The sequence below is a fragment of the Sinocyclocheilus rhinocerous genome, unplaced genomic scaffold (assembly GCF_001515625.1).
Source record: "Sinocyclocheilus rhinocerous isolate Xijiao unplaced genomic scaffold, SAMN03320098_v1.1 scaffold2529, whole genome shotgun sequence".
Lineage (NCBI taxonomy): Eukaryota > Metazoa > Chordata > Actinopteri > Cypriniformes > Cyprinidae > Sinocyclocheilus > Sinocyclocheilus rhinocerous.
Window position 1 is genome coordinate 1 of NW_015658742.1, and position 54,332 is coordinate 54,332.

Genomic DNA, 54,332 nt, shown 5'->3' on the forward strand with positions numbered 1-54,332 from the left:
GTAAAGATTTAGTCGCATATGTGAGTGATTTACTCGCATTGTAGAAGGTTGAAGTTTTGTGAAAAAATTATGCATTATTGTGTAAGTTGCATAAACCTCAAATAAAGCTGTTTAGTTAACAATATTTTTTATATTAGGCTATTTATATATTTATTTATATTATAATGTATTTTTTATTTTTATAACTAATATCTATTAGTTTTTTACTATATGAACAAAATGTTATTCATTCATGTTTATTGATGTACCAGTATAATACCATATACACTGAACAAAATTATAAACGCAACACTTTTGTTTTTGCCCCCATTTTTCATGAGCTGAACTCAAAGATCTAAGACCTTTTTCTATGTACACAAAAGGCCTATTTCTCTCAAATATTGTTCACAAATCTGTCTAAATCTGTGTTAGTGAGCACTTCTCCTTTGCCAAGATAATCCATCCACCTCACAGGTGAGGCATATCAAGATGCTGATTAGACAGAATGATTATTGCACAGGTGTGCCTTAGGCTGGCCACAATAAAAGGCCACTCTAAAATGTGCAGTTTTACTGTATTGGGGGGGTCCGAAAACCAGTCAGTATCAGGTGTGACCACCATTTGCCTCACGCAGTGCAAAACATTTCCTTCACATAGAGTTGATCAGGTTGTTGATTGTGGCCTGTGGAATGTTGGTCCACTCCTCTTCAATGGCTGTGCGAAGTTGCTGGATATTGGCAGGAACTGGAACACGCTGTCGTATACGCCGATCCAGAGCATCCCAAACATGCTCAATGGGTGACATGTCCGGTGAGTATGCTGGCCATGCAAGAACTGGGATGTTTTCAGCTTCCAGGAATTGTGTACAGATCCTTGCAACATGGGCTGTGCATTATCATGCTGCAACATGAGGTGATGGTCGTGGATGAATGGCACAACAATGGGCCTCAGGATCTCGTCACGGTATCTCTGTGCATTCAAAATGCCATCAATAAAATGCACCTGTGTTCGTTGTCCATAACATACGCCTGCCCATACCATAACCCCACCGCCACCATGGGCCACTCGATCCACAACGTTGACATCAGCAAACCGCTCACCCACACGACGCCATACACGCTGTCTGCCATCTGCCCTGTACAGTGAAAACCGGGATTCATGGCACGAGGGTGATGCGGAGGAGACGAATTGTTGAATAAAGTCGTTTTTTTTTTTCTTTTGCACACAAGGGTCTAAGGGTCACAGTGAGAGCTTCTCCGCCGGGCACATCCCCGTGGACCTCTCACTCCTCCCGCTTTCCTGGTGTTGGTTGAGTGTAGTACTCCCACACTTTTTTTTATGTTTTTGTCTCGTCGCTCCGGCCGGGACACAGCATCACAATATGGTAAGGGGCATAACATTTCCGTCACATGCTTGAGGTATTCGGCCAATCACAACGCACTGGATAGCTGGCCAATCAGAGCACACCTCGCTTTTCAGACCGATGAGCTTTGTAAAAATCGACGCGTTTCAGAAAGGCGGGGCATAGAGGAGAAACAATAATGTACAGTATGTGGAAAATAATGTGTTTTTTGAACCTTAAACCGCATAAACACATTTCATTACACCAAATACACAAAATAATGTTCTTTTTAGCAACATCATATGACCACTTTAACATAACTTTGTGTGTATGTGAAAGAGGAATCAATTCGGTGTTCACGCAGTGTCTCTCTCTCTGCGTGTGCGTGCTTTGGGTGTGTGTGGCAGAGGCTGAGCGCAAAGAAAACAGCACGCAAGTTAAAATTGCTTGAATGTGTAAATTGGCAAGAGAAAACAAGTGCGAATGATAAACTTTCACTCTATGATGGTTAAACTTAACAGTTAATCCGCGAATCATATGCATGCCGAACCATGCAGCCTGATCCGTACGGATCCCTATGCACCCCTAATGTCTGGTCAGTGTAGTTCTGCTCTTGTAGTCCGTTATGGCTTTAATACCTCTCCACATGCTGCAGGGGTTGTTGTTTTTAAAATGGCCCTCTATACACTGCTGGTATCTGTGCTTGGCCTCTTTAATGCCCTTCCTCAGTTCTCTTCGGGCATTACTGTAAGCCAGCTTGTCCCCTGTCCTGTGGGCGGCGTTCCTTGCCCTAAGCGAAGACCGCACATGCCTGTCAAACCATGGCTTTTGGTTTGGGAACACCTTGATGGTCTTAGTGGTTAGCACAGTATCGGTGCAGAAGGCTATGTAGGCCAAAACAGATGAGCTATATCCCTCCAGGTCTGTGCTCTGTGCAAACATTTCCCAGGCTGTATTCTCAAAGCAGTCCTGCAGCTGTGAAATCGCCTCTTCACTCCAGACTTGGACAGTTTTAACAGCTGGTTATGTTCTGCAAATAAGAGGTCTATAGGAAGGAATCATTACTATTGAAATCTGATCAGATAGGCCAAGGTGTGGAGATAGAGTAGCTTTATAAGCTCCTGGGATATTAGTATACACTTGGTCAAGTATATTCTTGTCTCTGGTTGGAAAATGTACATTAGTATGTAGTTTGGGCATTACCATTTTTAAATCTGTGTGATTAAACTCTCCTGCTACAATCACAGCTCCTTCTTGGTATGCATTCAGCTGGCTGTTAATGATGTCATGCAGCTCCTCCAGAGCTAGCTTAGCATTAGCCCGTGGTGGAATATAAACAGCTGTGATAAGAATAGCCGTAAACCCTTTTGTTACATAAAAAGGTCTGCATTTTAAAGTCAGATATTCGATATCAGGAGAGCAGTGTGTCTTAATTATGTCCGTAGCTGTACACCAGGCATCATTGACATATATGCACACTCCTCCACCTTTACTCTTACCGGAGTCGGCAGTTCTCCCTCCACCTTGAAAGCGTATGTGGCTGCTATCGCAGCACATCACGATTCAGTGGACGGCCGGTCCCTGGGAAAGCACGATCTCATCGTCAGGTTCCTGAGGGGTGCCAGAAGGTTAAATCCTCCTAGGCCACCCCTGGTGCCCTCCTGGGATCTCTCTAATGTCCTGGCTGGCCTTTAGAGGGATCCCTTTGAGCCGCTTAATTTCAGCTTCTAAGTTAAGCTTAAGTTCCTGTCTGCTAAGACAGCGCTCCTGACCGCGCTCACTTCCATCAAGAGGGTCGGGGACCTCCAAGCATTTTCGGTGAGCGAAGAGTGACTTGTGTTCTGGCCGGCCTACTCTCACGCTGTCCTGAGACCCTGGCCTGGATACGTGCCCAAGGTTCCCACCACGCCCTTTCGCGATTAGGTGGTGAATCTGCAAGCACTGCCCTCGAAGGAGGCAGATCCAGCCTTGGCGTTGCTGTGTCCTGTAAGAGCGTTGTGCATATACGTGGACCGCACCCGGAGCTTCAGAAGCTCTGAGCAGCTCTTTGTCTGCTACGGAGGTCAGCAGAAACTGGTGCACGGTGCCTCTCTGGCAGACATCTGTAGAGCTGCAGGCTGGGCGACACCGAACACCTTCGCGAGAATTTTACAGTCTCCGCATTGAGCCGGTTTCTTCACGTGTGTTGGGTAACAGGTAAGTGGCAGGAAGAGCCGGCTGGTGGCATGCTTGCTGCGCCATTCCCCCTCACCCGGGGATGCGATCGCCTCTTCCTCCTCCAGTAAGTTCCCCGGTCGGTGAACCCTGGTTGAGTATCCTCCAGCACCCCCGGCAGTCAGACTGGGTGGAGCAGTCTGACGCCAGGCCCAGTATCTGTGTTAGCTTGCCCGGGTTTCCGGTCAGCCTCTTTACTGGGCTAGGTGTGTCCATATGGCTTGATTCCCTGCGGGCGATCCCATATGTGTATTCTTCCACGGTAAGGTTTCCCTCTCGGTAAACCCGTGTCTTCCCTTTGACAGACCACTCTGTCAGTCTCTGCTGGCAGCTATTCCTCCCTACTCCTAGGTAGGACCTGCCTCAGAGACCATTCCATATGTAGTACTGCCCCAGGCCTAGGTCAGTCCATATCAGTGTCTCCACATGATACCTCCCTACGGGCGGGATGTGGTCTCCGTAGCGCCCTTCTCCGAAAGGCTCGCTTCCCCTTCGTTACTGCCAAGCTGTAAACAACAACAAACAGGAAAGGCGTGAAGCACCTTTCATGAAGGTCGAAATCCCTTCTCTTAAGAAAACATTTTCTGTCATAGGAACAGCGGCTTGGGTATCTCCAGCAGCGATGTACTCACCTTTTGGTCCCTGTGGGCGCCAAGGTCAACGAATGTGTGCTGGGGCGTTGGGAAGGTTACGACCTTTGCGTAGCATTTGTCTGACACGCGGCTACTTGTCAACATTTGCAGCGCTACAGGGTTATGACGGGGTTCAGGTTGTGGAGCTTTCCATGGACCCCCTATGTCGTCAAGACATAACTCATAGTGACCGACAGATAGGAAACGTCTCTGTTACGAACGTAATCCTCATTCCCTGATGGAGGGAACGGAGACGTTATGTCTCCATACCACAACCTCGAACCATCGCTGGTTGCCAGGGACAAGTTCTCGGCTCCTCAGCATAAAACCTGAAGAGTGGATGCACCTGTCACCTATTTATACCAATATGCACGGGGAGTGGCTCAGGGATGCAAAATCCACTAGCCAAATTTCATTGGTGTTTTCTCTTAAAATCAGAGAGGATTGGGGCTCCCAAGTGAACCCCCTATGTCGTCACGACATAACGTCTCCGTTCCCTCCTTCAGGGAACGAGGGTTACGTACATAACCGAGACGTTCTTGTTTTAGATTGTATTAAGTCATTGTAATTAGAATGTCAAAGCAACACAATAATTTTTTCTTTTAATGCACACTCTAAAAACTCAAAAGTTGGGAGAAGTCAAAACTATATAGAAAAATTGGTCGTATTAACTTTCAGGTTCCATAAACTCTGAAGTAATCATAATTTATATTTGTGCATCAAGTTCAATAAGCTATCATTTTGCTATCAATTTAAGATTAGTATTAATATTGCACTTTATTATTGTAAAACACTGTTTATCTCTTATTTTGGCATACCTTTTGACCAGACAGGTTGTTGGATTTCTTACAGTTCATCTTCCACTAGCTGGGAATGTGATGTACTTTTTTGTTTAACCAGTCCACAGAGTAACTGTTCTGTTAAAATTTAGTTCCTACAGAGTTTGCCAGGTTAGTGACATCAACTCATTGAAAGATACTCTTGACTGTGGCTGATCACTTTACTTAAGTAGAGGTCGACCGATTCATCGGTTTTGCTGATTAACCGCATTGATAGTTGATTGGCGGAATTATCGGTTATCTGCAAAAATCCATGCCGATAGTTTTCCGTGTTGCGTCCATTGCTGGAGTGGCTGAGAAGGGTCCGCTGCCATTATACAGTACGAGAGCGACCTCTAGAGGCAGAAATCACTGACCGCACGTGTTTGTTTTGACACGTGACACTGCGTGCTGCACAGAGCGGTAAACTTCAAACTCCATTTAAATGCAGCTGACAGAAAATCCTGCCGCGGAACAAAGCACCATTCACATAGTTTTCAATTAAATTACATTATATTTGTCCCAAATCATTGTTAATGTACATAATGACTTCACCCTAGGCTATAAATTATGTTTTGTGCTCTTTCTGTGGCTCTAATACAGTCTGTATGCTTCATATAGAGAGCTGTAATACAGATCGCACTTTCTCTTTCCCTTTGCTCTGTTTTTTTAAACACCGAAACTCATTTATGCCACATTGTTCATTCTTGAAGCAAACTTATTTCCGTTTGGTGATTAAATAATTTTAGACCGCCGCTTTAATTGAACGTGACGCGTCCGGTGATACCTGTGAGGCAGCGCTGCGCTTTTATTTTGATTAGATAATCATGCAGTGTTCTAAAATAGAAGCAAATAGAGTGTGAAAGTACACATACAATATCAATAACCTATGTATGTAATTTTAATGCTATGGCCTTGTGTAGATATTTAAAGATGGCCATCTTTAAGCATGACTGTTGAAATTAAATGGTAATACATAACAGTAAGAGTCCATTTGTAATATTAATGAAAGCTGTAGAAGTATTGTTCCTAGTGTGTTCATTTCAACTTTTACTATTACTAATAGGCTAAATTTTTAAATTTTAAAGTTTCTTCTTTTAACATTAGTAAACTATGAAATAACTTTAATGATAAATATAATAATTAATATTAATGTTTATTCATTTACAAAGCATGGTTCAGTACTGCTATACTGCTTTTAAAAAAATAGTAAAGCACTGTTTTAGTTTTCGTTTAGTATCCATTTTAAAAACTATCGGTTGATTAATCGTATCGGCCAGTGTGGTCCAACCTATCGGTATCGGTAAAATCCACTATCGGTCGACCTCTACTTAACAGTCAGGTGCTTTCTTCTCTGAGCAGGTGTGGACTTTAAACCAAAAGTCAAAACTGAGACTAAGTAAAACATAAGAAAGAAAACGGGTATCATATCATCACCCAAGTATTTTGAGCCTTTGCTTATCTTGTTCGCACTGCTCTGCAAGACCACCATTTCAGAATCCTGGCTATAAGACAGCAGCCAGCTGTTCCAATTCGTAGGGTTTGCATCTGGCATCTGTGGGTTTGCTGCACTGTCTGGCCTTGACAGTGAGGAGTGATTGGCTTCCCTGAGGACCCACGACTGACCCATCCTCTCCTCTCCGACTCATTATGAATATATCGAACAAATGCAGAATATAGCTACATCTGTCAAGGTGGCGGGTTGAATTAGCAATCATCGTGAATAACACATGAGATGAAGCACAAAGGGCTGATTTGAGAAGCGTGATGCATATATTAATCTCTTAAAAATAAAAGAGTGCATACAATTTTTTCCCGCCCCCTGCTCTGATAGCAGTTGGATCCCCCGCATTCCTCTGGCCGAGAAGAAGCACTATTATGTATCCCCTTGGTGACAGAGGTATTCCACCAACTTCCTAATAAGGACATTTTGGAACGTAAAAGGTGAGTGTAATATATTAATCTCTTAAAAATAAAAGAGTGCATAAAATTTTTTTCCGCCCCCTGCTCTGATAGCAGTTGGATCCCCCGCATTCCTCTGGCCGAGAAGAAGCACTATTATGTATCCCCTTGGTGACAGAGGTATTCCACCAACTTCCTAATAAGGACATTTTGGAACGTAAAAGGTGAGTGTATTAATAGAGAAGATTATTGCTTAGGAATATTTGCATTGCAGCGCGTGTGCGTTTCCATGGCACTGGTTGAGTTAATGCACAACTGGCCCAAAGCTCCTGTGCTCGATGCAGCAGACACCCAACACTGCAGCTGCTGCTCCCAGATAATGTTGTAGCCTGATATCACATATTCAATCAGCAGAACCTAAGTGAGCTGAAATGAAATGACTTTCAGGGCCAGTCTCAGCTCTTCATACTCCTTTAGCCTTGATGCTGCAATCGCTGAGGGATGATGAACATCCAGATGTGTTTATTTGGATGTGTGACACAACCAACCTGTCCTTTCTCACACTTTGCTTTTGGTCTCTGTTCACTCGAGTTTTTCATGAGTTCTCTTGTGATTCCTGCATTTCATTTCTGCATTATTTGCCATAAATAGACAGATGGTTCACCAAAAATGTTGAATCTATTTTTTTTTTTTAATTTACGATTTTAATTTACATTATTTAGTTATTGCTATAACACAAAAAATAATCAAACATCTCCTTTCTGCATATTGTAGTTTAAGACACATGTAGTGACATTTATTTAATAAAGTAAAAGATGGCGTGATGGGCCATATTCAAATCTGAGCCCCAGTGGAGGGGAAAATCATTCAGTAGTGACTTTGGTCTGATTTGTACAAAAAGTGATTGTATTGATTGTAGTGATTGTATTTTTCAGTGAAAGTTTCTTCTCTGTGATGCTTCCTTTAGTGTGGTGCCAAGTCCAGGTGGTTCGTTTTTGCGCATGCAGACTGTAATCATTATTGATTAATTGCCCTTCTCCACTCTTGAGTAACCAAAGTTTTTTTTCTTTTTTCCATTTTCTGTGACGTTAGGCACAAAAGCACATTTGATGAAAGTTGACTGTATTCGTTTCTCATTAGATGTCACTGGTGTTTTCATAAAGGCAGAAAAGTAGAAGCGTATTAAAGCTTGCTGTTGGACTTGATCCTTCATGTTTTTTTGGCTTATGGACAGCTGTACACAAGAGTTTTTTAACTTTAAAAAAAAAAATTCAGCTATGATTGGTGCTTTCTAATCACTAAATAAAGCAAAATTTTTACTAACCATTTAAGTAAAGATACAGCATAAAGAGTAAAAATAGAGTTTTGTTATTTAGAGCACCGATTACAGACAGAATTAAGCAAAATAAAGGCATAAGAAAAGCAAAGTTATGTTAACACAGTCCATATTAGGGTGAAGCATCTGGTGCGGCTGTGTTTTGGACCCTGAGGTCATGGCAGAGATATGTCCGCTGAAGTTCAGTCCAGCTCAAGCAAAGATATTATGGGAATGCATCTCGATGCCCCTGATACCAGTGTTTAGAAGGAGTCAAGATGCCCTGTTCCTGACCCCACTTGTGGAAGAGAGGGAGGAGGACTTTTTTAACCCAGATAAATTTAACTGCATTGACACTGAACAGCTTCAGGTTGTTTGGCTAGTCTTTATCATACGTACTATTTTAAGTTTGCAGACTTCCTGGATCTGCTTTCTCTTATTGGAACCACAAACTCATCTTGGACATAACAATGTGAAAATCAAATAAGGCGTGTTCGTGTCTGTGTCTATGTGTTCCCAATTAATTCCATGGAAGCAAAAATACAACCAGATATTCAGGACTGGGGCAACTAAATGTAATAATTTAAGAAAAACTGTGGGGGAAAAACATTGATGAAAATTGGGCCCCCTCAATGTCTACTGTGGTTCTGGGGCCTGCTTTCGTACACCCCAAAAATGAAAATTTGCTGAAAATGAACTCACCCTCAGACCATCCAAGATGTAGATGAGTTTTTTTTTTTCATCGGAACAGATTTGGAGAAATTTAGCATTACATCACTTGCTCACCAATGGATCCTCTGTAGTGAATGGGTGCCGTCAGAATGAGAGTCCAAACAGCTGATAAAAACATCACAATAATCCACATGACTCCAGTCCATCAATGTCTTGTCGAGTGAAAACTTGTTTGTTTCTAACAGTTTTTGACTCTTTTCGCTTGTAAATTGTGCTTGATCTGAGCATATTTCTCTCCTGATTCAGAGACGAGTTTTTCACTGGAGAAAACAATATTGTGGACAGAGGACATGGATTTGTTTCTTACAGACATGCAGCTTTTCACTTCACAAGACATTAATTGATTAATTTATTACTTGTGGATTATTGTAATGTTTTTTTCAGCTGTTTGGACTCTCATTCTGACGGCACCCATTCACTACAGAGGATCCATTGGTGAGCAAGTGATGTAATGCTAAATTTCTCCAAATCTTTTCCAATAAAGAAACAAACTCATCTACGTCTTGGATGGCCTGCGAGTGATACAATTTTAGCAAATTTTCATTTTTGGGCACACTCCTTTAACCCCAATGATTCACTCACTTGTTTAAAACAATTGCATAATAGCTGTTTCACTAAATATGAGTTAAAGCTATATAAAACATCGGCTTACATTCTGAAATGTATCATAAAAATAGTTTGGCAGAAATGTATTACAGTGTGAAACTCCCAGAATGCCAGGGTTGCACAACAGACTCCATTGAGTAAATCATAGATAAACTATTCCAAAAGATTGTCAGCGTAATCTAATGAAACTTTATTGGAGTGCCCTGAGATTGAACATACTGAAAATAAAACATAAATCATGAATTTTACAACAAGCGGAAATCACATGTAGAGGGATAGTTCACCCATGAATGAAAACTGATTCACTCACCCTTATGTCACTTTAAACTTGTATGACTTTTTTGTGAAACACAAAAGAAGATATTTTGGGAGATATCTCAGTATATTTTTTTTTGACCATACAGTGAAATTTAGTAGGGTCCAGTGTTATCTAGATTTAGTAGATTTTGGAATTTTATGTGAACTGTTGTTTTAAGGGAACAACACGTATATCATCAATGTCAATGTTTGGGTCTCAAAAGGTGAAGTTTCATATTCTTTAATGGTGTGTTGTTCTTTCTTTTACAGCTTGTGTCCAATGTCCTGATCTTCTCCTGCACTAATATAGTTGGCGTGTGCACACACTACCCAGCAGAAGGCTCACAGAGGCAAGCCTTCCAGGAGACCAGAGAATGTATTCAAGCCCGTCTGCACTCTCAGAGAGAAAACCAGCAACAGGTGAGAGTCCACCAGATATCATAAGAGCAGATTTTAAATTCTAGTGTCATTCTTTGAGATTTAATGTTCAGTATGAAGATACTCCAGGCACTGATATCGTTTAAAAGTCAAGAGTCAGTTAGATTATTATTGATCAAATAAATGCAGCCTTGGTGAGCATAATAGAAGTCTTTGAAAAACATTTTAAGAATCTTAAATTTGTAAGTAGTACCATAATCAGGTACCCAAAGTACCATGATTAATACTATGGTATTTATTTAAGCACCTGGTAAAGCCATATAAAAATTTTTAGCATGCAACATTCTGTTCAAATGTTTCTTTCTTTCTTTTAGACTCAAATATGTGTGAGGAAATAGCCTCAGATTGCTTGGAATAGAGATGAATGAAAAGTCCTTCAGCTGGAGTCCATTCACATGTCTATTGATTTTCAGTATAGATTTGAAGCTGTGAGAAAACTAGTGCACAGAGACGTAGACGTAGTGCTGATTAATTTGTGAGATTAGAACCACATCCTAGAACAGTACGGAGATTCATAGTGGCACCAAAGGAAAAAATAATGTCAGTTTCTGCAAACAGAAGCCCACTGAGGCCATTCATCATTTTTTTCTGCAGTAATATATATTTTTTTCATATCAAGTGTTTTGAAAATAACCGTATGTTCTCAGTAGTTAAAATAACTATTATCCTGTCACAGTCAGTGTAATATTTGTAATATATGGAATAATGTTTTAGAACAAATATAATTTCCTTCAGTTTTCTCTATTCCTGAGAGTAAGTAACATCTTTCGACACATGGCACTCTTCTCTTTGTTTCTGCTTGTCTTTTCCTTACTATCACTATCATCATTTGCAGGAACGCCTCCTCCTCTCTGTGCTTCCTCGACATGTCGCCATGGAGATGAAAGCCGACATAAATGCCAAACAAGAAGATATGATGTTCCACAAGATCTATATTCAAAAGCATGACAATGTGAGGTAAGAGTGACTCCTCAAATAGCCTGAAAGACAGTAGTAAGTGTTTGCATCTCAAAGCACTTTAAAAGCCTTTTCAGCCCACAGTAATCAAATGCAATTACTTTTGCATATAATTATGTTAGTACTTAGTTAGGTTACGAGATCAGTGCTTTTCGAGTAAGCTGCTCCTATACACACTTACCCTGTTGATAACTGAAAATGAAACCTTACAGGCAAATACAAAATCTGTACCCATTAGCATGTTGCTAAACTAACAACATGATACTGTTACATTATTAGATGTAACATTTTTTGCATTGCGTGAAATATTAGTAGGCTATATTTACATTTGTCAGCATTTCTCTCTGGCCATCTACCATCACAGATGTTTTTTATATATTTATAATTTTTTTATTCATATAATATTGCTTATTTTTGTAATATGTTTTATAATATATTATAATTTTACATTTGTTTTGTAATTTTTTTTTGTTTGTTTTATTTTTGGGTATGCTTTCACCGTAAATTATATATACAAGTATATATTGCCTCAGACTTCAGTGATTTCCTGATAAGAAGCTTACTAGGTTTTGGAACAGAGCTCATAAGTGTGTTATAAATCTGATAAGCGTTAGATATTGCACCCTCTTGTGGCTTAAGAGAAGAAAACACTCGCTCATCTCTTTCTCCAACTGACCATCCGTGTGTCAAGGCAGCTCTTCTGAGCGTCTACAGACACTTTCCCACTGATTGCGTACCGATTTTCACACCACCAGACTAGTTGGATACTCACAATCACAAGAGGCCCTATTAAGTATAGCCTGTTGTTTTACCTCATGTCGGTTTTTAAACACAGCTGTAATCTTATGAAGACTTGAGTTTAAAAGCATGTGGGTCTCAGGTCGATGACATAAGACAACTCGGGAATCCATGTGATGAATTATGATTCTCCACGGTTCTGAATTCTAAATCTGGAGGGTAGAAGATTAACCCAAGAAATAAAACGGTTTGACAGGGGAGTTGTTGGATTTAGCGGCAGAGTGCTAAGGCATGGCTACTGCCTGCCACACCATATTACAGCTAAAACTAGTAAAACTACTATTTTATTTTATTTTTTATTTTGAAAAGCTGCAGTGAAATGTTTTTACATGTAATGATGGCTTTTACGCAGACAATATACATTTTAGACCTGTAGCCACTCTAAACTATTTTAATTATCAAATTGTGAAAAAGGGACCAAAGTGCTATAAATGCATATTCTGGTTTAATGTCTACTTAGCATTTCCAATTTCACTGTTAAATTGGTGTTCGTACTGATAGTGTTTTGCTGTGATCAGAAGTCATTTATTTTCACTGAGAGTACCAAATTTCCGGCAGTGTGATAGTTGTTGATGGAACAAAGTTTAGCAGAGATTTATACAAACTTTATTTTTTAACTTTATGCAACTATCAATAGGAGTACAGTAGGGCTGTGCAATTAATCGCATGCGATTGTCATGCGCATCTCGTCAGTAAAGCCGGTCCCGTGATTAGTAGTAAATCGCCATCACCTGCTTTCAGATGGAACGGCATTCAATACACAGAGCCGTAGTTCACTGACAAGCTAGGCAATATCGCGAGCAGGTGATGGCGATTTACTACTAATCACGGGACCGGCTTTACTGACGAGATGCGCATGACAATCGCATGCGATTAATTGCACAGCCCTAGAGTACAGACAGTGATCCGCCACCTGGTACTGTTCAATACAGCAGCAGCACCTACTAGAAAACAACAGCACAGAGACTCTTTGACCTCCATTGTTTAAATGGCTTGATACTCTCTGCCAGCCCTTTTCTATGATCAAATAGTGGCTAGACTACAGCAACAAAGGGCAACATGAACTTGGGCTTTGTGAGCCAGTGGGCAGCACGACTCCTGGCCCTCTGGGTTGTTGTCTGCTATCGAGGTTCTGTCTCTTATCCTTTTCCAGTAAAGCCCCCACCAAACAAGCTCCATGGTCAGAGGAATTATGTAAGTGTGCAGCCAAGCGGTATCTCGCTAAGTGGAATATTGATAGGTCTGTTACTAGAGGACCCAGTGGTTTAATTGCTGAGGACAGTTATATAACAATGTCTGTGTTTGAATCTTTGCTCCTGAGTGAAACCCACACTATTCTGGAAAGAGAAGGCTGGGAGTTTTGCTCGAGGAATGAACTGATAGTTTGTCTGGTGCGGCACCGGCTAATTTAAACGGTAGTGGACATCAATTAAATTCTGATTTCATATTTTCCTCAGTGGGGACACATTCTAGGCCAGAAACAAGTTTGATGGGCATATCAGTTAGCCCTGAAAAAATAATATTATTTAATTTGATCGTTTACAAATCAGTGTCTAGACCACAATTCTACTGTGTTCTAACTGTGTGACTTAAACTAAGAAAAGCCTGTAAAAATATGGTGCAATGTACTATGCTAATATGAAGGAATTTTCCGTATTGATTTTTCATAGCTTTTTTACCCATATTTTGAATTATGCATTTCATTCTGTTGTGTTTTAGGGTTGAAGGAAATATCTGAAAATGAGCAGGAAAGGTACTGGTAATTTTCAGTGGATTTGCTCACATGCTGCACATTTGAAATGAATTTGATATACTATTAATAGTTTTATGCAACAAGGAAACACTATAGTTGTGACACTCCTTTCACCCCAATGATTCACTCACTTGTTTAAAACAATTGCATAATAGCTGTTTCACTAAATATGAGTTAAAGCTATATAAAACATCAGCTTACATGTTTACATGTTAGCAACATCATTCTGAAATGTATCATAAAAATAGTTTGGCAGAAATGTATTACAGTGTGAAACTCCCAGAACGTGTATTTTAACTTTTTTTCTAAACAATTTTTAAAACTATTTAAATGTGAATTTGAGGACGATTTTTCTTGTTGACTGGGATAAATTTAACCACAGCTATTTTCCTCTATGATTGGCATTACTGGTTTCCAGAAAGCTGACATTCTAGGCAGCTCTGGATTTAATTTAATACTTTGCCTGATGTTTACACACTAAAAACCCCAGATTACCAGCACCTAATAAAGAACCTAGAGTGTGTTCATAATACTCCAGAGGTTGTAATGTGTTTGGATTCTTTTTAAAGAGCTGTCCTGCCATTGTGCCACACTGCAGCGACATTTTTGGTCCAGACTGCAGGGAGCTGATGAATGTCACTTTAAACTTGTATGTATATAAATAGTTTTATGCAACAAGGAAACACTATAGTTGAGTAAAATATTTGACTTTTTTTTATTTATTTCAAATATTTGTTTAATTTGCAATTTTTTACAAATCACTGTCGTGGAGTGAGGCAGATTTGACAGGCTTTTATACAACAGCTTTATATCCAATATCATAATTCAGCAATTGTAGAATCTGTTTGAGCTCCAGGAGTGATGGATCAGGAGGTCAGACCTCTCAAGCAGTGACCCTTGATGGATTTAGGAGGCCATGTTATATAAGCAGGAAGTGTGACTTTGTGCAACATTCCAACCAGGGGCTTTCTTTTTTGGCTGAAGTGGTTTTCATGCTGATGACCAACTACACACTCCATTTATTAAACTTCCTGCCATTTCATTATGTAATTTTCCTGTCAGCACTTCTATTCTAACTCCCAGTATAATTTAGAATGTTCAGAAAGCAGCTACATTTGACCTTAGGGCTGCTGCCACCACAAATACATTAACATTGTTGTTTTGTCCCCATCGACACAATATATATCTCACCAGCTTCTATGAGAATAATCAGCATGCAGCATGCATAATCATTATGCTTAGTATATTTGTAAAAAGAATAGTTATTTATACACTACCGATTAAAATTTTGGGGTTAGAATTTTTTTTTTTTTTTTTAAAGAAATTAATAATTTATTTAACAAGGACAGCATGCATAATCATTATGCTTAGTATATTTGTAAAAGAATAGTTATTTATACACTACCGATTAAAATTTTGGGGTTAGAATGATTTCTTTTTTTTTTTTAAGAAATTAATAATTTATTTAACAAGGATGCATTTAATAGATCAGAAGTGACACTAAAAACATGTAGAATGTTACATGAATGTTCTAATTCAAATGAATGCTGCTCTTTTGAATTTTCTATTCATCAAAAAAATCCTGAAATCTAATAAAAATGTATCATGGTTTCTACAAAAATATTAAGCAGGACAACTGTTTTCAACAATGACAATAAGCAATGTTTAAATGAAGATTACACATTAAAATATATTGAAATAGAAAGCAGACATTTTAAATTGTAATAATATTTTACAGTAGAACTGTTTTTACTGTATTTTTGATCAAATAAATGCAGACTTGAGCATAAGAGACATTCAAAAAATTATTTTAGGGGAGGCCTTTTATTTGAGCTTTTATTTATAGCAACTCTAATAGATCCGTCAGCTATAGAGAAACCTTTGATCTATGACTAATGTAAGGGTTTCCGGATGCTATATTGTATAAGGGAGGGTTTAAATTTAGACTTTGTGGTGTTTGTGTGCTTTTAGTTATTTTTAAAGGTATAGTTCACCCAAAATGCTGTTATGCTGGTTTACATAATAAAATATAAAATAATAGTTTTCATTGAAATAATAAACAAACTGGTGTATATATGATATACTTCATTTTACCTTCCAGGAAACAAAAAGTTATAGGAGAAACCATAGCAAAATTGGCTTACAAACTCTTTTCTTATTATCCATGCAGTCAAAGTGCTTGTTTTAGTTTGATTGACTTAGTTTTGTTGTTAAGACGGCTTCTAAGAGACTCATATACAGTACAGTACAGTCATATGATGCTTTTGTTTTGGTTGTTTTTGATCAGGGCTTTTGTAATAAGATAAAAATGATTCCTGTTTTTCATCTTTGTCAGCTTCAGAAATGGTCTTGTGATGCTCTTTGTTCACTTGATTTACTATGAAAAGGTGGCATCATTAATTCATTATGGCGTATTGACATCGTAGAATAGGAAGTCGGCTAAATACAACAAGAGGATCTGTTGTCCTTTTGTGCATTGAATTGTATCATGTAACCGACAGGGGCCAGTTAAGAGACCCAAATCGATTCCAGTAATTCAAATAATCTAATTTGAATGATTAAATCTGGCAAAAAAATCTATTCTAAAATTTGTAACGCTAGAAAGTGAGAGGACTAAAATCCAATGAAATGCTCAAACAATTTGAGCAAACTTGTCTTAGGATCAATTGCATTTGTGAATAGCTTCAGATTTTATTTACTAGAATTAAAAAAATAAAGTAAATATTTAACTTGTCTGTAGTGCTGTCAAATGATTAATCACGATTAATCGCATCCAAAATAAAAGTTTTTGTTTACATAATATATGTGTGTATACTGTGTATATTTATTATGTATATATAAATACAAACACATGCATGTATATATTTAAGAAAAATGTTGTTTTTACAATAAATGTATTTTTATATAATCTAAAATATAAGATGTAAATATTTACATATACATGTAAATATTTTCATAATATATACTGTATGTGTGTTTATTTATATATACATAATAAATAAACACAGTACACATACATATATTATGTAAAAAACATTTATTTTGGATGCGATTAATCGTTTGACAGCACTACTTGTCTGTGTAACTTGTTTTGCACTACTTGTTCTAAGGACAATTGAAGACAACCTAAAATCTGCATAAAAATATTAATAATATTCATTTTTTTAATGTTTATTATTTAGTATATTTAATAAGTATGTATTTATAATATTATTTTATTTTTAGGGCAACAAATAATGTTTAAATCAGCTGGTTTAGGATGGTTTAGCTGCTATTTTTTAGCTGAAATGGCACTCTGAATTTGAAATACTGAAAAATTGAAGCATTTAATTGAGGTTTGAAGGGTATTTTTGCAAATATGCAGATGGTCTGCAATGTTACAGTTCACACAAAGATTAATTGATTGAAAGCCATTAAGCAGTCAGGCTTTTTTCCAGGGATCCAAGCAGCATGGCAAACATCACATGAGATGAGTGTGTTGATCGAGTACAGCCTGCCTTCTGGGCCCCTTTTAAACATTTCTGCAAATCGTCTTTGATATTGAGTCTGAACTGAGAGGTCACGCTCACCCGGATCCTGGGCTTCAGTCAAACCTGACTGTCTTTCTACTGTCACGTTAGCTTGAGTGTCAGACCAGCCCTGAGCTGTTAGAAATAAAGCTAGATCAATGTCAGCATTGGTAAAAGCTCTGCGGATGAATATTGAATAGGAAAAGTCATTACAGCCCACAAAGTTTTGTTTTGTATTTCATTCAAGGTGCACAAAGTAGAACCATATCTGTTACCGGCTCCCACAGGGGAATATCATGCTTTATTCACTTTCTCGTCTCTGTAGGCCCAAAATTCTCTTAATGTGAATGTCATCTATTGCTAAAGAGAGCACACACTCCCATTCGATCCTGTCTGCTGTGCCATTGGCATGGTAATGGAGCTGTGATGCTGGGATCACATTAGTTAGCTCATATTGTATCTATGTAAAGTCTGCTTCACAAATGGCCAATTGAAATGAATAGCTGTGGGCGAGGGTTTCAATTGTCAGCCAGGTAACCGTGACAACCGTGTAATATAGGTGAATGTGCACTACACTGATGTGTGGGGATGAGAGTCTGGGATGATTAACAAGAATGACCATATACACACTATATAGGTCTATCTGTCTATCTATCGGTCTATCTGTATCTGTATCTGTATCTATCTATCTATCTATCTGTCTATCTGTCTGTCTGTCTATATCAAATTATTTATTGGGTTTGATAATATTCTGTGATAAATGGCATTTGAAATATTTTTGGAATATAATGGGCAAGTTTGTTATTAAGACTACTTGTATTATTAGTATTGTATCCTAACTACAATTAATTTAGTATTTCATAATAATATTTTTTAATGTTTATTGCATTATTTGACTAAATTAGATTTTGAGATTTATACAAGAAATATTTAAATATTTTATTTTATTTTTACTTTTAAGATTTATCATCTTTTTAAGTAATAATTAGTCATATTAAGAAGGATTTAAAGGACATGGACAAGAGTAAAACAATAAGATCTGTACATAAAATACATTTGAAAAGTAACAAAAATAAATGATGGTGATAGCATGGTAAAAAAAAATTACAAATGTTTCAAGACAAATCTGTTGAGACCTTCGTATAACAATAAGAAAAACATTGAAATCTGTTATTAAAAATTGAAGTGCCCATAACTGATGAAACCTCCAACTGATATTTCTCTCTCTCTCTCTGCAGTATCCTCTTTGCCGACATCGAGGGCTTCACCAGTCTGGCTTCACAGTGCACGGCCCAGGAGTTAGTGATGACCCTCAACGAGCTCTTCGCACGATTCGACAAACTGGCCGCCGTAAGTGTCCGCACAACAGCCCACGCCCTCAGCCGAACAGCTTTTTTTGTCGAAACACGATGGCAAACTGGGATGTAATCATGTTAATTCCGCTTGCATCCCACTCACACAGCTGACTGGGATAGACAAGCCCTCCCTCCTGTCAGATGAGTGTTTGCGATCACGCTTCCCGCTGTTTTCCAGCTCAACTATCTCCTCATTATCTCCACCAGTGGTGGTGGTGACTCATCGCAGCCGAGTTGCCATGCATTCGTGCACGTACTCTGCTGCTGCAGAGAGATGCTGCTCGAAGGGGAAACCATCTGTTGTCTGTTCAGATGTTTGCACACTTCACAAAACCTTCGAGCAAAAAGACAAAAAAGTATGCACGCACACTTTGATCTGATGATCAACAATAGAGGTTGTTGTATGGGCTACGGGTTAAATGAAGGCATGTGTTGGGGTGACATTCAGGTGACTGTCATAAGACCCGGTCCTGCTGCCGTGGGTCCTGTGCCCAGCCTGAGGCTTCCTCTGCTCTCCACTGGTTTCTTCTCTCCTGTTTTGATGACTTACAAACTAAGATACCTATAGTACTCCAGCTTAAAAGAAAACATGCAAAAACACCATAAAAGTGTCATATATACTATATTAGGCTATAGTGGAAGTCTTCTGAAGTCATACGATAATTAAATAATGACACTCTTCATTTTTGGTTTGAACTATTCTTTTACAAACTAAGATGAACAACGCTTAAGGTAGTTCGATAAAAAAAAAAAAGGTCCACTTTATATTAGGTGGCCCTAACTACTACAGGTGCATCTCAATAAATTAGAATGTCGTGGAAAAGTTCATTTATTTCAGTAATTCAACTCAAATTGTGAAACTCGTGTATTAAATAAATTCAATGCACACAGACTGAAGTAGTTTAAGTCTTTGGTTATTTAAATTAATCATTTGATAAAATGCATTTTTGTGTACATGCATGGTTTTACATTGTACTTATATTTTTTTTAAATACCTGCATGTAATTACATCTGTAATAAATTTTTTATTACATATATAATAACACTGTTGACCTATCCCTTACACCTTAACCCACCTTTAGACCATAGCACCAAACCGGTCCCTAACCTTACCCATATCCCACCACAATAGCAGCAGAATTTTGCAATACAATATGAACCCAATAAGTACATTTTACTTATTTTTTGATGTAAGTGCATAGTAGTTATAGCCACCTAATATAAAGTGGGTCCAAAAATGACATTTATGTCATTATTTTTCACCCTTATGTCATTTAAAACCTGTAAGACTTTCTTTTTTCCTTTCAAATTTTGGAGAATTATTTGGTTGTCCTTTTCCATTCAGTTACAATAAATGCTGACTGGAGGTTTCAAGATTCAAAAAGGATGCAAAACACCATAAAAACGTCATATATGCTATTTTACACTATACTGTATATTGCAAGTCTTCTAAAGTCATATTTTATTATTAACAAATAATGACAGAACTGTGAACTATTCTACAGTATTATCTGTTATCTATTATATCTATTATATTGCCTTTTTCTAAATCCATTTCCAAGAGCTTTTTGTTTAGACTACTCATGTTTTCCAAGCAAAATATCAGGACAAATTGGGCTGGATTTTTGAATTCATGAAAGTGGGATGCCAAACCTACTACATAAAAAAATACACTTGTAGACAGATTAAAATCTGACATTTCTAAGCCATTTGGGAACAGTTAAGGGTATTTAGCGCTTGGCTAAGCTCTGCAGTGGAGCCCCCCCCCATGTGTGTGTGTGTGTGTGTGTGTGAACAAAATGTGTGTTCAGTTCAGTGTTGTAAGAATAATTTTAATTAAGCATATTTTTTTACTATTTAATTAAAATATTTTGAATTAAACTTAAGTTTTTTAAAACAATAAGACTAAATCTTGTTAACAATTTTAGCTTTTTTTACTATTTGTTCTTAATTGTATCATTTTATATTTGTATATCCCTATGCATTTTTTTTCTTTTATGTGGTGTTTATTTATAGAAAATTGTCTTACATTATATTTTGACCGCTGTTGCCTCAATAAAGAATGAACCTCTTAGAAAAATAATAAAACAGTTCATATTATATTTAGTTTGAACAATGTCCATTGATCAATATTTTTTGAAGGTTAAGCACATCTTTTGACTGACCAACTCTTGAAAAAAGAAAAAGAAAAAAAACAAAACAAAACAGGAGTTTCAGGCCCTGTTTTGTACCCTGTTCGTGGAACATGCTGTACAGCAGCACTGGACTGAATGAAAGTTCACAGAAGGGTTGAAACACTTAATCTTATTTACCTGCTTTTGTTAATCATGGCTAAATTGTTATAAGCATTACGTTCTTACTAGAAACTTTGAATTGCTCTCTATGAGTTTGTCCTGCTGTTCTAATTGGTCAGGTCAGTCATCCCTTAATTGAGTTTGTTTCCAGGTTATTTGTCTCGCATGCGTGTGGACGTGTCAGTATGTTCAGTGTCTCTGAGCAGTTGTTTGTTAAGGCAAGAATGGTGGTGACTGGGTTTCTGCTCCAATGAGCACGTGTCTGTGTTTCTCTGAGCTGCAGCCAACCGGCCCAGCGCCCCATCACAGGAAGAGACCATTTTTCCGCAGACTTGCCTGTCGTCCTCAATGTACAAAACAGTTTGATGGCTTGTTTGCCGTTCACCTGAACTCCCTGTGTCTCTTCACTTTTAAAATCTGAAAATGTGTTTTTTTTTCATTAACGCAAGACAAGTTCAGACAAGTCTCTTAAGTCTCTCTCCGGTTATTTTTCTTCACAATGTTCAGAATAGCATACTAGTATACTGCTTTCTGTAGTATGTACACTGTGCAAAGTGTTCCTGACTGATTTACTACAACTATTATCAAAATGTCTAAATATGGTTAATCATATAGTAAATTGTAATAATTTTGCAATTTTCTAAAAATAAACATCAACATGAAATAGAGAAAATAATACATATATATATTATTATATAGTTATATAATTTGTAATTTATTATATTATAATATGTATTATATTATTTTAAAATAATATCAGCATTAACTATATTATACTTATTTTACTTTAGCAAACTGCCAAGACAACATTTCTCATTTTTGATTAATTTTAGTTATAGACATAACAAATAAAATGACAAATACACAACAAAGTTACTAAGTGAAAATAAATTAAATATGAAATATTAATAATATGAAAATTACTAATGAAAATAGAAAAATCTAATCAAATTCAAATTATTAACAAAATCTATATTAGTATGTCAATAACAATAAATTAACGCTGACTTGATCTTTCATTTCATCACACTGGAAATAGAAGTAATCATCCCAACGTTTACTTTTTATTCGTTTTTTTAGTAAATGAAGGCCACTTGCTGACAATAACTCAAACATTTATTGCTTCATTATGTGTTCTGTTTCACTCACTATAAAAAAAATTGTAACCAGCACATACTCAATATTGAATACACTAGTGTTTCATTCCAAATATGGCGTTGCCATTCCAGGGCAACTTCCTGTCTACATTTATGCCTCATGAAAGTTGTTTTTATCATCTCAGGCGTATTCATATCACCAAGGCCACCCTGAACTATCTGAATGGTGATTATGATGTAGAACCTGGATTTGGTGGAGAAAGAAACGTCTATCTCAAGAAGCACAACATTGAAACCTACCTCATAGTGGGCTGCAGTCAGAAGCGGGTGAGACCTTTTTTCTCCTCATCAACGAATGGTATCAGTTCAATTTTATAAATTCAGGTGAGATAAAACATTTTAGAGTCTCCTTTCTCTTGTGTATTTCGAATTACTTATTAAACTTTGTAACCTGAGACAGCTGGGGTCGACAAGCTATGATTCTCCATTAATATTCACATCTTTTCAAGCAGAAACACCTAGCGCTCAGGAATATCATGACTCGCATGATGCTGGGCAGCAGAGGAATGCCAATAAGCTATGTGGATAAATTCAGGGAAATGTGATGTCAGAAGACAAGCTAGTTAATGACTATGACATTAAAAAGCATGGACCGTAATACTGCTCCTGTTTCGTATTTCCTTTCACAGAAAGAAGAAAAGGCAATGATTGCTAAGATGAACCGTACCAACTCAGTCACGCATAATAGCACTCACTGGACAGACCGGCCCTTCTACAATCACCTGGGTGGCAATCAGGTTTCCAAGGAGATGAAGAGGATGGTGAGGAAGCTGCACTTTTGATTAGCCACCCTTGTAGGATGAGAACATTATCTGAGTGCTGAAAACCAGTTGGTTTGCATTTAGTCTAATTGCCATGTCTAAAACCCATTACCACCTCTGTTGGAGGATAAGACCTTTGACGGGAGGGGCTTTTTGTACCATGTGTTAACTAAGCCAAAACAATCCCAAGGACATTGCTTTAGGGCCACATGTAAAGGGCCTCATGCCCTTTGTGTAGTCCCTGTTCTTTCATTCAGTTCACAGCTCTTCCCCGGCTCTGGAACCCAAAGGGAAAGGCCCTCTAATTAAATAAAGCTGGATTGCCTCACATACTGCCCTGAGGGATTTAATCAGGCAAAGTGGAACCAGCAATTAGTTCCTGTGAGCTCCAAAAAAAATGCAGGCTTAAAATGAGCATAAGAGACTTCTTTACAGACCTCAAACTTTTTGAATGACAAGACTGAGAGAGAGAGCAGTATGTTTTGTACCTTTTGAAAGCTGTTTTTTGAAAATAAATGGTGTAGTTGCACAATTCACCAGCAGGGGGTTGGTAAATATTGTATTTTGTGGTTGGAATATGTGTTTGTCCAACCAACAGCAGATAGTGGGAACCTGTTTGTAATTATTTGTGCAGTTCCGTTTGATAGTGGCACAGATAAATCCCGCTCGATATATCCTGCTGGAGCTCAGACTGGCTTGTAATTGCCAGATATCTGTCCACGCCTACACAAACACCGAGCATTGAGGAAGGCAGATAAACATGCAGTGTTTCATAATAACAACAGCACCTGTTTTTGTCTGTTGTATTGTCTAGAGGCTTGCGTTGGCCCAGAAGGTGTTGCTCAGTCGAAGGAGAGTAACGCATCATCATACTGACTGGGTCATAGTCTCTGTCGAGTGAATACATGCAGGCCTGTGTGTGGGAGCGCATCTGAGTCTCCCGAGACTATACATTTAGTGACTATTATTATGCATCTAGCAACTTGTCTCATGGATGCTTTCTACTCCCATAATTTAATGTTTAGTGGTTAGAAATTACCATTAAAATGGTCATTTGATATTTAATGGGAACATTCAGTCTGTTCCTCGACCCGTATATCTGCTATTTTTGATACATATTAAGTATGTAGTCATTTAGCTGTTGCTCTTATCCAAAGCACTTATTGTAGAGAATGGGGTTCTCATATTACCGGTTTTGAGTCAGTACCCATGCAAGTAATTCTAAAAAGTAATAAAAAACTACATTTCTATACCAATACTACAAAAACTAAAATGTTTGTGGTATGTTCTGGACACACTGGAATTTGCGATTTTGTGGTCTTTACACCTAAAAAGGGCTTTTACTTAAATGTTTGAAGTCAGTTTTGGAGATCGATATAAACTGTGCTCAGTATTAATATTAATTTTAATATTTATAATATATATTTACAATAATACAAGTTATTTTACCCAACATTTGTATGTGCTATGTATGAAACTTGTGCTGCCTGTGTAAACCGATCAGATGTCTTTTTTTGTAGGCAGTATATATTTTTTGTGTAAAATCAAAACCCTTTGAGGAAAAGACAAAACACTAACCGCTAAAGCACATATGAAACATGAGCCTATTTGGTTTCCTCTCCATGTTTCCCATGTCCTCCAACCATGATAAATCAATGCCTCATCAACATTTACTTCTGTTCTCAGTGGGGTCTGAATTTAAATTCCTCCAAAAAAGCTTGTGGTCATAAATCAAGCCACCTGAATCAGCTCTCAGCTTGTTTATACTCAATGTCAGTCATCATGTATTCAGTTATATATCAGTACAGTAATAATAAATTCTCAGTCTCACAGCAGTTCTCTGTTTTCAACGTTGCAAAGTCTTTCCATGAATGATTGTCTTTATTCTTGTATATTTCTTGTATTCCCCAACCCCTCCTTTCTCTCTGTGCTTATCTTTTGTTACTGCATTTGTCACTGTTCTGTTATTTGCAGTTTGACAGTATATGAAATTAATAGAGATTTATGCTTGTTTTGGAATAGGGTGTTGGGTAAATCATTGTGGGGTTTTTTATTACTCCAACAAGAAAAGAAGTTTGTGGTGTGAACGTTTTCCAGTTTTTCCAGGGAATATAGCTTTTGAATTTTCTATCTCTGTAATCGAGAAGTTTTATTACTTTAGTTGAGGTCCTCCAGAAGGGGTCACTGCTGTGCTGATTGTACAAATGCAGACGTTCTCATCCGTTCTGCATTGATGTATAATGCATTTTCTCTTCCAATTTTGTTGCAGGGATTTGAGGATCCCAAAGACAAGTGAGTATATGGAACACATCTTCATGCCTCCACCCTGCATGCCAATTCTTTTATTAATAGTCAATTACAGAATTTATCTCATATACACGACCATTCAAATGTATGGGGTCAGCAAGATTTTGAAAAGAAGTTTCTAATGCTTACCATTTATTTGCTAAAAAAATACAGTAAAACAGTAATATTGTGATATTGTGATTGTCATTACTGTAGTCTTCAGTGTCATATATTAGAAATCATATTAATATGCTTATTTGCTGCTCAAAAAAACATTTCTTATTATTATTATTATTATCGGTGCTAAAAACAATTGTGGTGTTTAATATTTTTGTGGAAACCCTGACCATTTTCTGGATTCTTTGACGAATAGTTCAAATGCACTTGAACATGCACTTGAACGTTTTTTAATAAATGCCTTTACCCTCATTTTTGATTAATTGAATGCATACTAATTTCTTTCAAAATTAAAGTATTACTGACCTCAAACTTTTGAAAGGTGCATATATAGCTTTGCATTATGTAACATTAAAATACTTGAAACTAATATTCTGAAACATATAATGCAGACTTTTAAATGTCGTTGAATGCGGTTCATTCAAAGCAGTTTTTTGGTTATAAAATAACAAATACAGACTCTGATTGCATCAGCTGAATTATGTATCAATCAAGCAAGTACTTCAGCAACAAAATTCTGCTGGTTTTGTTCAGTGTCATATAAGTAGGGCTGCTGAATATGGGGGGGGGGACTGCAAAATGGATAAAATAGCTATAAAAAGGAGTTAAGTCTACTACAGTTGTTTGTAATTAAAACATATTTAAAGGGGTCATATGATGCAATTTCAATTTTTCCTTTCTCTTTGGAGTGTTACAAGCTCTTGGTGCATAAAGAAGATCTGTAAAGTTGCAAAGACTAAAGTCTCAAATCCAAAGAGATATTCTTTATAAAGTTAAGAGTCAACCACCCCTACCTAAAACATAGAGGAGAAACAATAATGTACAGTATGTGGAAAATAATGTGTTTTTTGAACCTTAAACCGCATAAACACATTTCATTACACCAAATACACAAAATAATGTTCTTTTTAGCAGCATCATATGACCCCTTTAATCATTCTAACTCTTAAGTCACTAAAATATATTCGAATGTGATTGAACTGCCAACTACCAATGAACTAATCAACACATGCATGTAGTGTGAGCATATCCATCACTTTTCCAGAGGTGTTGAAAAGTATCAGAACCTAGAATCCTGGGTCTCTTGATATTTATGCATGTATCACTGTGCTTGTATTAACTAGTCAGCATTTATCTAAATGTGTGAATACAGATATGCAAGCCAGTTTGCTTCTTTAGGCAATTCATCATCAAACCTTATACTGAGAGACTGCGAACCTATTATATGTCCATTTTGACACTTCTCTGTCAAATGAACACTTTCAGTATTTGAATTCAAATGCAGAACCTAGTTTTGCTGATGTGATTTAGTTACTGAATTGCATGAACATGATTGCAAGGCCTTGAGCTCTTTAGCAGATGATTTGTGCTTTTTAATGTAAATAACAGTTTTAATGACAATCATCCAAGGCTAACCATGATGATTCGGAGCTGCCCTTAACTCTGTCATGTTTTTTGGGGTGTGGTGCTGCTGCTTTTTGGTGGTCTAGCTTTATAGTATTAAATTATAGTAGTAAGTTAAAGGATAACTAAGAAGGGAGAAAAAAAGTAGAAAAACCGTGTCTCTTGCTATCTAGACATTTCATTTTCAGAAACACACAAGAAAACCTGAACCCTGAGGATGAGGTGGACGAGTTTCTGGGCCGTGCCATTGACGCTCGAAGCATCGACCGATTACGGTCCGAACATGTCAAGAAATTTCTGCTGACGTTCCGAGAACCTGACCTGGAGAAGAAGGTATGACTTTCATGACTAGCTTCAATTAAAAGATAAACTTGATCTAGCTAATGCTAATCCACACAATGTTTTTTTTTTTCTTCCGTGAACCACAACAAAGGAGAAATTTAGCAAAATGTTCACACTGTTCTTTTCCATACATTGAAAAAATTGTTTTTGTTTATTGAAATAAATAAAATAGCAACTTACTGAAATAAAATAAGTTGACGTACTAAAATTGCTAGAACTACAACTGAAATAAAAATAAAGCTAGATAGTAATAAAAAAGTCAACAAAAACAAAAATGACAAGCATGTAACAACATTTATAAAATATTAAAATGAAAATGGACAAAATCAAAGCTAAATATTAATAAATACTAAAAGAGTATAATATAAATGCTAAAATAACAGCTGTCAGGCTCCAAAAATGGCACAAAAAAACACTATAAGATTAGTCTATGCACTATATGAAAGCTTTTTGTGAAGAATAGGCCAAAATGAACATTTTCCACATTGTTGTCCACTAAAAATCAGGTGATCATGTGAGTGTTTTTATGCCAGTCAAGCTTTATTATTACTAAAAAAAAAAAAGTATAGTTGCCAGTTCTTCTGATTTAAATGCGTCATCAAGCTGACATTTTCTAGCCTTGTAGGGATTTTGTTGTAAATTGCATGACTTGTGAGCAGGAACTAACAATTTAACAGATCATTAGTTAATGTAACTGGTAAATTGTTCCTTCAGTTGCATAGCAAAAAATAGGGCAGAGAGCCAATCAGAAGTCCATTATAGTACTGTTATACAGAAAAAATACTCTGCATAGCTCAAAGATGTGGCACGCTGCTAAGATGAATAGAGGCAATGCAATTCAAGGTCCAGGTTCGGAATGAGTCAGAGACTGACATCTTTATGCTGCACTGTGATTAAAGTCATTTTATGGTGTTACCTTCAAAGCATTTGTCACCACTGACCTCCCCCACCTCAGAGAGATGCCAAACTTTCCCAGAAAAGATGGAGTTTTTGTCACACGTAGGAGACTAGGTTTTTTTTTGTAAAGATAGTGATGAAAGGGTAATGGAAAGAAAGTTTCTCAACCTCATCCTCCATCTGCAGTCACATCCACTTTTAGCATGTTGTGTACCGGTCCTCATACGTCTGGCACTGATCACACGGCTCTTTCAGAGACTTGCTTCCAGTTTGTAGTGGAGATAATTATTGCTTTTGTTTACTTCCATTGTCTGTGTCCAGAACGTCTATTTTAGGCTCATGAATGAATCAGTTATCTTCCATAGTCTTTGTTGAAGTGTTATCTTCCATAGTCTTTGATGAAATATACTTGATATTATTTTTTAGATATTTACTCTGCTGTTCAAAAGTTTGGGGTCAGAAAGATTTTTGTTTTTGAAAGAAATTGTTTTATTTAGAAACGACGCATTACAGTACATTGATCAAAGCTGACAAAGACATTTATGATGTTACCAAAGATATCTTATTTCAAATGGTTTTCTTTTTAACTTTCTATTCATCAAAGAATTCAGAAAAAAAAAATTTCCACAAAAATATTAAGCAGCACAACTGTTTTCAACATTATTAAGAAATGCTGAGAACCAAATTAGCATATAAGAATGATTTCTGAAGGGTCATGTGACACTAAAGACTGCAGTTTAGTTTAGTTTAGTTTAGTTTATTATTTTTTTAACAAACCAAGCACAATTGCAACTGAGTTACACAAACAGTTCAGGGTTTCCGTCACTGTGGAAAACCTGGAAATACTAGGAAATTTTACAGTTGTGATTTCCAGGCAAAAACTTTTAATACATTTTTTTTTTTTTTCTAATTATACTCGGATAAAATATTTAAAGAGATAGTTCACCCAAAAATGAAAATTATTTTATTAATTACCCTTGCTGACTATGGAGGGTCAAAAAGCTCTCGGATTTCATCAAAAATATCTTAATTTGTGTTCCAAAGACGAACGAAGGTCTTACAGGTTTGTAACGACACGATTAGTGTGACAGAATTGTCATTTTTGGCTGAACTATCCCTTTAATGGGCTTAAAATGGCTTTTTGTGTGTGCAATATCTGTAAAATATTTTTAAAAATCATCCAATTATCCCAAAGAACTGGCAAAGTTAAAGAAAAACATTTGACTGGGAACCCTTGTTTTTCAGTACAAGCTGAAGTAAACAATGAACATTGGCACATCTACTTCCCTCAGTCGGTAAAACACTACTTGCTTTCACATGCTATTTGAACTGTATTTGTAACCCCACTCTTTTCTCTCCTCTTTCCTCACCTTCTCTCAGTACTCCAAACAGGTAGACGACAGGTTCGGAGCATACGTAGCCTGCGCCTCCCTCGTCTTTTTATTCATCTGCTTCATTCAGATCGTCATTGTGCCACAGTAAGTACACTTCAGTTAAATGCCTGATCCTAGCAAATGTTTTCTGGTCCATTCAAACAGGCCAAAGGCTTAGAGAAGGTTTTGTTTGGTTTTAAATGGGAATGTCACATAGCCTTCATACACAGAAGCTTTCATTCATTTCGACTTTGTAAAGGTGAAGACAGTTAGTACCAGAGCAGCCAAAACAGCCAAAGCAGGTCTTTCCTCTCCCTTAGACCCTATGTTAATTATGACATATAATAATTGTTTAAAATGACACACAGTTATTTTCTATTCACCTGGTTTCCTCTCTACACCTGTTTGTTTCTCTGCAGCTCTGGGTTGATGGTTGGCTTCTATATGTTGTGCCTCGTCCTCCTGATGGCTGTCATGTTCATCTCAGCCATTTACTCCTGTTTTGGGGTGAGTGAAATGCTGGTATTGTACGAAATTTAGCCTATATAATATTTATGCAATATTATGAAATTCTGAATAATAGTAATTATTTTTATAGAATAAAGAGGACAAACCTTGAGCAACATGGCATCTACAACAATGCAAGAAAACACACCCCCCCCCCAAAGCCCTAGAAAACAATACATCTTAACACGTCCTTCACAGACCATTTCCTAACACTCTTACAGACACATCATCGCTAAATCCAAGTGTTTATCAACCTTCAAATTCTCCACTAAAATAACCTGAGCGGGTTTGATTGATATTGGGCTTTTAGCTGCGTAAATTTGAGCAGGTCTCCAGAGACAATGAGTCACACAGAGCAAAGCCAGAGACACAATAAAGCGCTGGCAGCTCATTTGTGCACACTGAGGTGGAACTGTCACTGCATTGCTCCATGGGCAGCAAGGGGCGTCGCAGGTCTTTCCTTAGAGATGCTGTGGAATTAGATTCTAAACTTCCTGACCCGTAAAAAAGTCTTTCATAAAAACCTGTTCTACATAACATAGCATAAGAGAGTTCATCTTATATATATATATATATATATATACAGTGGGTATGGAAAGTATTCCAGTAAAATATTATTACAATGTAAAATAACTGTTTTCTATTTGAATATATTTTCAAAGTGTAATTTATTCCTGTGGTGGCAAACCTGAATATACTTTTTTCAGGATTTTTGAGTAGAGAGTTCAAAAGAAAAACATTTTTAATTTTACTTTTATACTTTTTTTTTTTTTAAATCAAGAAAAAATATATTTTTATCATGTGACAGCATTAAATCGTTTTCAGATACTGTTGAGTTATGTTTAGTAATATTGTGAAACTCAATTCATGTTTCTCTCTATTGACAGTTTTTCCCTGTGCCTCTGCAAACTCTGTCAAAAAGGATTGTTCAGTCCAGACTCAACAGCACCCTGGTGGGGGTTTTTACAATCGTCCTGGTCTTTCTCTCCGCTTTCATTAACATCGTGAGTCTCACAAGTCTTAACCTCAGGATTCTGTGCCTTAATGTCTCTGATATTTAGTTATTTCATGCACTAGTGATACATTTAGTGATACATAAACTATGTAGCGATGTAGCCATGCAACTAACACTTAATCTGTCTCACAATATTTAACGACTTACAGGAGTAAAGACAGAATTGCAAAAATAGAAATCTTTAGTTTTGCAATCATGTTGCTGGTGACACAGAAATCATATGTTTTTGAGTAATTGACTTTTGACATTGAAGTGCTTCACAGATGTGTAGTGATTAATTAAATGAAATACTGTCACTTATCTTCATCTGAGAAACATTTTCATCTGTCCTTTAGTTCACCTGCAGTACGGATGACCTGAAGACATGTTTAGGGCAGGAGTTTAACATCAGCCCCAGTGATGTGAATGCTTGCCATGTCGGCAGCTCTTCCTTCAACTACACTCTCTGGTCTCAGGACAGCCTCTGCAACAGCTTGTCACCCGCCTGCAATTTCCCAGAGGTGTGGCACTGTTCTCAGACCAGTTCAGTTTTGTAGTTTTGTGAGAATTTGCTGAAAATTTACTTGCCCTCAGGCCATCCAAGGTGTAGATGAGTTTGTTACTTCATCGGCAGATTTGGAGAAATTTAGCTTTACATCACTTGCTTACCAAAGGATCCTTTGCAGTGAATGGGTGCCGTCAGAATGAGAGTCCAAACAGCTGATCAAAACGTCACAATAATACACAAGTAATCCACATGACTCCAGTAACATGTTCGTAATAAATCAGTGTTTAAGATTGTTTTTACCTTTGATCCATTGCGTCCAGCTGAAATACAAGTCCCATATCCATAACAGTGCTTTCTCCAGTGAGAAAGTCATCTGAATCAGGAGAGAAATATCCACAGATCAAGCACTGTTTACAAGTGAAAACAGTCCAAAACAGTTCTAAACAAATATGTTTTGGATTTTGATGTGAGAGGACAATAGGGGATGGAGTTTTTCACTGGAGGAAGAGTTATTATGAATTAAGTTGAAATGTCTTAATGATGGATTTGTTTATTACAAATACGCAGCTTTTCACTTCGCAAGTTTTGATGAATAAACCAACTCATTATATTGGATGGCCTGAGGGTGAATACATTTTCAGCAAATATTAATTTTTGGGTGAACTATTCCTTAAAGTAGTCAGTGAGCAGCTACTAACTCGTTTGGGCCAGCTTGAACCAGCTAATAGCACCATGTTCCAAGTCGATATTTTTCAGCAGTGATAGGCCTTTCCATATATTTTTTCATAGCTGTAATTTTAGGCACTGCTCTGAAATGCTTGTCTTTTGATAAATCATATATGGAATAAGATAAGGGGAGAGCGAAAGACTAATGTCTGAATGTTTTTCCTCTTTCTGCAGTATTTCTCGTCATGTGTGCTGCTCAGTTTACTGGCCTGCTCAGTGTTCCTACAGATCAGCAGTATTGGTAAACTCTTCCTCATGCTCTTCATTGAGATCCTGTACGTGCTTATCATGGAGGTGCCTGAGGTCAGCCTTTTTGACAACGTGGACCTACTAGTCATGGCCAATGCCATGTGAGTATCTAGATTTTAGCCAAGTAGCACAGTGTCTTGGAATCAGCATCGTCCTCCTCCTCATCCTTCCTATCATATATTATATGGCCAATATACACTTTTTTTTGAACATTAAGGTTGTGTCTTGTAATATGTTTTTTTCTACCTTTTTTATTATGGATGGTTGGAACATGTCCCTACCAAATTTAAGGGACTGCTAAATATTCCCAGCATTTTTTCTAGATCACAGTTGTGACAATGTAATAAACACTACCATTCAAAAGTTTGGGGTCGGTAAGATTTTTTTGATGTTTTTGAAAGAAGTCACCAAGGCTGCATTTGTTTGATCTAAAGTTTAAAATAAGTATTTTCGATTTTAATATATTTTAAAATGTAATTTATTCCTTTGATGGCAAAGCTCAATTTTTAAACTTAATTACACTTAGTCGTCAGTGTCACATGATCCTTTAGAAATCATTCTAATATGCTGATTTTGTGCTCAAGAAACATTTCTTATTTTTAATGTTGAAAGCATTTGTTCTGCTTAATATTTTTGTGAAAACCCTGACCAAAAGCATTTATTTGAATGTAATGTATCCTCGCTGAATAAAAGTTTGAATTTCTTTAACAAAAAATCTTAATGACCCCAGACTTTTGAACAGTAGTATAAGTAGGCACATTATCAGTTTTCTACATACTGTTATTCAGTCAACTTTAGCTTACCACTATATATAACCATGCTAATGAATCCTGTTGAGTGTTTACTTGCTGATTTATCCTATCAGTTCTACTGAGTCAATCTTAAAGATAAAGTCAGCTGTGCTCTATCCCTCTGATACATTTGCTTTTTCTTTGTCTTCACAGAGAGTATATTAATGGAACAAGGTAAGATAAAATCAATGAAATCGAGACACTGATCTCAAAGAAATGCCAGTGAGCATGTTGTATTCATTGCATGACCATGAAGATTGCTGTCACCACAGGAATAAATAAAATGTGTGACCATGTAGCCTGATGTAGTGTTGTGATGTGATATTAATCATGTTAACAGATTAACATGTACTTGATTTGATTTGAACACTTTAGATCATCATGCTGTTTGCCTTATGGTGTGAAAATTGTTGATACTCTGTATGTTGCAGCTGTGCGATAGACACCCGGGTTCCTCTAAAGATCATGACTCCAGTTGTCATCACAGTTTTTGTGCTGGCTCTCTACCTTCATGCACAGCAGGTGGAGTCTACAGCCAGACTAGACTTCCTCTGGAAGTTACAGGTGTGTTTATCTGTGTATGTCTTTGTAATAATGTAGATATTTTGTGAAAAGCTGTTAAATATGTATTGCTGTCCATCAAATCAGTTTGTCAGATACATTTCCCCACTCTTGCTTTTAAAAACTTTTTGTTGTAGCTTACACAACTGTTCAAAAGTTTGTGGTCAGTAAGATTAAATTTTTTTGGGGAAAAAAAAAAAAAACTTTTATTCAGCACTTTATTTAGTTATTAAATGTGACAATAAAGACGTATAAATGGTTACAAAGCAGCATAGCTATACCAAGCAACACTAAATCAGCATATTAGAATGATTTACAAAGGATCATGTGATAATGATTAATGGAGTAATGACTGCTATTCAGCTGTGAACTCGGATATCTATATTCAAATAGATATATTAGTAATTTTAAATTGTAATAGCATTACACAGTATTACTATTTTAACTGCTTTTTGATCAAATAAATGTAGCCCTAGTGAGCAAAAGAGACTTCATTAAAAGCATTTAAAAACAATCTCACCAACCCCAAACCTTTCAACGGTAGTATATGTGACCCTGGACCACAAAACCAGTCGCACGGATATGTTTGTAGCAATAGCAAAAAATACATTGTATGGGTCAAAATTATCGAGTTTTCTTTTATGCCAAAAATCATTCGGATATTAAGTAAAGATCATGTTCCATGAAGATATTTTGTAAATTTCCTACCGTAAATATATCAAAACTTAATTTTTGATTAGTAATATGCATTGCTAAGAACTTCATTTGGACAACTTTAAAGGTGATTTTCTCAATATTTAGATTTTTTTGCACCCTCAGATTCCAGATATTCAAATAGTTGTATCTAGGCCAAATATTGTCCTATCCTAACAAACCACACATCAATGGAAAGCTTTAAATTTTTGGTCATACCGCCCAGCACTAGTCCAGGGTCACATATAATGGTGAACTTATGTAATATTGCATATTGATCCAGTTTGGCTTTCAGTGTTGCAGCAGAGTCATCCTCTATTTTGTTGTATTCACAGGCCACAGAGGAGAAGGAGGAGATGGAAGAACTTCAGGCCTACAACCGTCGGCTTCTCCACAACATCTTGCCCAAAGATGTGGCCGCACACTTTCTGGCGCGCGAGCGGCGGAATGACGAGCTGTATTATCAGTCGTGTGAATGTGTGGCTGTCATGTTTGCCTCTATCAGCAATTTCTCTGAGTTCTACGTGGAACTGGAGGCCAATAATGAAGGTGTGGAGTGCTTGAGACTACTCAACGAGATCATCGCTGACTTTGATGAGGTACAGCGATTTCTGACAAACCTTAGAACTGTTGCGATGCTTTTAAGCTACTTTTAAGTGCGGTACAGTACAATTGGCTAACTTTCTAGCATTTCATTTTTTAAACCTCGGTTATAAAAGCTGCAGTTGGTGTTGAAAATACTATCAATCAAGTAAATAATATTAAAACAAAAAATTATAAAAACAATCCATTTAATGTAGTCTATATATAAATGTCTTATTCATAAAATATGCATGTATGTGTGTTTATTAATGTGTTTTTATTTATTAGTATCTATTAATATATAAATGGAAAACAGCCCCTTTTTTAAAACTAGATTTATACTATATTTTAGTTCTTGCATTAAAGATTTTTAACAGTTGGTCTCTATTTAAACCTGTGTGTGAAACCTACATCTTCACATCTTTCTAAACTGATTATATTCTTACAAATGTAGAAGTTTATTACATTTTCATTTCTAGATGAAAGTCATAACCTTATTTCACTTTTCTTGCAGATCATTAGTGAGGATCAGTTTCGTCAACTAGAAAAGATCAAAACCATTGGCAGCACCTACATGGCCGCATCTGGGCTTAATGACTCCACTTATGATAAAACAGGAAGGTCACACATTCGCGCTCTAGCCGACTACGCTATGCGCCTCATGGACCAGATGAAGTACATCAATGAACACTCGTTCAATAACTTCAAAATGAAGATCGGTAAGGATTTGGCTTAGCCACCAATCAGCTGCCTTATCTATATCATTTTCATTTGGTTCATTTTATGAAATAGTTCCTTTACCCTTGCAAAAAGGCTTTCTGTAGAAAGTTAACAGAATGACCCAATAGAATGACCCATATATTTTACTGTTGTAAAATGAAAAGCCTGTTGTCATGAGAGCTCATAAATTACCTTGTACTGTAGGTCTCAATATAGGTCCCGTCGTGGCTGGTGTCATAGGGGCTCGTAAACCGCAATATGACATATGGGGGAATACTGTGAATGTAGCCAGCCGTATGGACAGCACTGGGGTACCTGAGAGAATACAGGTGAGATGCATTCTACGTCTCTATGATTGTCCAGATATCCTGTATGTACTGTAGAGTCTAAAAGATTGAGTCCACATTGAAAATTAACCCTGGAAATAAATACAGTTTTAAGATGTTTAAAAAGTTTAAACAAAGAAACAGAATGTGAGATAATTAACAAATGTTTAATATTGAGTGCTGCTATTTTGTGGTTTATTTAACTTTTCACTTAAATAGTTGTTAATGATAATAAGCCCTACATCTTGGGAAAAAAAGTGTGCTTATTTGCAAAAAATGCTTAATATTACCCAGTTTGATGATATTGAGTTCAAAAATATGATAATTAAATAATAAAATAAATAAAATATTTAAAAAAAACTTTCCATCAGTTTTTTCTCAAATTAAAAATGAGGATTTTTCAAATCATATGTTTTCTCTTTAATGCACTTGTCAGAATAACAAAAGTCAAAGATTTTGTTTTTTAATTTTGTTAAATGTGCTATTAAATTTATAATCTGCAAAGGAGTGGAAAAATGGAAATCAGCCACTTTTCACATTTATGAATGATGTTTATAACATTATTTTTTAATAATGTCTTGGGAATAATTTATAAATGTGGAAATAGACTAAGAGCTGAACGAACAGTTGTAATCTGGCTCAGAGGAAGATTGAAATCATGTCTTTTGGCAGTTTTTCTGGTGATTAAAGGATAATACAAGACTTCTTCAGCTTGCAAATGGTTGTCAGAAGCAAATGAAATCAGCACTATTTTTTAAATCAGCACCTCAAAATTGTATTTTGAATAAAGTATTGGAAAATGATGCAGAGCGGTATAATGTCATTTGAAATAAATACAGAATTTTAATTTAAAAATGTAGCTAATTTGTAAAGAATTTTTCGTTTTCATTTAAAAAAAAATTTTTTTTTAAATGTAAAACAAAAGCATTTTCGCTAGTGGTCTCAGGTTTAGATCAGTAAAAATGTCAATTCTTCCTTACAAACTCTTTGGTCCTTTATAAGTACTCGTGTGCTCTTAATTTCTCTCTTTTTTTAGGTCACAACTGACCTCTACCAGGTTCTCAGCTCCTATAACTACACACTGGAGTGCAGAGGCGTTGTGAAAGTCAAGGGCAAAGGAGAAATGACAACCTACTTCCTAAATGGAGGACCCAACAGCAGTTAACACTCAACGTCTAATATTCAGAACATTTTTGAGATGATATGAGGACATGACGCTGTGGGCCGGGCCTGCCAGGCTGTTGAAGGGCATCCTCTTGGACCAATCACAATAGGATTTGTTCGGAAACAGCCCTCAGCCAGTCTAAGAGTGGCCTCTTTGCACACTGAGACTTCCTATAGGATTAACAGAGGGCTTTGGCCCCTTTATTTAAGGCATGGAACAGCTCAGAAAGACGGTTCATCCTCAGAGACCAAAGAAACAAAGGAATCTCAAGGCATACAAAGCAGTTCTCCCAGTCTTATATTTCTTATATTGCCAAGAGAGGACAGATGAACTGCATTCTCTGCACCTGGCTTTGGCGCTCTCAGGTGTGGCTGGACTGCGATCATACACCACCGAGTGGTCCTGGTGGCTCCATAACAACTGCATGAACACTGAAGCCAGTATACCTGTAAAACACATGTTTTATGTGTATATGATTCATCAGTGTATGTAAAGAGTTCTGTTCATATGGTCTTGTCACGTTCAACACTGTCTAGGTGATATCACAGTATAGAGATATCACAATGAGCTAATATATGGTAGAAGGCCATAGTGAGCACAGTAGCTCTGCAAACCCTTTATGGTTTCCTGAACTTTGCTGCAGCGACTGTGGTTGTACTGGTAAGGGAGCGAGCATTGACAGTGTTATCTCTGAATGATCTAGAGTTGAGAATTAAGCCCCGTTCATGCCGCCGCCGACTTGAAACGACCCAACGTCATTCATTTTCAGTGTTGGGATTTGCTCAGGTCCAATCTGATGGAGCATGTCAATCTGTCTTCAGTCAGAAACTTTAGTCAAGAATCATTTCGACTAAATTCTGTCCTTACAGTCAGCAATTTATGTCTTTAATCATGTGCAGGGTCAGTATTTAAAAAACGATGCATATGACAATTAAATGTACGTGGACCCAAATAGGCCAGCGTTTATGCTTTCGGCACAGATAAATTGACCGCCCACATTGACAAAGAGCACGCACTGATTCTTGTTCATCTTTAATATGATGCTTAATGCACTGTTACAACTTAAATACAAAAATACATTTTTCTTCCAGAATGTTCATTTTAGCAGTGTAAACTAGTTTGTTGTCAATAAGAAATGAGACTAAACAAGTAACCAACCAGTATGGTGGATGGTGTGACATGCAAGTCGCTAGTGGCATGAACAGGACATGTGACACAAATTTACATTCTCAAAACTACAGACACTTGTATACACTGAAGACACTTTTAAGGACAGAGGAAAACAGTCAAATATGGCTGTTTTTGTATTTTTAACATTTTATATTTTGACTCCAAAAGCCAAACTGTCAATGCTATTTTAGATTATATATTTTATACATTAATGTATTAGAATGCTGTCTATAAATACACACACACACATAATATATACACATACACACACACACATAATAGAACACTACAATCCTGCACATTTGAACAGGAGGGAGAGGTTTTTAAGTGTAAATTATCAGTCACCCTTTTCTGTCGCTGCATCCGTTTGGCTAAAATCAGTAGCTAGCCTTGTAACCAAGTAAGCAGAATATGTTTGGCCTTTCTCCAAAAAGGATTTCTGTATCCTGTCAAGTACACTACAATGTAATTATGAGTAGAAAATGGATTTGCAGGAGGCGAAATGAGTGTTTCAGAACAGCCACAGTCGTTTAAAGCTTGGCAAACACATCTGCAAATATTGATTTTAGCCTTGCGTTTACAGTGCGTGGGACAACGAGTTGGGATCCTGTTGGAATGATTCCGTTATGCCACAAATCTTCACCATTTTTGCACTGCAGCTCGACCAGCAGTTTCTTCTCTCTCTCAGTTCAGTCTGATGGTACAACCCAATGAATGTCCATTTTATCCAATGAGGCCTTTGTATGTAAGAATTGGAGTGTGTACACAAACTGTGTACAAGCAACTTTTTTCCCCGCTTTACCTATTTCAGATACAGTCAAGTAGGATTATGATATACATTAATGTGTTGGAAAATAAATCTGCATTTTCTGAAACGTGTTATGAAACAGTAAATTATATTTGGTCCTGTTCTAGCTTCTCAAAACTTGGACCCAGCTGGGCTTCCCGAGTCATTAGGTCTTTATTTTCCTCAAGAAAATTACTGCCGTTTTCTTGCCAGCGATTTTTAAAATAAAACCTCTGGTTGAATGTTTTTGTATTTAGCGTCATCATGGCACGTGTATGGTCTTTTAATGCTAGACAATGCAGTTGCCATATGAATTCCTAAGTTAAACTACGTTTACATGGACATCAGTAATCTAATTATTTACCTTATTCTGAATAAGACAATATTACGATTAAGGTGTTTACATGAGTTGCTTTTAGAATATTCCTTTCATGTTCCCGTTTTACATGTTATAGTACATAGTTCGATTAATGGCGCACGTCATTACGTCACCACGCGACGCCATCCGACGTCCCCTACAGAATTTCACAAATAAACATATAGTTCGTCTTCATTATGATGCCATATACAGTTTTGGGTGTTTCATTTTTAATTTACTGAAAGCTTCAAGTGCAGTTTAATTATTTGTCATGCTATACGTGCTAACAGACGATGGCGTTGTTGAAGCCATTCTTTTGTTTGCCGTCAAACAGTTGACCACTGCCGTGTGTGTATCCTGTCGCAAAATGCGGTGAAAAGTCCTACACGACGGTAATGTGTACATGTCTTTACTGCACTTAAATAATGCGACTAATCGATTTAAGACGTGGAGTATTCCTATTTTAGTGTTTACTTTAGCCGGATTAAGGTAATCAAAAATCTCTGTTTACATGGTAGATTCTTAATCAGAGTATTGTCTTAATCGTATTAAAATCGGAGTATTGTTGTCCATGTAAACGTACTGACTCAGTGAGTTGTGTATTTTCTGCGGCACCAAATGGGATTGGACACTCCCTTTACGCCATTGGTCAGACGATAATCTAGCCCCGCCCCAAATTCACGCCATTGGTTGAGCCGGTGTTGCGGCTGGTCAGGATTCTCAAACATTAAAGTTTTGACGGCGCCACTGAGACAGTTTTACTTTCATCGCGGGATTTAGTTTATGAATGGCTTACAAGTAGGTATCTCTGCATATTTAACTGGGAGGAGAAAGTATCTAAACATTAAAATTACACACTTCAGTTTTAATTCACTTCCTTGTGTTTGTTATCCAAACGAAAGCACTGAGGTAAGAGATGTCAAGTAAATACCACATTATGTCCTGCTGAATTCTGGCATTTACTATTCCAGTGGAGCTTCATCTTGGGTTGTCTTTGCTTATCTTGCCATGTCAACACTCAATGCTGTTTTATACATCCAAATAAACTATTATAATAGTAAACTCACTCTGAAATCATGTAGTTATGATTATTACAGCACTGTTTAGAGAATGCACTTTTTGTTCTCTTATCCACAGTATTTGGCATTTCATTTGGTTATGTAGATGCTTTTGGTAATATACCATAAGAAGTTCTCTCAAAAATTGCAATGCTGTCATTTAGTCGCCCTCATGTCATTCTCAGTCTGTATTAAATGCTTATTTTCTCTGTGGAAATTCAATTGTTAGGTCCATACAATTAAAATGGACGAGGACTGAGGCTGTCTAGCTCAAAAAGGACAAACAGCACCATAAATTAGTCAGGCTTGTGTGTAAATTTAAGGTGACATTAAAAGACAGAATTGTCATTCTAACCATTTTAAGAACCTTAACTATTCAAAATGTAAACTACAGTGACGTCGTTATTATAATATTTGCATATCGAATTGTAATTGGTCGTCTTTCGTACAAGTATTTGCATACTGAATTGTGATTGGCCTTTTCCGTATTTATATTTCAGATGATTGTGGACATCTGGACATCAAGACGATTACGCCAAAGGTAAAGTGCTGCCTTTCAATTACAGGTATTCCTTCAGGAAATGCAAATCTATTTTATGGCATTTTGACTTTGCTGTGTTTTGGTTTTGACATAAAAAATGGAATATTGCATTAAATATCCAGAAGGTGGCAGCAGTGCGCTTTCATTTTGCGCCTTCGTTAATCCTTGCCTCCAATGTTTCCATGTTTCTGTACAAAAAACTTTTACTGCTCTCGTTGTACGGACAGGTTAATTATTGTATACCAGTTTAAACATTTGTGTCTTCAAATTTTTGTTTGATTATTTAAACTGAGCTGTTTTCAGGCCTGTCATAAACAAACTGTGTCCAGAAATAGAGCTAAGAACAGAAACCCCACAGAGCAGCTGTTTGGTCACTCAGGCATGTTAAAATTCACATAATTTCAGTACACTTCCCCCACTGGTAAACCTGACCTTTTTTTATCTTAAAAATGTGCCCATGAAATACCCTCGTTTGATTGCACTTGAATTTAGTCTCTGCATGCGTCCGATCCGGTCAGTTTGACTGAACAAAGCGGTTTTATAAAGCATTAAAAAAGGCCATTGTGCTGGGCGTGAGAATGGCATTTCATTGACATTAAAGATAGTCTAATAGCCAAGTGGTTTGGGTTTGATCCAGCAGTCAAAAGGTTAGAAAAACCTGAGGCGAAGCACAATGTCATAAAAATCAAAGAAAGAAACACTCAAATCATTTCTCACCCTGATAATGCAGTTCTGGAAGCCTTGAACCATAAAGGAGGAAAATTACATGGTGATTTTTTTTTACTTTTGTCCATTTTTCCCCAAAACTTTTTGTTGCCGTATTTTTTCCTCCAAGATCTTCAATTTATTTGATTTTTCTCTATTTTTTTCTTTTCAAATGTATCAACCCTAACTATACCTCAAAGAACACTTTAAAAAATCGAGAAAAATCTGAAAAATACAGCAAAAAAAAACTAAAAACCCAAAAACAAACAACTAATTGACACAAATGTACTTTTAACCTGTGTTTTCCCCCCTCATTTACCCCCCTACTTTGTGGTTCAAGGCTTCCATTCACTGTAGTGTGCTATGCAACTATAAAATGAGATCAGCAGTGAACATAAGCTGGAAAAAATAACATAAATTTCACAGACGTCAGAAATGTACAGACTTTTCCCCCTCACTAAGTACAAATAAGCCTAAATGGGCTGTAATTTTCGCATACACAAAAGCATTCACTGGATCACCTGGAACATTACTTTCGTTAGTCATGCTTCTATAAGCCAAATTACTTCTTCTAATAACCACAATCATCATCATCATCACTGCAGCTCTAAGGATTTGAGAATAGCAACAAGTTTATAAATTGGGTGAGCCTCTTAACACATTTGACTTCAGTGACTAAGAAGCACATATTCAAACAGTAATACTGTGCATGACAAAGAAACTGTAGTGACAGCTACACTTTAAAACATTGGTGTAGAAAGAAATTTCACTTTGAAAATGCAATGAAGTTTCACAATTAATTACAAAGAAACAAGTAACACATTGAATTAAACATGAACTTTTGAAGTAGTAAGACTAAAGAAGTATTTTCTCGTAAAACATACTCCAATAATATTTTATTTGTGTGTATCCCTACTTCGGTTGCTAATATTTTATAAATGTGTGAAGTGCAAAAAAAAAAGCACACAATCATACAAATCAAGGTTTTTAACTGATGATTTCAAGACAGGGCCTTTCGTCTGAGTACAAACAAACTGGCAAGGCAATGCACTACTGCTGGAGATAGAGCATTGAGGTACATTGCAATACAAAGACGCAGATGCAATCTTTGATCACTGACACTTGGGGAAAAAAGAAATGCACGTACATCATCTGAGGAATTTTAAAACCCCTTGACCCTTAATCTGTCAATCATCCATTCAACCTGTCATTTGCACAATGAAAACAAAACAGGTGAACAGAAACAAAATAAACCATAACTCATTTATACCACTCAACATGGTCACTGAACAGACCCGTTGACAAAAGGCAGCAAACACCGAGGGGGGAAAAACAGAGTCTGTCCATTAGTGTGATTCCATTTCTCTCTTAGCCAACCACATTAATTTGCAGGAAGCACACCTGCAGGCAGCATAGACACGATTGATAAATAACACATCTGATTATGCTTTCAGGGCAGAGACATCTGACTAATGACCACAAACACAGTGACACTCAAATTAGGCATCTATGAAAGCATATAACAAAATAAAATCACCAAAGTCTGCTTTTGCAGAAATTAGAGAAAATCCAGCAATGTCACATTTTTTATAGGCAGCTATAAAAAGTCTCGCATATGAGTTGGCTTTAACAATCAAAATAGAGAAATCATCATACAATGCGTCAAAAAAAATCTAAAATTACATCTTAAAGGAAAAGTTCACCCAAGAATGAAAAGTTTTAATCATTCTTTATTCAGTGGAACATGAAACGAAATGTTTAGATGAATAAGCTGTGATTTACCACAATAAAATGTGAATTATTACAACTGTCAAGCAAGAGTTTGTTAATGAACTACTAAACTAGTGAATAATAACTTTCTTACACACAGTTAAAATGCAACAGTGCCTGCTCAATTTTTCCAAAAGTATTTTTCAATTAATTTAATTCATTTTTGCCATATGGATAAAAAAAAAATATCGTCATTTAAGAGTTATACGCTATGAACCAAACTAATCAGTTATACAGTGAATTTAATCATTAAAAACTTCAGACAAAAAGACAAATGTACATGAAGCATTGCAAATTACAAAGAAAAGGGTTGATTTGGTATTGAAACAATGTTTTGCTAAAAAAAAATATGCATCTGTATGTAAATATTGCATTTTTTAAAAAATATTTTAAGTAGATGTTTTTATCTGAATTTATTTTATTTTTTTTAAATCCTCAACACAGACCCTGTACACCATCCATGTTCACTGGAAAGCCATGTTCAAGCCATTGTTCAAGCAATGATGTAAGAATTTTCATTTCTGGGTGAGCTGTCCCTTTAAGCCCCGATGTCAATTAAACAAAAAATAACTACAACTTAACTGTGCACATCTGCTAATGCTTCCTTCAATATTTCATGCATGAATCTAATACTGTGCACTTATGAAGTCTCTGTTATGAACCTTTTGCATCAACAAGAACACCAGTTTCTCATCTGTGACCTCAACTGGATGTGAAACAGCAGGAAGTGTTTCTTGAACAATATCAAAATATTTTGTAAAACCTGCTTCACAATCCATAGTTCTTTTGTCCTTAGATGGGGTGGGAACAGGTTGGGGTTGCCATGTTGGGCTACGTTACGTAGTCTTAAAAGTGTTCCGGGGGTCAAACGTTGTAGTCAGGTGATTTGCCCTGCGGTTGTCTCAGGTGGATCTGCAGAGTGATGAACGCTCCCACCGTCACGTGAAAAAGGATCTGCCACATGTTACGGAGTTCATACAGATACATGTTACATAGGCAGATCATAGCAAAGGCCAGGAATGACTTGATGTTCCTCCAAACTGAGAAGTAGGCGAACAAGTAACACTATATATAGAAACAGAAACAAAAGGAAAACATTTTGAAGCTGGAAGAAGAAAGTTCAGTACAAGCTTTGTTTTAAGATTAGATCTAAAAGAATGTAGTAAGGTTTATGCCCTACTATTCAAAGGTTTGGGGTTGGTATCATTTTTTTTAAAGACATCTCTTATGCTCACAAAAGGCTGCATTTATTGTTTATTTATTGAAAAATACATTATAAACAGTAATATTGTGAAATATTATTACAATTTAAAGTAAGTGTTTTTTATTTTAAAATGTAATTTATTCCTGTGATGCAAAGAGTTTTTTTTCAGCAGCTATTACTCTAGTCTTCAGCATCACATGATCCTTAAGAAATCATTCTAATATGATATCTGGTTAAAGAACATTTCTTATTATCATTAATGTTGAAAACAGTGATACATTTTTACACATGCATCCTTACTGAATAAAAAGTATTTGTTTCTTTCAAAAAAAGGGAAAAAAAAGAAATCTTACTAGCCCCACACTTTTAAACAGTAGTGTCTATTCTGAAAACAAGTCTTAATATATTAACATCAATTTTGCTTCTCAAGTAAATGTTATAAGGATGTTGAAATATTTACACTGGGAAAGAAGACAAAAATACTGATCATGAAAATTATTTTTTGTGTGCAGAATGAGGGTTTTGAAGACCCACCACTAATAAAAATTATCTACATTACTAGCTGCTTTTGTATGATGCTAGTAAAAACTAATTGTTTCTCTAGATTCTGCTTTTACGCGACTGTGAGAAAAAGTGTGATATACAGTGGTGTGAAAAAGTGTTGGTCCCCTTCCTGATTTCTTATTTTTTTGCATGTTTGTCACACTTTAATGTTTCAGATCATCAAACAAATTTAAATATTAGTCAAAGATAACACAAGTAAACACAACATGCAGTTTTTAAATGAAGGTTTTTATTATTAAGGGAAAACAAAATCCAAAACTACATGGCCCTGTGTGAAAAAGTGTATGCCCCCTAAACCTAATAACTGGTTCGGCCACCCTTAGCAGCAACAACTGCAATCAAGCATTTGCGATAACTTGCAATGAGTCTGTTACAGCGCTGTGGAGGAATTTTGGTCCACTCATCTATGCAGAATTGTTGTAAATCAGCCACATTGGAGGGTTTTCGAGCATGAACCGCCTTTTTAAGGTCATGCCACAGCATCTCAATAGGATTCAGGTCAGGACTTTGACTAGGCCACTCCAAAGTCTTCATTTTGTTTTTCTTCAGCCATTCAGAGGTGGACTTGCTGGTGTGTTTTGAATCATTGTCCTGCTGCAGAACCCAAGTTCGCTTCAGCTTGAGGTCACGAACAGATGGCCGGACATTCTCCTTCAGGATTTTTTGGTAAACAGCAGAATTCATGGTTCCATTTATCACAGCAAGTCTTCCAGGTCCTGAAGCAGCAAAACAGCCCCAGACCATCACACTACCACCACCATATTTTACTGTTGGTATGATGTTCTTTTTCTGAAATGCAGTGTTACTTTTACGCCAGACGTAATGGGACACACACCTTCCAAAAAGTTCAACTTTTGTCTCGTCAGTCCACAGAGTATTTTCCCAAAAGTCTTGGGGATCATCAAGATGTTTTCTGGCAAAACTGAGACGAGCCTTTATGTTCTTTTTGCTCAGCAGCGGTTTTCGTCTTGGAACTCTGCCATGCAGACCATTTTTGCCCAGTCTCTTTCTTATGGTGGAGTCATGAACACTGACCTTAACTGAGGCAAGTGAGGCCTGCAGTTCTTTGGATGTTGTTGTGGGGTCTTTTGTGACCTCTTGGATGAGTCGTCGCTGTGCTCTTGGGGTAATTTTGGTCGGCCGGCCACTCCTGGGAAGGTTCTCCACTGTTCCATGTTTTTGCCATTTGTGAATAATGGCTCTCACTGTGGTTCGCTGGAGTCCCAAAGCTTTAGAAATGGCTTTATAACCTTTTCCAGACTGATAGATCTCAATTACTTTCTTTCTCATTTGTTTCTGAATTTCTTTGGATCTCGGCATGATGTCTAGCTTTTGAGGATCTTTTGGTCTACTTCACTTTGTCAGGCAGGTCCTATTTAAGAGATTTCTTGATTGCGAACAGGTGTGGCAGTAATCAGGCCTGGGTGTGGCTAGAGAAATTGAACTCAGGTGTGATAAACCACAGTTTTAACAGGGGGGCAAACACTTCTTCACACAGGGCCATGTAGTTTTGGATTTTGTTTTCCCTTAATAATAAAAACCTTCATTTAAAAACTGCATGTTGTGTTCACTTGTGTTATCTTTTACTAATATTTAAATTTGTTTGATGATCTGAAACATTAAAGTGTGACAAACATGCAAAAAAATAAGAAATCAGGAAGGGGGCCAACACTTTTTCACACCACTTTATTAGCATTGGTTGGTCAGACAGAGACAGAGAGCAGAGGAAGTGAAGCTTGGCAGGTCGACAGTAACTCACGGTCTGACTGTCGTCACTTACCTGATACAAACAGGCCGCGGTTCCGAGGAAAAAAGCAATTACGTAATTGAAGTCTTCATCCTCGTTCTGCAGATGAAGCAGAAAAAGAGGAAAGACAGGGTGCTGTGTTAAAGAGTGAACAAATTACAACAGGAAGCCATGTGCTAAAACAGAGGATGAATTACTAGAGCCAGGACTCGAGTGCTCACTTATCAGTGCAATATACAAAGCCAAGCAAAACTGTTCTGTTTATGGAAGAGGAAAATCACATTACACCTAAGTGCAAAGTCTGACAAATTATTCAAGAGTACGGTTACTATCCATTAGTTATGATTTATTATATTACAATGGTACTTATACATTTAAAAGTAATGTTTAGTACAACGTTTTAATCAATAAAAGAAACAAAGCCCAAAATAAAGTGCCAGCATTACTATTAGTGCATGATTTAAGTTACCTGCAATACACTTTCTATTGCGTGGACTCCCCGCAGCAAATTAAGAGCGCCACATAGGACACTTAGGACGCAGGCGACGATACCCGACAGGGTGACGGCCTCCAACATTTGATTAGGAGCTGCAGGAATAAATCAAGCACAAAATCTGTGTCAAAATAACTAGATTTTAAAATTTGCAGAAAAAAACCTGCGGTGCAAAACTTTCTGGCTGTTCTGAGCACGTATGTGCTCATGGTCTTTCAAAATGTTCTGCTTCTTGAGAACAAAAGGCAAGTATACATGCTGTGTTCACAGTGTGTTCCCTACCTATGCCTTTATATTTAGACTGCTTGTGTTGTGAGAAGCCGTTGATTGATCCAATGTCCTTCGCGGACAGCTGATAAGGAGGCCGGAGCTTGATCTCAGTCTGCATGTCGGCCAGATTAATCTTGGTGGAGAGGGAACGTGGGCTGTTGTAACGTTGCTTGGTTTTCCGAATGAAGTTATCTGTCAAAACCATAGAAACGGCACAGAAGATGAATGCTTCAAGCACATCATGGTCTATATGTTACAAATGGCTTCAGTGCATTTCAAATCACATTAAATGGAAGGTCTTTAGGCTGCGTTTATTTTTTTATTTAGATAAATCCCAAAGATTCCTAGCCAAAATGGAGCCTCATAAGTGACTAAATTTAAATGTTCCACATAAGATGCAACTCCATGGATGTTTACTCAAACTCGCCATGCAAATAATGCTCTTCAGAGATTCAACTAATGCTTAAGGTTGGTCGAAACTGCCCATGTAAAACTAATTTAAGCAGAACTAATTATTACAAATATTTTTCAGTGCTGATTCAAATGACCTGAATTGAAAAGATAATAAAAACAACAAAATAATGGCAAGAAAATGTATTTCTATTGAGTTGTCCTTATTCTTATTGGCAGATTCTTAATCATTCACTGAACTGCAAGTTATTACTACTTTCAGTGATGTCCATCTCTAAATGAATTATGTTCATAAGGCATCATGTAGCTAAAGAGTAATAACGATATTTCGATAAAAATGTAACTTGTATAGAAATATAGTATACACTATTGTTCGAAAGGTTGGGGTCAGCAAGTTTTTTTTTTTTTATTAATACATAAATATAAATATAAAAACAAAAATCGTGATAGTAAAGACATTTATAATGTTACAAAAGATTTGTTTTTAATTAAATGCTGTTCTTATGAACTTTCTATTCATCAAAGTATCCTAAAAAAAAATGTATCACCATTTCTACAAAAATATTAAGCAGCACAACTGTTAGCAAAATTGACAATAATAAGAAATGTATTTTGAGCACCAAATCATCACATTAGAATGACTTCTGAAGGATCATGTGACTTTGAAGTAATGGCTGCTGAAAATTCAGCTTTGCCATTGCAGGAATAAACTGCATTTTAAAACATTTAAAAATATAAAACTGTTATTTTAAACTATAATAATATTTCACAATATAGACTGTTTTTCAAAAACATTAATACATCCTACCGACCCCAAACTTTTGAATGGTGGTGTAAATTTAAAAATAAAAAAAATATGTTGAATTAAATTGTATTAAAAATATATATTTTAAAAAATAGATCAAAATATAGTCTCCTTCTGCACAAAGAGAACCCCGTCCTAACGCCCTCTAGAAACTCACCAAACTCAATGAAAGAGAAAGGCCTCAAAGCGCTGTTGATCCGCTTGGTGTCATATGTGACAATGAACTCTCTCTGAAGCTCGTCCAGGAAGCTGAAGGCCAGGACATTGGGATAGCTTTCTGTACAAACCATCAAGTACCCGACTCCAAGAGAGCTTGTGAAACTATGGAAAACAAGACATGTAATAGTTTACATCATACTTGCAGAGTCAATTTCATTTAAATAAAATTTACAGGACATCTGCCTCAAATAGGGTGGGAAAGGTCTTTCACTGAACATGCAAGTCCATTTCAAAGACTTGAGAATCCACAACACAACAACCATTGTGTTTAAAATCAGCCTTTACACCTGTTCACCTGGATCTGTATGTTCACAGAGTTCTCTTTGAACACTCTTTGTTTTCCCTTTGAGGACAGTTTAGTGACTCTCCTCAGGAAAGAAACTTTGTCAGTGTGTCTCTTCATGTTAACGTCTGTTTGGAGAGATGAAACAATCCATCGAGTCACTCCAGAGCCTGCTTGTGAAGTTAGCAGTGATGAATAGCAACCAGGCTATGAAATGGTCACCCCTGGGTCCCTCAGTGTAATGCATCTGAATTAGACCTTGCTGAAGTGGAACTTTAAATTTTACATCAGAACAGTTGGCAGTCAGAGCAGTCCACCCTACTGTGTCATTTGTTTTTGCTGGGATGTTTTAATTAAAGGAATGGTCACCAAAAAATGAAAAATCTGTCATCATTTAGTCATTCTGAAGTTGTTCCAATTCTGTTTCACAGAACACAAAATGAGATATTCTGAAGAAGGTTACAGCTACCATTAGTGCATATACAGTGACCACAACCTGTCAAGCTCGAAAACAGATGCATTAGTGGATTATTTTTTTTAAATAATTTTTGGAGCTTGACAGCCCACATTCATTACTGTATGCTTTCATTGTATGGAAAAATAAGCATAAAGGCTTGTTCACACCGGGACGAATATCGCGCGCGATTATTGCCGACGTTTAACGCCTCGTGACTAAACAAAGGGCGCCAATGTGAGTGTGCACACCGACGCGCAAAACGCGAGGCGTAAAAGCGTCATTTAAAAAAAAACGGTATGCGCCGCGTTAAAAACTGGCCGACCAATGAGATTGGCGCTTTTGTTCACGTGCCTGGCTCAAGCACAAAACGGTCTTGCCGAGCACATATTGATACCTAACGACAAAGAGGAAGTAAGTAGATCAAGAAGATGCATCGAGGCAAGATGAATGTAGAGCTGCTGGTCTCATTGGTGTCTGAACACAAAGGGCTTTATAACAAACGCGACAGCGACTTCAAAAATCTCGATAAGAGGGAGTTGTTATGGAGAGGAATTGCAGATCAAATAGGATTCGATGTGTTCCGGGGTATTTGTGTTTTTCATTAAGCGCCATCTAATGTCAGGGAGTGATTTTGCACGTTCACTTTGGCTCATCGCCTGCAAAAATCGCTTGGGTATGAACACAAAAAACATCGGCGATAAGCGCGATAATCGTCCCGGTTTGTACGAGGCTTAAGGGTGAGAAAATGATGACAGAATGTACATTTTTCTTTAAGTGCAAATTTATCAAAATGCTTTCACTCCAAATTGAATTGTATTCATGCACAATCGCTTCCCTATTTAACATATAATTAGTTTTGATTGACAGTTATTAGAAATATAACATTTTGTTTGTGTTTGCTACAATCATAGTTTTCTAAGGTGAAAATTATACCGGAAGCTTGTGGAACACTGAGATTTTAGGCAGAAATACATACGCATGTCTGAGAGTTAGCTAATCAATTAAAATAAGTTCATAAGGGGGGTTGCAAAAAACATGGTTCAAAATGTATTAATTGGTTGATTAGATCAGCAATTGTTTCAAATAAAAATGATATTCTACTTTGCAAGGAACATGCATACAGCAGTGCCATTGTCCTATTTAAAAAAAAATCCCTTTAAGTATAAATGCTTTTCCAGTGTAATACACTGCAAACACATTTTGTTTAACACTGTACCAAGTAATATAGTGTAAAAAAAAAAAAAAGGCACTCAGTTTCACACACATCCGCATTACCATTGCACTGATAACTCACTTGATGTTATAAAGGCCAGATCTGAGTGAGCAGCGATCCGAAAACTGGCTGAGTTTTTTGGACAGACCCTTGAGATGTTTCTTAGTCTCCTGAAATCCTTTATCCTGTTCATAGTCTGTGGAGGCTGAGAGTGGTAGACCGTCCCTCACTCTCACCACAGACGCAAACAGCACCATAGACATCTTACAGGCAGCTCAGTGGACACCTGGAACAATGAGAGGAAATCATCATTCATCATTCAGTGCATATATTACTTCATTTCCATCCCACTCTCAGCGTTTTCTGCTGACAAAGTAGAATATAATATACAAAAATATAAACTAAATTAATAGGAAATAAGCACGATAGATAACATCAATTATTTTCATGCAGACTCATGAAATCTGCAGCACACTGTGCTAGGCTAATAATAACATTAGCATGTTCGCTGATAGCTTGTCAACAGATCACATCTGCTGATTGCTCTATGCACTACAAAGGCACATATCTAATTATACAGCCTTATAAGACTTTAACTGAAAGCAAATAGATACAAAATACACATAGCAATTATAAGAAGTGATTTGGAGATGTCACTGCTGCCACAGCAAGACTGTTAGCAACATGATATTAAACGACTCTTATTGTATGCATTGTCACTGTTAGCTGTACATACCTACTGACATGAGACGTTTTAAAATATATTAAGACATTATAATCCCTATTGAGATATTTTGCTTATATAATACTATCGTGATGGCTGAGCTCTTCCTGCAGGTCTCATAGCAGATGCTTCTGCACACGTTCGATACAGCTTCGGACAGTTTCGTCGTAGTTCGGCTTTGTTCGGCACAAATTCGGAGAGCAAATTCGGCTGTCTGTGTGACGTGACTGGAGGAAAGGCATTATGGGTCGCTTTAAAGTGAACATCAGCAAACCAGTCAGACTAAACCATTTATTTGTCTTGGGAAATTGGATGTGAAACTAAGATCTTATAAAATATTACTTCTTGAAATACACAGCCTGCATTATCTTAATTACTAAATGTGCTTATTTAAGATGTGATCTATAGCCTATGTGTGCAGGTTTGTCACATTTCTGTAGATTGTCCCCTGATTTTTTCTCTACTTCAACCAAACTACATTTGTTTTATCAGAACATATAGGCTACATGTTAAGAACGTAGCATGTGTGTGTCCTGTATATTGGAAAGAGCAAACACGGGCTTTGTTCGGCATTGCTGGGAACGCCCACAAAAACGTCATAACCGTTTATGCCGTGGTGGAAAACAAACCATTCAAATTAACGCGCGGAGACCTTGTTAGGCGCTTGATATTTACTTTTTGTGATGATTTCGATTGATTTTTGCTTGGTGCAATGCCGAAAAGTAGCTGTGTGGCGTTCTGTACCTCTAATAAGTAAAAAAAAAAACTGATCTGAAGATGTAGGCTATATGACTAATAAACAGACGGACTACCGGAGGTAGCACTGAGCGGATAGCACAGATAGGCTACACTATGATCTGTCATTCGTCCCGCCCCCTGCACCGCAACCCATTTCTGATGGGGCTTACAGTAACCCTTCCTTCACATCACAATCAAATACATCTCACTCCCTGATATTTTGTGATGTCATAATCCATTAAAACATTTATTTAAAAAATATAGAAATATTAATTTATTATTAAAAATAATAATAAATGTATTATTATTACATATAGTAATGTTATTACTATTAGGGATGGGCGTATCGATATATCGATACTGACGCGAGTATAGAAAGTATCGATACTCAAACAAAAATATCGATACTAAGGTGCGTTTTATTTACCAGTGGTTTTGTTTATTTAACAAAAATAATAATAATAATGCGTCCAATATGCATTGAATTGGACGAATAACCTTTGTTAGCGAGTAATTGTGTAGGATAGAACTAGTTTCCTGCTCATCTGAATACACGCAAATGTTGCAAGACAGAACCAATCAATCACAGAGAGCATTCACTCACTGCTGACAGTGCATTCAAACAGGGCTGCGTTTCCCAAAAGTATCATAAGAAAGCATTAAAGCTTTTGGGAACGGCAGCCCTGAACAATGCTTATCAGAGGACAGAAAAAAACATAAATGTTTGAGTTATTTCACAATAAACAAACTGAAATTGTAGCCTACATAGTTTGTGCAATTACAATTATTTAAATTGAACGTTGAAAGATAATATTGATCATGTAAAAGCCGGTATTTACAGCTGCATCGTCCAAACATCGGCCGGAGAGCATTTGCGATCAGAGGCCGACGTCGCGGCGACATCTTCCCTATTAGCAAACGATCCCTGAGCGACATCATGCCTATGGAATTTTGTACGTCAGGTCGACATCGGCCCAACGTATGTGTGCTGTCTGGGTAGAATAAGATCAAACAGTTTAAAATAGCTGGGCTAAGATATATAACAATTTTTAAGACTGCAGAAATGTGTTAATTCAGTATACACATTATCCCACCGGTTACAATTGTGACTGACCATAAAATACAATTTTTTCACACATTTTTCAAAAAAAAAAAATCATAAAAAATAAATAAATAAATAAATAAAAAATTATTGATTATTTCAAAGGGTTACTAATGACACATCATTTGGATATTTTCATGTCTGGGAAAAATTTGGGATTAAACAGGTTAAAATGCGTTTTAAACATAAAGTTAAGTGGTTTTCATTACCCATTTTACTCTTAGTAATTTAATAATTTAATAAATTTCATAATTTAAAAGTTTAGTGCAGAAGTATCGAATCGGTATCGATATCGACGATACTGCCTTGAAAAATATCGGTATCGTATCGAAAAAAAAATAAGGGGTATCGCCCATCCCTAATTACTATACACTCTAAAAAATGCTGGGTTGTTTCAACCCAACTTTTGGGTTAAAAATGTAATGTAAAAATTTAACCCAACAGTTGGGTTAGTCCATATTTGACCCAAAGTTGGGTTGAAACAACCCAGCATTTTTTAGAGTGTAGTAAAAGTATAGGAGGCTAACCATGGTTTTTTTTTTTTTTGGCGTTT

The 54,332-nt window shown here is 36.8% G+C and overlaps 2 protein-coding genes across 2 annotated transcripts; one reads left to right on the top strand and one right to left on the bottom strand.

Moving 5' to 3' along the window:
* Nucleotides 1-10,067: 10,067 nt before the first annotated feature.
* Nucleotides 10,068-39,317, top strand: LOC107722865 (adenylate cyclase type 5-like; the record flags this gene model as incomplete). The annotated part of the gene is made up of 21 exons (XM_016531359.1): nucleotides 10,068-10,257; nucleotides 11,111-11,232; nucleotides 18,531-18,642; nucleotides 18,755-19,003; nucleotides 19,096-19,168; nucleotides 21,225-21,291; nucleotides 22,224-22,365; nucleotides 22,728-22,859; nucleotides 25,129-25,151; nucleotides 26,915-27,059; nucleotides 29,346-29,443; nucleotides 29,758-29,845; nucleotides 30,733-30,849; nucleotides 31,196-31,360; nucleotides 32,248-32,423; nucleotides 33,267-33,287; nucleotides 33,545-33,677; nucleotides 34,703-34,966; nucleotides 35,464-35,668; nucleotides 35,874-35,998; nucleotides 37,032-39,317. Coding segments are annotated over 21 exons (2,776 nt in total), but the record flags the coding sequence as incomplete, so codon positions are not given.
* Nucleotides 39,318-43,841: 4,524 nt separating this feature from the next.
* On the bottom strand, nucleotides 43,842-52,102 carry LOC107722877 (vesicle-trafficking protein SEC22a-like). Its single transcript, XM_016531374.1, has 7 exons — nucleotides 51,952-52,102; nucleotides 51,297-51,501; nucleotides 49,201-49,364; nucleotides 47,840-48,019; nucleotides 47,534-47,652; nucleotides 47,098-47,163; nucleotides 43,842-44,614 (listed from the first exon to the last, which is right to left on the bottom strand). Exons 2-7 carry the CDS (start codon nucleotides 51,476-51,478, stop codon nucleotides 44,414-44,416), a joined length of 912 nt encoding a protein of 303 aa, XP_016386860.1. The 5' UTR covers nucleotides 51,479-51,501; nucleotides 51,952-52,102; the 3' UTR covers nucleotides 43,842-44,413.
* Nucleotides 52,103-54,332: the final 2,230 nt, after the last annotated feature.

What these genes read in the sequence shown, in the direction of transcription:
- LOC107722877 (XM_016531374.1), bottom strand. Translation starts at nt 51,478, where the DNA reads ATGTCTATGGTGCTGTTTGCGTCTGTGGTGAGAGTGAGGGACGGTCTA. An exon ending in TCTGGCCTTTATAACATCAA is followed by an intron (nt 49,365 to 51,296) that starts GTGAGTTATCAG and finishes TGTTTTCCATAG; the next exon opens with TTTCACAAGCTCTCTTGGAG. An exon ending in GTCTAAATATAAAGGCATAG is followed by an intron (nt 47,653 to 47,839) that starts GTAGGGAACACA and finishes TTATTCCTGCAG; the next exon opens with CTCCTAATCAAATGTTGGAG.